At 39.0% G+C, this 60948-nt stretch overlaps 2 protein-coding genes across 4 annotated transcripts; one reads left to right on the top strand and one right to left on the bottom strand.

Annotated features, from left to right (window-relative positions):
- Window positions 1-217: 217 nt before the first annotated feature.
- Window positions 218-25729, bottom strand: FAM162A (family with sequence similarity 162 member A). The gene is made up of 5 exons (XM_090277336.1): window positions 25588-25729; window positions 7703-7825; window positions 5442-5550; window positions 2371-2479; window positions 218-481 (listed from the first exon to the last, which is right to left on the bottom strand). Exons 1-5 carry the CDS (start codon window positions 25619-25621, stop codon window positions 389-391), a joined length of 468 nt encoding a protein of 155 aa, XP_090133462.1. The 5' UTR covers window positions 25622-25729; the 3' UTR covers window positions 218-388.
- A 928-nt stretch (window positions 25730-26657) lies between these two features.
- On the top strand, window positions 26658-47239 carry MIX23 (mitochondrial matrix import factor 23). Of its 3 annotated transcripts, none has more exons than XM_090265959.1 (5): window positions 26658-26741; window positions 34207-34332; window positions 40189-40335; window positions 42890-42949; window positions 46948-47239. In XM_090265959.1, the coding sequence occupies exons 1-5, from the start codon at window positions 26691-26693 to the stop codon at window positions 46996-46998; spliced, it is 435 nt and encodes a 144-aa protein (XP_090122085.1). In that variant the 5' UTR covers window positions 26658-26690; the 3' UTR covers window positions 46999-47239. The 3 variants fall into 3 exon arrangements, with proteins under 3 accessions (XP_090122085.1, XP_090122093.1, XP_090122075.1); XM_090265967.1 differs by lacking the exons at window positions 26658-26741; window positions 46948-47239 and adding exons at window positions 33856-33986; window positions 41081-41118 and having other exon boundaries at window positions 42890-42951; XM_090265949.1 differs by lacking the exon at window positions 26658-26741 and adding an exon at window positions 33869-33986.
- Window positions 47240-60948: the final 13709 nt, after the last annotated feature.

Here is a 60948-nt window from a genome sequence, read left to right as displayed (position 1 = left end):
AATACAAAGAAGAGAGAGAAATGCAGAAGCAGCAGCCATTTTGGCTTCTGGGGAGAAGTCATTTTGGTAATGGGTATTAAAGTAAGATATGGTGCCTGACTCTAAAGGAGTTCATATAAAAGTCAAAATAAGTTGTCTCATTTTTCATCTTTCATTTTATCAAAAATCTGATATGCTGCATTTAACCTGGATCAAAGCCATGAAAAGAGACAAGTCAGTTCTTTAAGAACATTTATTTGTACCTCTAGAGCAAAACAGGGAAATGGTATGTTTGTACAAACCATACTTTTATGAAATGGATCTTCATACCACATTCTTTTTAATACAGGCTTGTTGCTGAAACATTATTGCTGGATTTTCACATAGCAGCCAACCATGGTTACCTCTGCTACTCTGTTTTGGCCTTCATAGCTGCTTCCTCTCTCAGACGAGCTTTCTTTTCTAAATTCAGGCTTGTTAAAGACTCGTGTCGTTTGGCAGCCTAAAATGAAACAAATTTGAACAAGTAGTCATCTATGCCCGCTTGGGAGGGATATCATTCCCTTGCACTGACGTCAGGTCACGCAGCAGTACAAGCGCAGCCCTGCCTGCGGCCCGCACCCGGCGCCGCAGCGCCCCCACGTGACCGCCGCTTCCGCTAGCGCTGCACAGGGCCGCGGCGCGTCCGTTCCAGCACTTCCTCCCCTTTCTGGCCTCATCTGTTCAATCTTCTGGCCTCTCTTCTAATTTATTCCCTTGTTTTTCCCTTTTTCCTACCTTCACTATTAAATAGCTTCTCATTTCCATTTTTATCCCCATTTCTCCTTTTGCTTTTCTTTGTTGCTACCATCTTTTCTCCAAATCATTTGTAAACTTTCATGCCCTTTTAGCTCTTTATTCCTTTTTTTTACCAGAAACATTCAGCTTTGGGGATCTCAGACTTTACCAACTACTGCCATCGATGACTTCCAGCAACATATATCCTGCTACTCCATCCTTTGAGAGCAAACAGCAGTGGGGGGAGAGGCAACCATCCTCTTCCCTTGCTTCCCTCCCTGTAACCTGTTACACTTCTGTGACACATATTAATAGACCAGTTTCAAAAATTTTATACTAAATAAGTGGCCCTATCATTCCATAAGGCAGTATTTTCTTATTTCTGTGTAATGTCATACATAAAGAACTAGGTATGGGAAGGGGAGGAGAATGTGCATGGTAGGTGGGGGATGAACACAAAACATAGGTTAGGTTCCAAAGTTCTCTGTTCCAGTAGCATCTAACAACTTTTTAGAACTAGTTCCATCAAAAGCAAATAATACAGTTTTATGATACAGAACAGAAGAGAAACTCTAAAGAACACAGTGTAGCCCTGACTGGTATGGGCATGAAAGGTTGCCAGTTCAACTCCCGGTCAGGGCACATGCCTGCTGCATATAAAAGTAACTACATTTTAATCACAAGATAGTATAGTATGAAGTTTGGTAACTTGCAAACTTGGCTCTCAATTTTTATCTTCGTGCTTATTAGCTATGTGACTGGGGAAATTATTTAACATCTTCTAAGCTTCATGTTCTTCTTTTATAAAACATATAATAAGAGAATCTACCTCTTAGCTTCTTAGGGTTATTGTGGTAATTAAATGAATTTAACTGACTGCTACATATAAGCACTCAATAAGTGGGAGCAATTTTACTATCACCTCAATTAGGCCGAGGTTCAAACTGTGACTCTGCCATTAGGGAGTTGCATGACCTTGGGCATGTTACTAAAGCTTTCTGAGCTATGTTTCCTCAGTGATAAGTGAGGTCCTAATAAGAGGATCTACCTTGCAGTGTTGTGATGTTCAAATGAGACAATAGCAAAGTACAATACATGGAAGACAGTCCATTTAGTGATGGCTGTTAATAATTATTTATGTTGAAACAATGACTTCTGGACTTGAATTGCTATGTACCACTGAGGAGCTGTGGTCTTGAGACATATGGCCCAGCTTGGCTGAGCTCAAGGTAAAGAACGTGGTAAGACTGCTCGCCAGGATCAGGGCAGTTAGGATGAGGATGAAGAAGCCCACATGCTGAGAGTGCTTTACTGACATGCATGGAACTATCATTAAATTTCTCAGTGTCATATTTCTTATTTCACAGTATTTATGACATCTTTTTACTTTATACATAATTTAGTACTTCTCTTTGCCCAAGGTTAGGATTTGCTGTTTATCTCCTGGTGTGATATCCGAGGTTTGATAGGTTTGTCCCTCCTATATCTTACTTTGTTTCTTATCATTTCTTGTGTAGAAAGTTGCCTCCTCTTCTCAAAGGATAAATACAAAGGTCAATCCCTGATATCCTCTAGGTCTTTTGTGGAGAACAGAGATAGGAAGTCCACGCTCACCTTCTTGCCCTCAATAACCATCAGGATGCATCCTGCCACTGTCAGGGCAATCATGACATAGCTGATCTTCACCCGCATCTTGTTCTTTGCAGCATCAAGCATCTCAAACCTAATAATACAATGAGATCACGAGAGGAAGTTCATTTTCTGAGGTTGCCAGCAGGATATAAAGCTCTGTGTACCACAAATCAGAAGTGGAGCGGTGCCTATAAATACGAAAAAGGAGGTGGGGCTTGGAGATCTTGTAGGACTTTAGGGACAATGGAGTATTTTCACAACTCACTTTATATTTATATCATATATAAAATACAATAAGTACAAATTTGAAGTGTAAAAAGAAAAAGGAGAAAGTGTGAAGATAGAAAGTGAAGCCAGGAACAAATCCCCCCCCAAAAAGGCAAGGCATATTAATCTACACTTACTATGGTGTGCCTGATTTGGGCCTCAAGCTTCACATTAGTAGCCAATGCTAAAAGTGGAACCAGTAGCTATTTCTCCTTGAGGTTCTCAAGAAGATATTATGTGATATAATGATTCTCTGAATAATATCCCAACAACAGATACTACAATGAGCCTCATAAGTTTCAACACAAAGCACAATTCAGAAGAAAACAAACATAGGAGAGGGTTAAACAATGTGCTTTAGACACCCAACTTTTCTGTTCTCTGCCTTGAACCAGGAATAGATTAGAGAATATCTGGGACAGCATAAAGACCCTTTAAGCAATACTCCCTAATGTTTAACTAATGTTTTGCTAAAACTGAGTGACACTGAACTTTAGCTCTTCGGCAAGTGCTCTTTTAACCTGCCCACTGACTAGAGATCCATGTGCCTTAACAGAAAGTTGAGGGTTAGGGTTAGATTATCATTCTTGTGTGAAAACCGAGAGGCCAAACAAGAAAGTCTGAGAAGAAGGCCCTTCCACTTTGGTGATCCTGCAGGTGGGCTGTGGGTCGAAGTCCCATTACCTGAGTGTTTGGTAGAGCTTCCGGGTGGGGCATGTAGAGTCCTAATGGGCCCATGATAGAGAACTGGGCTACTCAGTGGGTTATAAATAGGAAGTAATTATCTCTAGATGATGGGATTGGAGTGCTAACTACTCCCATCGCCCTACCCCCATTTTTAACATATTACATTTGAAATCAAGGAACAAAAAGTGCTTTAAAAATGCTTGGAAGGAAGCATAGGATCTGAGATGTGGCAGGTGGTAGGAGGAGCCCCCCAACACTGAGGCAGTAATGTGCATGGAGCACTCCAGGCACTGAAGCTGGGCCTGCAGGTGGGAGAAACCAGGGACAACTGCTAAGGATAGTGAGTTTCTCTATTAAGAGCACCTAAGATGCCACCAACCATAAACTAACCACCCATTTTGACAATATTATATGTCAAGTGGTATTTTTCCAACTGCCATGCTGTGAACCTCATGAAAAGTGATAGTTTACTTTTGAGAAAATATTTAAAAAACCCTAACTGGTGTGGCTCAGTAGGCTAGGCATCGTCCTGCAAACCAAAAGCTTGCTGGTTCAATTCCTGGTCAGGGCACACGCTTGGGTTTCACATTTGGTCTCCAGTTGGGAGCATGTGAGAGGCAAGCGATCGATGATTCTCTCACACATCAATGATTCTCTCCCTCTCTTTCTTTCTCCTCTCCCCCTTCTCTAAAAATTAATAAGTAAAATCTTTTTTTAAAAAAGTGAAATGTACATAAATAAGGCCATGATGTTGCCCTCCATTCTATAGGGCACAATCACAATGAGCCTGTTCATAACTACAAGCACAAAGAAAAATGGTTGCCCAGGCTCAGAGAAAGGCCTTCTAGGGTAACTCACTAGGTAGTACTTCGGGCTAGACGGGATCTGGGAACCACCTACAAGGCCGGCTGAAGGTGTTCCATAGCAAAGGCAATATAGCACCTATTAGGGCCACATGTATATACCAGCTTATTTTCTGCTGGGACTCCCATGAAGTAATTTGGACAGGGAAGAACTTGATATCATTGATATTTTCCAGGACAGTATATTGTCATTTGAACAAAGAAGGAGCAGGGCTTTCCTGCTGAAATAATTTTTCCTGTTGAAAATAAAGTGCTATTTAACTTGACATGCAGAAGCAGAAGGACTTTTTTAAAAAGCTGTTGTAAACTGAAGGCAAATACTACTTATCTTCCTGGAAAAAGATACCCTGAATGAACCCAGATCTTTTGCAATCATGACTTGAAACCAGAAACCAGAAGGTGCAGGAACAGTTTTCTTGCTAGACGGGAACATCTAGGAGCTTTTTGTCCCAAGTCCCTGTCTCTGAGGAGGACGATGCCCCACTGGGGAGATGGCATCTCTTTCTCAGTAACTCTGCTGGCCAAGATGCAAACCAATCAGGGAAGCAGTGGTTCTCAACTGGGGGTAATTTTACTCCCCAGGGCACATTTGTCATTAATGAGTGCTATTGGAGTATACGGGAGTGAAGAGGTCAGGGATGCTGCTAAACATCCTATAACGCACAAGACAAAAAGTATCTGGCCCAAAATGTCAACCGTGCTGAGGTTTAGAAACCCTGGGTTAGAGGAATCTGTACTCATCACCTATAGACTCTGAAAAAGTCCCAAGATCCCAGCCAGAGCTGGGTTTAAGGAGGTTGGTGACAGACGGCACTCTTTCCTCGATCCCAGAGACAGAGTATGTTGCTTTTAAATACTTTTATGCCCATGTCTGGGCACTTGAGTGAATTGCATAGAATATGGTTATTGTCATTGGTACCTACTATATACCCAGATTAAAACAAACTAAAAAGAATGAAAATCACATTTCTGTAGCTAGGAGAAGAAATCTAATCAGTTGGCTTCAGAGTATCTGCTGTTCACTAGGCACTATATAACATATCAATGATAAGACACAGATACCTAGCACTGTTTTTATTCCAGGGACTTGATAAAGAGGAAATATTTAGAAAAGTGAAAACTGTTTTAAAATTTGGTTAAATGTTTTTAAACAGTCAGACTCAGAGGAACTCCTTTTCTTTTAAAACAAATCAGTGAGAACTAAAAGCTGCCTACAACCCTAAGTACAGCACTCACGAGACAGTCTCTGGGATTTCCTCTTCTTTTTTGAAGCGACCTGACCATATCAGGATCTTCCTCTCCCAATCTGTAGGTTTGTGTAATGGCACTCGGTGGCTGTAAGTGTCTATGAGAAAAACATAACAAGATATCTTATGTGAGATTATGCATCTCAAATTTAACAACAAAAAATATTATTTGTGCCATTTTAGAACTATTGGTTCTAAATTTATGCCACATGAGTCCAGAGTGGAGCTAACCACCCATGAGTGTGATAAAGAAGAGAGGGAGGCCCGGGCTGAGCCTCGGGCATGGCCCAGAGAGGGCCCAGGAGGAAGAGGCAGCAGAGGAAAATGGAGCGGCCAGGGGCAGATGAGCAAGAAAGGTTCAAAACTATAGACTGTAAGAGAAGGTCTTTTAAAGAAAGAGGAAGTCACAGAAGATAAGGAACAGAAAAACTTAGGGAATCACAGAATGTCGAGGTTACAAGGGACCTTGGAGATAATCTCATCCAAATTCTACACACTGCCGACATCTCTCACAGACAGACCACCTTGACAGTGACCTCAGTGCCACACTCATCCCCACCTCCACAGCTTCGTTTATGCTGTCCCTTTCACTTAATCAGAAGTTAATCACAAAAGAACAGGAAAGTCAATAGGAAAAAAATTCAAAGACCCAGAACCAAAGGCAAGAAAAGAGGTTTAGTTTTAAATAAAACTACAATAGTAGTTTTATCTAAAACTTCCACCACTTGGCACAACTCTCACTATAGTATTTTTTCCTTCTCATTTGAAGTACTATATACCCATTAAAAACAATTCAGAAAGGATAGATGTGAAAAAAGGAAAAGATAAAAACCATCTCTAATTCTCCCTGTATTTTTATTTTGGTGTGTTTCATAAGTCTTATCCCCATAAGTATGTGTGTATGTGCAACTGACATCTGTATCATGCTTGTGTGTACACACAATATAAAATTTTGCATCCTGCTTTGTTCATTAACTTTGTTCATTTTCCATGCTACTGATAGGTAACAGAATTAATAACCTAGAATAGAAAAACAGGAGGGGACAGAACAGCATGACCACAGAACAAAGGAGAAAAGTGGTTATGGAACACTGAGAACAGACAAAACACATTCCAGGAGCAGAAAGAATACAGGGCAGGGGGTGACCGGGGTGGTGAAACCCCTTAGCCAATAAGGGAACAACAACTCACTAAAATATAGAAAGCAACCAATAGAAACTTATACAATATACACTTTCCCCTAGTGTGGTTAGTTGCTTTAAAAAAAAGTATCTGAGCCCCTTTCAGGTGGGAATTGGTGCTGATCTGACTAGCTCCCCCACCCCCCGTCCCCCACTTGATGGAATTGGTCCTGATCTAATTACCCCTCTCACTGGAGAGTTTCCCCAAATAAATCTATTGCTTTGCTATAAGCTTGCTGCCTTCTCCTGATTTTCCTGGCGACACTGGACTCACAGCTAGTACATGGTATTTATAAGCACCATTTCCAACAGCTGCATAATATCGTCAAGTAGATCTGACGTAGGTAATGAATCATTCCCAGATGATTTGACATTTAAGTTTATTTTTCATTTTCCTATTACATATAAAAAATGGAAACACTCAAAGCTTTTTCCATATGTAGAGATTACTCCTTAGGATAGATGCCCAGAAATGAAACACCAGGTCAAAGAATATAAACATTTTTAAGCTCTTGATAAAAATATTCTTTGAGAATAGTTCTTTTCCACTCACCAGGACCTGCCTGGCTGAAGTGTACTCTCATGAAAAAGCAACGAGCCAATAGTTCTTAGGGCCTTACAGTTTATAAATTATGCTCCTTCTTTCTACAGTAGCGACAATGAGGAGAGTCTGAGTTAGGGATAGGACTAAATATGGCTGAAGTTAATGCCCAAGCCAGAGCTTAGCCGAGGTTATATTTTACCCAAAATATCATTTCTTAATTTGGTTCACCTTTGGGGTTCCTTAAAAGATAATTTCTAGACTACTACCTTGGCACATCTATTCTCGTACAAAAAGTGACAGTCCAACCTTTGAGGCAAGAAATAAACACGACAAATGAGGAAAATGAAGAAATCCTTGCTACCTGTGAGTACAGCCAATCTCAGTACAATTTGGGAGGCCTGAACTCCATGGTGATGTATGAGGTACACCCCTGTGAACACCTGTCCCATAGTTCTTTTGATTCCAAATTGCCCTCCTCTTTGGGTGCTGCCTAGTCCATAATTGGAAAAGATAATAAAAACTTACGGGATGGAGTTTTTGGACTTTCCTGTGGTTTGGTGCAAAATATATTTATTCTCTTCAAATCAGAGTTTCTGATAAGCCTTAGAAATGAGGAAGCATCTCTTTCATGTAACCTAAAATAATTTCCTAGAAAACAGAGAAAAATATTTCAGGGAAAGAAAATCTGTTGTCTCAAAATGAGAATACTTGCAAGGCATATATTTTATTTAACAAAATCAACTCATTTAGAAAATGAATATACTACTCTATTTGTATGGAACATGTGCTATATTTAGAGGTGCTAAGCTTGGTGACGTTTTAAAACAGACGTGTTGCTGATTAGAAAGTTAGGAATTTACAACATATTTTACCAGCTGTAAGTTTCATAAAAGTACTTCTCACATCTTATCATGACAATAATGGTTCTGGTGGAAACATGTATTATGGCACCTGGCTGTTTAGGTAAAGATTAGCAACCTCCCAGACGTGATAAACCAAGACGCCAAGTTGCCAATACTATTCTGGTCAACTGTGGGTAGGGAGCTGCAGTGGCAAGGGGCTCTAGAAATCCTTGTTCCTTCCAAGCCATAATTCTCCAATTAAAAATCAACTTTGGATGTAGTTATGAATTTGTGTAATTTTAAAACTATATACACATATACAAATATATAGGTTAACTTTTTATGTATTGATTTTAGAGAATGAAGAGAAAGGGAAATATAAACTTGTTCCACTTATTTATGCATTCATTGGTTGATTCTTGAATGTCCCCTGACTGGAGATCAAACCCGCAATCTTGGCGTATCCAGATGACACTCTATCCAACTGAACTACCAAGCCCAGGCCTAGGTTGTTAATTTTTAAAATCTAAATTTTAAGCATCTATAGAGAGCAGTATTACAAATCTCCATGTACTCATCATCAGTTTAAACAATTATCAATACATGGCCAATAAATATTGTTTCGTCTGAACACTACCCACTACTTATTCCCTACTGGGTTATTTTAAACCAAATCCCAAACATATTAGTTCTTTGGTAAATACCTCAGTATGCATCTCAAAACAATAATTTTTAAAAATCTTATCTAAAATACCACTTGTATTACAAAAAAATAATTTTCATCACATTATCATCAAATCATGATTCAGTTTCCTGAAGGGGCTCATAATTTTTTTAGTTGCTTTATTCTAAATAGGTGCACACACTGAACATAGTTGATGCTTGCTGTGTAGGTCCCTGCCTTCCCCCCTCCTTTTTGTGATTTATTTGTTGAAGAAACTAGGTCATCTGTTCTACAGAATTTCCCTCATTTAGGATTTTGTTGATTGCATCTCCATAGTGTTGCTTAACATATTCTTCTAACTCCCCTACATCTTGTAAATAAATGTTTGAGGCCTGATCAAATTCCAGTTCGAATTTTTTAGTAATATGTCATAGGTGGTATTGTGCATTTCCTACCGCATTGCCATCAAGAGGTGTACATTGATTTTGTCTCTGCGATGTTAAGATTAGAGCAGATAACATCAGTCTGTCTTACCCATTACAAAGTTCCCCATCAACCTTTCACCTAATGTTTTTTAGCTAGATCTATTTTTTCATTAGAAAAATTTATTTCTGCATTAACTATTTGATTATCCTAAGATAAAAGTTACATAGGAAATGTAGGGGGAAAAAATGCTTGATTCTGCCCTGGCTGCTGTGGCTCAGTGGATTAAGCACCTGCCTGTGAACCAATGGGACACTGGTTTGATTCCCAGTCAGGGCACATGCCTGGGTTGCAGGCCATGTTCCCATCTGAGCATGCACAAGAGGCAACCACACATTGATGTTCTCTCCCTCTTTCTCCCTCCATTGATGTTCTCTCCCTCTCTTTCTCGCTCCCTTCCCTTCTCCCTAAAAATAAATTTTAAAAAACACTCGATTCTTTCCCTTTATTGCCAGTTTTCAAATTAATGAATTGGTTTCCTTGCAACATCCACAGGCGATCTTTTGTCTAAAAGCATCAAGTCTTCTGGTCAAGATGGAGGCATAGGTAGGCACACTTCAGCTCCTTGTGCAACCACAAAAAGGAACTACAAGTAAATCTCAAAACAACACCCAGAACCATCAGAGAACTGAATTATATGGAAGTCCAACAACCAAGTATTTAAAGAAACCACATTCATCCAAACGGGTAGGAGGGGCAGAGGTGTGGACAGACAGGAGACATGGTGTGGCACTGAGAGGAGGCAGCAGCGGAATGGGCATGGGCAGTCCCACATTCATGTGTGCTGGATAAAAACAGAGAGGGACACCTTGGGAGCCAGTGATCCCTGCCTCAGGCCAAAATGCGCACCCAGGGTTCCAGCGCTGGGAAGATAAATACCCCTAACTCCTGACTGTAAAAACCAGTGAAAGTTGGGGTGGCAGAAGAAACTGCTGGATTTTCTGAAAACTTAGCTTAAAGGACCTGCATGCAAACCCACCCACCCTGGGATTCAACACTAGGGCAATAGTGGGAAGGGCGCCAGTTGCTTACGGGGAGTGGGTGAAGTAACTGGAAATGCGACGAGTTTCCTCCCTGAGCCCTCCTCCCACACAAGAGCCAAAAAGCAATGAAGTGGACTGCCCCACCCTGGAGATTACCTAAGGCTCCACCCCACACAATTTTCAGGTGCCTTTTGGAGAGAGCCAAAGCAGCTCTACCTAATACACAGAAACAAACACACACAGGGAGACTGCCAAATTGAGGAGACAAATAAATATGGCCTAAATGAAAGAACAGAACAACCCCCCAGAAAAAGAACTAAATGAAAAAGAGATAGCCAACTTATCAGAGGAAAAGTTCAAAACACTGATGATCAGGATGCTCGAAGAACTCATTGAGTGTGACAACAACATAAAGGAAGAATTAAGGTTACACTGAGTAAAATAAAGAAAAATCTACCGGGAACTAAAGCAAAGGGAAGGAAGCCAGGATTCAAATCAATGATTTGGAACATAAGGAAGAAATAAACATTCAACCAGAACAAAATGAAGAAACAACAATTAAAAAAAACAAGGATAGTATAAGAAGACTCTGGGGCATCTACAAATATTCTAACATCTGAATCACAGGGATGCCAGAAGGAAAAAAGAAAGAACAAGAAATAGAAAACATATATGAAAAAATAATGAAAGAAGACTTCCTTAATTTGGCAAAGGAAATAAACATACAAATCCAGGAGCACAGAGTCCCCAACAAGTTAGACCCAAAGAGGACCACACCAAGACACATCATAATTAAAATGCCAAAGCTTAAAGATATGAGAGAATCTTAAAAGCAGCAAGAGAAAAGAAGAGTTACCTACAAAGGAGTTCCCATAAGATTATCAGCTGATTTCTCAAAAGAAACTTTGCAAGCAAGAAGCAGCTGGCAAGAAGTATTCAATGTGATGAAAAGCAAGGACCCACAACCTAGATTACTCTACCAAGCAAAGCTATCATTTAGAATGGAAGGGCAGATGAAGTTCTTCCCTGACAAGGTAAAACTAAAGGAGTTCATCATCACCAAGCCATTATTATATGAAATGTTAAAGAGACTTATTTAGGAAAAAGAAGATCAAAATTATGAACATTAAACTGACAAATTCACAACTATCAACAACCGAATTTAAAATAAAAACAAACTAAGCAAACAACCAGGAACGGAACAGAATCATAGGTATGGAGATCATTTGGAGGGTTATCAGCTGGGAGGGGGAATGGAGAGAGAATGGTGGAAATAGTGCATGGATTAAGAAGCAAAATAGTCAGGGGGGAGTTAAGAATAGTATAGGAAAAGGAGAAGCCAAAGAACTTATATGCACGACCATGGACATGAACTAAGGGGGTGGATAGCTGGAGGGAAAGGGAGTGCTGGGCAGAGGGGAACAAAGGGGGATGATTGTAATAACATAATCAATAAAATATATTAAAAAAATATAAGCAACAAAAGAAACTTTTTATTTTAACATGCTATGTGCTCCACTCCATTTCAGTTATTTTTCTTTTTAATGCTCAGATGCTTCCATTGTAAGTTACTGGGAACTCTTCTAACTGGGCTTCTGAGTCCTTTCAGCATATACTCAGTGATGACTGATAGCTTTTCTACTTTCTGACAAAATGTTTCAAGGTGTTCTAGTTCTTGTAAAGAGGAAGTGTTTTTCGAGATGCCTTAAGGAGGAAAGGTCACTGTTATTATTTTGTCATTGTTTTCAAATCTTTTCAGTGAACAAAGCTAGGAAACATATGCATTCTTAAAACAAATGTATGCTTAAAAACTTAGTTTCTGCTAGTGATTTTCACCATCAGCTTTAGCATGAAAAATTTTAATCAGTTGATAGACAGTCAAAAACATTTCATTATTATTGTTATTATTATTATTATTAGAGAGAGAGAGAGAAAGGGAGACAGATGAGACATCTATTTGTTGTTCCATCCACTTATGTATTCATTGGTTGATTCTTGTATGTGCCCTGACCCTGGATTGAACCTGAAACCTCGTTGTATTGGGCAGACACTCTAACCAACTGAGCTACTTGGCCAGGGCTCACCTAGCTAGTTAAGATTCACCCATGTTGTAGCATTTATCAGTGCTTTTTTTTTTTTTTTTTTTTAAGATTTTGTTTATTTTTTAGAGAGGGAGGGAGAAAGAGAGGGAGAGAAACATCAGTGCGTGGCTGTCTCTTGTGCACCCCCAACTGGAGACCTGGTGCGCAACTCAGGCATGTTCCCTGACTGGGAATCGAATGGGGGACCCTTCAGTTCACAGGCCAGCATTCAATCCACTGGGCCTCATCAGCCAGAGCGCTTAACATTTTTAATTGACAAATGTTATTCCATTGTATAGATATCCCAGATTTTGCTTAAATATTAGTCAATGAACATTTAGGTGGTTTCCACTTTTTGGCTACTATAAAGAATCCTGATATGGACATTTGTGTACAAGTTCTGGAGGGAACACCTATTTTCATTGCTCTGGGGCATATACTATGAGGTAAAGTTGCTGGGTCATGTGATAACTCTACCATTGATCATTTGAGGGGCTGCAAGACTGTTTTCTAGTTGGCTGCAGCATTTTACATTTCCATCAGCAATGTATGTGGGTTACAATTTCTTGCATCCTGGCCCACACTTGTTTTATTTTAATTAAAGCCAGTCAGGCAGGTGTGAAGTGATATCTCATTGTGGTCTTGATTAGTATTTTTCTGAATAGTGATGATGAGGGTCTTTTCACATGCTTATTAGCTATTTATATATCTTCTCTGGAAAAATGTTCATTCAGCTTCTTTGCTCATTTCTTAACTGGTTGTCTTTCTAGTATTGAATTTTAAAAGTTCTTTATATATTCTGGATACAAGTTTCTTATCTGATATGTAATTGCATATATTTTCTCCCATCTCATGGGTCCACTTTTCACTGTCTTGATGATGTCCTTTAAGTAAGAAATTTTTAATTTTGATGAAGTCCAGCTTACCCATTTTATCATTTGTTGCTGGAGCTTTGGTGTCATACGCAAGGCCACAAAGGTTTACTTCTGCGTTATCTGCTAGGAATGTTATAGTTTGGGCTTTAACTTTCAGGATTGTGATTCATTTTGAGTTAATATTGGTACGTTTTATGTGGAATGGATCCAACTGCATTCTTTTGCATGTCAATATTCAGTTCTCCCAGCATCATTTATTAAAAAGACTATTCTTTTCCATTAGATTTTATGGGCACAATACAGAAAATCATTGACCAAATACGTGAGGGTTTATTTCTGACTCTCAATTCTAGTCCACTAATCTATATTGTCTTTACTCCTTTGTGTTCTCTGTTGTGTTTTGCCACTAAGTCTATGTTCTATGTTGGCTTGGTGGTCAGTCAGTAACTGAACATAGACTTTAAACATGTTCCACCAATAGGTTTGCCAGTGTTTGTTGGGTCATGCTCCAGGGTGGGGGTTCTGGTGTGGGGGAACTATTGGCACTAAATTAGCTCTGAGTCAGGTAAAAATAAAATAAAATAAAATAGGAAAGGGGAGGGGAGGGAGGGGGATAGGAAAGAAAAGAAGAAAGGAAAAAAGGCCTGTGAGTTGGTGTTTCCAGGGAACTGCTAGACAGGTCAAATGGTAACAATTCTCCAGGGCTGGGGGTTTTGGGGCACTCCAGATCCATGCTGCCTTCTTTAGTGCCTGCTAGGCTGCTCGTTTCCATAGCTATTGTGATTGTTGGGCTATTACTTTCCAAAGCTACTGTGAAGCTGAGGGATAGGAATCAGTTCAAACTCCAGAAGGCTTGCTGTTCTTACCATGATTAAGTTATTTTTCTTAAATAAATACTACTCATATTGTCACAAGCCTCTGGTTATTTTTTAGAGATCTGCAAAAGTTTATTTTAAGTATTTCTGGCAGTACTTTCATTTCTTTTATAAAGGAGTGGAGTTTCAGAAGTCCTTACTCTAATATACCAGAGTCAGAACCTCTATTTGTGTAAAGTTTTGTGGTTACCCACACAGTCTGATTTCTTTCCTAAGAGGCCTCATTCATTCCAGTTTTGTAGTTCTGTAATCCCAGAAAGCTTTGCCTGGGTTTTGGTAACCACACCATCAGTGCCGCCTAGTGGCATCAAGTATACACTACAGTTGAGCTGGGCTCGTTTCCTCATTTCAAATACGGTTAATGTAGTACTTACTTCACCAGAACTGACTTGAAGACGAAACGGAAAAAACAAACGTTACAGCAGTTGGCAAGATGCTTGAAACACAGCAGGCACTCTAAATGTTAAGTTTGTTTGTTTTTTTGAAACACTACTTAAAACATTAATTTTCAAAACATTTCCAGAACACTTTTTCTGCTCCAAGATAAGTATGCAGTTCCCAGGGCATGAGAAAATTCTATGAAGCTTCTCAAAAGTTTTTTAAGGCTCTCAGAATTAAAACAAAATTATTTAGCTGTGTGGTCTCAAACTTCAGTGTGCATGAGAACCACCTGAATGGCTTGTTAAAACACTGGACATAGCACTTCCAGTTTCAGAATCAATAGTTCTGAGGTGGAGATTGGGAATTGCTTCTCTAACAAGTTTCCAGGTGAAACTGCTACTTTCGGTTTGAAACTACACTTTGAGGACCACTGTGTTTTTAAAACAAATTGTGATAAAATATACACAGCACAAAATGTACCAGTTTAACCATTTTTAAGTGTACAGTTTGTGATATTAAGTACATTCACATTGTGCCACCATCACAATTCACTGTCCTCACTATTCGTCTTCAGGACTTCCTCGTCCCCAGAGAACCACTGGTTTCATGAGACCTACAGGCCCCATTTCACACCAGCCTGTCCCATTCCTGCTGGCAGGCAGTGAGACAGAAAGAAACAAGGGCAACTGGCAGTGAGCTAGAAGGACTCTACTTAATAAATAGGAAAGAGAAGAAGAATCAATAATTATCTCCTTTGGTAGCTGCCCTTCCCCACCCCTCTTAATTAGAACAGAGGCAGTTTAGGAGAACAGAACAGAACAGACAGCAAAGGAGAACAGAAGTTTAGGTAATAATAAGAAGAAGAAAGCATAAATGCTAACATGTATACCTACTTACTGTCAGTCACACAAATGCATGTTTGGAGATACTCAACAAATGAAAATTGAGTACCTATCACGTATTAGGCATTGTTTCAGGCAATATACAAAAACAGATAAAAATCTATGCCAGCAGAACTTACATTCTACTGAGAAAAAATACAGTTAGATAGTATGTGCCAGAGGGGACATGAAGTGTTTGTGTGCTTGGAATGGACAGTGTGTGTGTGGAATTTCAGATAGGGTAGTCAGGGAAGTTCTCTTGGAGAATGCCACTTTTGAGGGAAGGGAAAAGCTAGCTACACATATCTGTATGCAGCTATATGGTGGAATGCTATTCCAAATAGAAACAATTATAAATGTAAGAGCCCTAGGCAGGTTCCAGAACACAGTGAATAATGTGAAATAGGTTTTGAGATCAGAAGTACCTGAGGTGGAAGTGTGTGTAGGGATTTGAAGGTATGAGGGGTTTATCTAGATCAGAAAGTATCTCCCAACTTTTTCTTGCTGCAACTTCATATTGGATGCCAATAATTTTTACCTCCCTAAGGTATAAATGCTGATTCAAACATACATATGACCTTATTATACATATTAGAAATAATCGACCAAGGTAAAAAAATAATTTAAAAACTGATATCACTAAAAAAATGAAGTACTTGATTTGATCTCAATTTTTATTTTGCAATTACAAAAAAATAAAAGCATAGACGTTTTAGTATCATTATTAAGACCTTTTTCTATCTCAAAGAGACACAATATTTTGCCCCAGACATCCAAGCCAAAACTTTTCCATCCTCTGGTAGACCACAATTAAAAACAAACATACAAATTAAAAGGAAAACAGCTCTTTAGCCCTCTGGTTGAACTTTCAGCCTGTCCCTGGCTGACCATTCTGCATCCCCAGGGCCCTAGGAGGAAGTCAAGATGAAGCCTCACAGCTGCCTCTAAGGCTCTGACTGGCAGGCAAATAGCTGGTTAATGTTAAGAGCAGAGGTCCTCAAACTCTAGTGTGCATCTGAATCACCCAGAAGACTTGTAAGCCAGATAACCAGACCCCATATCCAGAGTTCCTGATTGAGTGAATATGGGAAGAGCCCTGAAAATCTGCACTTCTAACAATTTCCCAAGTGATGTTGATGCTGTTGGTTCCGGGGCTCACAATTTGAAAAGTAGTGCCTAGGTATTGCTGCTAGCTGGGTCCGCTGGGATGAGGCTGGTTCAAGTGCTGGCTTCTACTCTGTTGTCCCTTCCCTTCCATAAAAAGCACTTCCAAACTCATGATGGACAGTGCAGATAGGTGGGGACGTCTTTTTCCTCAGAATCTTTCAAGACCCTCCTGGAGATAAGTATAGTGATGTGACTTGGGGCATGACAAATCTCTGGGAATCAGTGATGATAAATGAAGGTTCACTGAATGCTAGACAACAGAGTGGCTTTTTAAAAATGATCTAAGTTACTGTTTCCTAATCTTTGTCAAGATCAGTTGTTAGGTGTGCTGCAAGTATGTTGCTAGCTATGAAGTTTGCCAATGATTTGCTTAAAAATAAAATCATGACATTTGTCAATGCTCATAAAATTGTACATCACAAAGAGCTTTAATATATGCAAATTTAAAAACAGCAACCAGGATGTTGGCAGAATGCCAGGACAGAATGTAGAATGAGACAAATGGATCTAACTGTATTAGAAATGTATGATATAACCTAACTTCATAACCTTCAAGGTGGGGGGGAAAAGAAGCTGAGCTAAGTAACTCTGGAAAACACTGGTTTGACTGGAAGCTGTAAGACTAAAGACAAAAAGAACTATACATAAATACTGTACTCTAATTGGCAGAATTTTCTTTTTTTTACATGAGCATGGGTTAACAATTCTAAAGCTACTTTACAATTATACTAGGGTTGAACAAGTAAGTAAACAAATGGTTGCCCTGGCTGGTGTGGCTTAGTTGGTTAAAGTGTCATCCTGTAAACCAAAAGCTAGCGGGTCTGATTCCCAGTCAGGGCACACACTGGGTTGTGGGTTCAGTTACCAGTCAAAGCATGTTCAAGAGTCAACTGACCAATGTTTCTCTCTCTCTCTCTCTTTCCCTCTCTCTAAAATCAGTAAGCATGCCTTTGGGTGATGATAAACAGAAACAACAAAAAAACTGGTGAGAACCAAATAAAGTCTGTCATTTACCTAATAGTAATGTGCTAATGTTAATTCCTTAGTTTGACAAATGTACTGTGGTTATGTAAGAGCTACACATTAAGGGAAATTGGGTGAGGGCTATACAGAACTCTGTGCTATCTTGGCAACTTTTCTGTAAATTAAAATTATTTCAAAATAATATTTTAAAAACATGGGTACTTGGGTATTTATTATATCTTAGTGTTTCTACTTTATACATATTTTATAAATATTTTATATTTACTTAGTATTATTATTAAAAATTACAGATAATTTGATGTTATTGCTATAAAAATGTCACTTACTTGCACTCCAGTATGCTTTTGGAATGGGAGAGAAAAAGAAAAAAAACAGCGTATAGTAATAAATGTGCCCAATTCAGGGTAGACCAAAGATGTGCAGGGGAAGATCATCTGACAAGTGTACCATGGTGGAAATGAGATGAGAAAATTACACATAATAGTATATATTTTGTCACACCGTGCTATTCTTAAGCATGGCTGATATTACCTGGGAGCTTCTGAGAAATGCAGACTTTCAGCTCCCATCCCAGACCTACAAAATTTTTAATAAGATATCCAAATGAACATTAAATTTTGAGAATCAAAAAGACACCCAGTTCTGGCTGGTGTGGCTCAGGGACTGCCTACAAACCAAAATATCACAGGTTTGATTCCCAGTCAGGGCACATGCCTGGGTTCCAGGCCAGAGGGAGCATGAGAGAGGCAACCAATCGATATATCTCTTGAATGTTGATGTTTCTCTCCTTCCCTTCCCCTCTAAGTAAATAAATAAAATCTTTTTAAAAAGACACCCATACTTTATCAACAGTTGCTGAGTACTTACTGTGTGTCAGACATGTAGAAACCGCATTCTCTAAAGTCTAGGACAGTGCTAATCAGCCTCAGCTGGGAGAGTCACAGAAATACAAATTCGAAGACTCCCACACTAAACCTTCAAAACCTGAGGAAGGGTCTAGAAAAATGTTTTTACAAGTCTTCCAAGTGATGCTTATGCATACTAAAGTTTGAGAAGCACTGCTCTAGAAAACTGGATTTCAAACTCGGCTAACTGGAATCACCAGAACACCCAGAAAAAGAAAAAAAAAAAAAAAAAGCCCAGGGCCACCCCAGACCAATGAAATCCCAATTTCTGGGACCAGGGCCCGGATATTAATATTCTTTAAAAGATTTTCTAAGTGATTCTAAGGTGCTGCCATGTTTGAGACAATCGCTGCTCTTCAACACAACCAGCTAGAGTTCCTGTTCAACATACGCTTCATGGAGCTTAGAGCCCACCTGCAGAGTTTAGTACAACATCTCCAGCTGGGCTCAAAATCCTTCTTTTCAACAGTTAATTTACTGACAAGAAGCTCGGCTTTACTTTTAACTTCAGCATATCAATATGTTACGCATTGTACTGAAAGTCTGGAATCCCTGTGAAGTATGCCCAGCTTTCAGATTTTACAGAGTCCGTCGTCGTCGTCGGCAGCCGTCCGTCTCGAGAGACGATGGTGTAGCTTCTTAAGAGTCTATCTGCACCGCCGAGAATGGTTGTGCAGTCCGACTCAGGAGTGACACGGTATCTGTCTCCTCCCGTGTTAAATCGACATCTTGCGACGACGCTGGAGTGTCCTCTCCAGTGAAGCTGAAGCTACAGAGCCTGGGCAGGGTGATATGGAGGGTCTGCTGTTGCCCATGCAGCAGACCCCCCCTCTCTTCGCAGCTGAAGGGTCCAAGGGAAAGACGGAGTCAATACAGCTTGGCTTCAGGTGCGCCGCAGGAGTTGCCGGTGTTGACTACAACGTCAAACCGCCTTAGGGACTCCGGCTCCGGATTTTCTGTCGGGGTTTACTCCCTTAGCCTTTCCCCTGAAGAGGTATGCCGCAAGGCAGCGGAGGTTTTTTGGAGTCAAGAGTTTTCCTTCTCTGATGTGCCCTGACTGGAAGATGGAACCAGCGACACTTAGCTCGCAGGCCGACGCTCAATCCACTGAGCCAAACCAGCCAGGGACGGAAGGTAAAATAATAATAACAAAAGTACGCATAATCACCCTAGCTGGTGTGGCTCAGTGGATTGAGAGTCAGCCTAGCAACTGAAAGATCACAGGTTCGATTCCCAGTTGGGGCACATGTCTGGGTTGCCGGTCAGGTCCCCAGTTGGGCCTCTGCAAGAGGCAACCAGTTGCTGTTTCTCTCCCTCTCTTTCTTCCTCTCCCCTCTCTCTAAAAATAAATAAATAAAATCTTTTAAAAAGTAAAGTTCCCATAATCATTCTCCAGGAATAACAACGTGGTGTATTTCTTCAGACTTTTTCCTACGCTTATTCATATACCTTTTTATAATCACATAATACTATATCTTATGTCACAAACACTTCTCCTAGATATTAGTTTTAAATGCTTTTGATAGCTGTATAACATCCGACACACCACTATTCAATTATTTCCTATAGCTGGATTTGTCTCCCATTTTCACTATTACAAATAATGTTTCAGTGAACAATTTTCTACCTAAACCTCTGATGGCATTTCTGATTAGTTCCTTATACGGAATCCTGGTAGTAGAGGGCTGAAGGATATGAATATTCAAGGATATTTGAACCCTGTTAAGATTCTTAATATATATAATAAACTGCTTTCCAGAAAGACCAAATTCCTATTCTATCACACCACAGTGGCACTGAGTCTACTATCTTACACAAAACATTTACTTGTTCTTAACAGCTTCGATAAATAAAATGTCAATCTGCTTCCTTTCATAGCCCAAACGACTAAGTGGCATGCATCTACTACCCTGACGTCACCACCCACAGTTTACTACAATGTTTCTTCCCTCACACATTTTACTAAAATTGTTCTAATAACATTAGTGATCTCTTTCTAATCATACAAATAAATGTTTTAAATTATTATCATTAGTTCATTTGACTCCACTCTTCTCATCTTTGTGGCCATTTGACTCTACTGATCTCATCCTTCTATAAGGACTCAGTCCCTCTTGGCATTCTGCACCATTTTCTCCCTTCATCCGTGACCTCTATGATCTACCTTCTTGAACATCCTCTGCCACTATTATTTACACTATGTCAGGCCTCTTAAGGGTCAGTCTTTGCCTCTATTCTGCACTCCTCTCAGGGAGAACTCCTCCATGCTGTTTTAATAATCAGCTCCACAGTGATGGCTCTCGTATATTTCCCTAACTGTATCCTTCCTTTGTCCTCAGGTCTTCAACTGAAAGTCCCATCCTCACCTGTAACTCAATGCCACCCACCACTCAATAATGCACCATCCTCTCTGCCAAACTCTTCTCAACTTTCTTATTTCTCACAATAGGGCAACACTCCTTCAGTCCTCCATACTCAAAGACGTCTTTAGTATTTACTTAAATTATGTGTTAGTCATACTAATGTCTGCAGAACACTTCCCAGATATATTCCTCTTGTCTCATTTCCGTCACTACCTCATGCATTGGCTGGTTACTGAACTATCTTCACAGGTAGCAGCTACTCATGTTGTATGTCAGCAGTCATGTTAATTTTTGACCAAAATCCAAGGTAATCCTTTCTCCTTACTGCCCTTCCACTTCCCTAACACCCACTCCAGACTCATTACTATCCCCACCTTTGCTCACGTAACCCTCCCATCCCTTCTGTTTCAATGAAGCCTTCAGTAGATAATCAAGACTTACACTATTTTTCCTTTCTCTGAATTTTTAAAGCCAGTGGTATGCTGGCTCTTGGGAGGGGACTGGCAGAGTAAAGCCTTGATTTCTAGTGTTTGTCAATAATTCTCACCATGGCAGATCTCAAGCTATCAATAGAACATCTCTGATTGTGTAATCGGGAAGAGATGTGCACAAAGCCACCAGAACCAGCTCCAGGACACCATAGAACTGAAAACCTGTTCTGTAGTCCAGAACTTAACATATATCATCATGTATAAGCTCTCTAGGTGTACTATATAGGTATGTTTGTTCATTACAGTAAACTCCAGGCCTAGGAGTGGCAGTCCACTCATTTTAGAGCTTTCATAGTGTATAGGGCACAAAGTGTGTGCTTAAAAAAAGCCTGTTGGCAAACCCTGGAGGGAGAGATACACAAAGCTAAAGACTGGAGCAATAGAAATGGGCATGCACTCATTTAGGGTGTTAGCAAGGACAAACAAAAAGAACAAGAAATGTAGTGGAAATAAAATCAGCATAGGAACCAGGAGACATTGGTTATGGGCCACCTTTATACTTGTGTGACCCCTGGCAAATTAATTTTCTTCTAGGGTCTTAAGTTCTTTTGTCTTTAAAATTAGGGGACTGGACTACAGGACTTCTGAGATACCTCTTGATTCTAATGCTCTGTGATATGGGTTAAACTGACCATGAGGCTGCCCATGGTCCACCGGATTGGTATAAAGTGATAATAAATTTATTTTATAATTCGCTGTTAAGTCAAAGGAGTTTAGGGCAGTAAAACTTTTCTGAAAGTGTGAAGAAACATTTTTATAAGGTTTTCCATTCCTTTGACCTAATAATTATTCTCTAGAAAGATACAATGGCCTGAAGGTTCTATCTACTTTATTCTACTTTGAGATAACTCACCTTATATCTGCAGCATGTTCCAAGATACTTCCTAGTGTCTCTCATCCAAAAAATAATAATAATAAAAATTAAAAAAAAAAAAAAAAGAAAAAAAAAATCTATTGTCTGTCTACTATGACCTGGACAGTGATTAGTGCTGAGGACGTAGTAAATACAAAAAAGATCCAGGCTTTATCCTCACGAAACCCACGCTAGTACAGGTCAGTAGCTATTTAGTTCCAAATCATCTGTAGCAAGCAATGCTTTTTAACTTAAAGTATAATAATTGAAATCGGTAATGCATGCAAACTATGGACCCTCTCTCTGTAAAAAGGTATATAATTATCAAAATTTGAATGTAATTATATTACGTTATATATATTATAATTTCAGAGGTTCAAAGAACTTCTCATCTATGAAGTGGTCCAAGAATTGCAAGTTAACCCTGACCTATGTCTACAAAACAACAAATTCAAACTCATAAAAGCCCATATTCTATTTGCTAAGGGAGTATAGCAAAGATGTTCAACAGAAACAATAAAAATAAAAGGTCATCATTTAATGGATTAAGCTTTGGCTATTTGAATTTTACTCACCTAGAGTACCTTATTCCAATTAATATTCAGGATAAGTCAGATAATACAACGGTCCCTCGGGATCTGAGGAGCACCGGTTCCAGGACCCCCTCGGATAACAAAAATCCAAGGATGCACAAGTCTCATATAAAATAGCATAGTATTTGCATATAATCTATGCACATCTTCCCAAATGCTTTCAATAGCCTCTAGAATACTTATAATACCTAATACGATGTAATTGCTATGTAAATACCTGTTGTATTGTTTAGAAAATAATGACAAGAAAAAGTATACATGTTCAGTACAGATGCAACCATCATAGACCTAATAACACAGTATAAATCAGCAACAACTTTATTATTATTTTTTTTTTAGTATTTTTGAGCCGTGGTCGATTGAATCTGTGGATAGGGCAGACTCCACATTATTTGGTTAAGGTTGCTTGTTACATCAGTCTTCTTACTTTAAAATCCAATGCATATGAATGTGTATCTCCCTTTCATAAGTCAATCTGCATTTCATGACTCTCATTTCATATCAAAGGCCCAATTAGCCATGACAAATACATATACACACTTATTGTGAATAACAGCTTGAACAAGGCAAAGAGCACAAGTTCCATAATGAGAGAGCAGACTCATATCCTGGCTCTAACATTGTGAAGTGAAGTGATTTTACAAGTCATTTAACCCTCTTACCTATGTTTCTTCACTTGTAAAATGGAGAGGGGATAATAAAACTTACCTAAGAAGGCTACTATGAGAAATCAGGTAAAGTAACGCATATGAATGTATTTAGCTATAAAATGGGCAAAAGTGGGTGAGCAAATTATTTGGACTTGCTTACAAAACATTAAACATTAAGAGAAAAACATTTGGCCCTGGCTGGTGTGGCTCAGTGGATTAAGCACCGACCTGTGAACCAAGGGTCGCTGGTTTGATTCCCAGTCAGGGCACATGCCTGGGTTGTAGGCCAGGTCCCCAGTTGGGGATGTGCAAGAGGCAGCCACGTATTGATGTGTCTCTCCTCTTTCTCTCTCCCTTCCCCCTCTCTAAAAATAAAAAAATAAAATATTTAAAAAAGAAGAGAGAAGAATGTTTGGAATGAAATGCCCATATAACATCTTCAGTGGATCTATCTGGAGTAGTATTGTTCTTAAGTTGCTCAAGAAATTTTGTTTTGATCGAGTGCCCAATATTGAACTTCTTAAATGTCAAAAGTCTACTGAGAGGCTTTGGAATCTTTATAATCTATAAATACATTCTCAAGGCAAGAAGATCAGCTACTTATAAACATTTAGTCTTAGCTTCTGTGTAGTCAAAGTCCTTTTCCCTCAGTCTATTTTAGCTCCTTTTTTACAGAGCAATGATTTTTTCACTTACCATGCTGAAAAGCTTTTTAACAGTTAAAAGGATGTACAACAGTCCCCCCTTTTCCAAGACCCCCGGTGGATATCTGAAAGAACAAATAGTGTCGATCCCTACACATACTATGCTTTTTTAACACATACAAACACTTTACGGCTTCCCTTTGGCATATCTGAACTGCCAGCATCACTACCTCTGTGCTTTGGGGCCAGTATTAAGTAAAATAAGGGTGACTTGAACACAAGTCTTGCAGCATCACAACAGTCCATCTAACAAAGGAGACAGCTACTAAGTGATTGGCAAGTTTGTAGTGTATACAGAGAGAAAATGCTGGACAAAGGGATGGTTCACCCCCAGGGGCGAGATGGAGTAGGAAAGTGCAAGATTTCATCACAGTATTCAGAATGGCCCACAACTTCAAATTTATACATTCTTTATTTCTATAATTTTCCATTTAATATTTTCAGACCACAACTGGCCATGGGTAATTGAAAGTGTGGAAAGCAAAACCACAGATAAATGGGGACTACTGTATACAAAAGATTTTATGCAGACTAGTTCAACAAACTGAACTAATGAAATCAATCTCTTTTAGTGAACAGGGTATTTGTTTCAAAGGAAGTAAATAATATTCTCCAGTTTGACACATATTTTCCAGTCCATTCTCCACTGGAATGCAAAATAAACCATATGTGTAAAAGATAACTTTTTAAAAAACGTTACTTTATTTACAAGGTACATTTATATTATTTCCATAGCCAAGTTTGGGGCGATCCTTTCTTTAAAATTTGAATTAAACATCTTTTTAATAATTTGGTACAAAGAAATAAGAGAACAATAATTACGCCTTAGCAGAACTTATAAAGGTGTCCTAGAGTGATTTGCCCTGGTGCCTAGAAAAGAGCCAAGAGGCAAATGCTGATTTCTTAGCCCTACTAAACAAAAGATCTGCATATTTCCCTAGAAGGCAAATTAAGCTTTGACTCCGAATACCCATTATACAAACGCCTACTAGGAAAACAAACTGCAGATAATTGCATTTACATGACACTTGAGGAAATTCAAAGCACTTAACTGCAGGATTGTTCCAAAGAAATCCCCCGTTTTAAGAAAGCAACTGTGAGACCTTTAATCCTTTGCCTAATCAGACACAAAATGAGTAGGAAACCCCAGATTACATTTTCTCTGACAACAGGGATAAACTCGAGATGGGGGGCGGGGGGCGACTCAAGACTCTTGCAGAAGTAACAACAGAGGGAAGGGACAGATTAAGGTTGAAAGCTGAATGAATCCAGCAACGACGGAGTTCTAGGGATGGCAGGTGCATGAAGAGCTGAGCTCCTCTCAGGACACTGGTGATGGGAGACAGCGGGGAGGGATGGGGAGCAAAGGCTCATAAGGTTGGCGAGAGCTGTGTGGATGGAGAGTCAGGTGAGAGGGCCATTTCGGGCCGGCCCCCAGTGTCTGTCTGCTCAGCAGTTGCTCGCTCAGCCTTTGTTCCCTCCCGTTATTACTACCATGAGGGTAGAATTCCAAGTAACCAGAGGGGTGTGCGTGAGGCACCAAGCCATTACCAGGCCTGGGGAGGTTTCGGGAGTCCTCCAAACCCAGTGGCCAAGGTGGGTTCCCGCCCTCCCTCAGGCAGTACCGCGTCTCACCCGCCGCCAGGCGCAGGCCACGGAGGCTCCCCATGGCCGCCTACTCCGCGAACCAGCAGAGAACCTCGGGTGAGGCGGTGGCGCAGCAGCATTCAATGTCACCCAGTGCCACGAAGGGTAGGACGTAGGCGGAGATGATGGGTGGGGCGTGTGGGACGTGAGGGCGGAGCGAGCGGGCCGTGCGTGACGCACTGGGTGTATGGGCGGGGCTTGCGGGAAGTACGTGAGGGAGATGCTTGGGACGTGCTTTACTTGGAGAATGTGGGGGCGAGGAGACTCAATCGCCTTGCTTGGCGCACGCGTCCTCAAAATGTTCTTGTACAGTATGGGTATAATGAGCCTTTGCTCTAAGTATTATTTTTTGTGTCTAAGAAAGTACTCGTTTAAAATAGAAGATAGTGTGCTTAGTGCTTATTGTGTTGTATAACTCGTGAACTGTAGACTTCCGAAATCATACTGCCTGGATAAACCGGTATTTCGTGTTTTCAATGAATATATATGCCTTTATTAAAAACACCTAGGTGGAGCCCACCTTACTGGCTTTGGGAGTATCACTCAGGCTGATTGACAAATTAGCAAGTATATTTCCTGTTTACCTATTTTTATTAAACTAATAATTATTTACACACTTAACACGTCTTCAACCCTTATGCACCCACACTGCCAGAAATGTCTTTTCTTGACATTTTTTAGTGGACCCCAGTTCTTAAACGAAGGCCGCTCAGCTTTCGGAGGTAGATAATGGAGTGGGAGGGTTAAGAAAAAACCACTTATGCTCCAACGACCTGGTTGGTGCGACCAGGACATTGTTTCTCTTTTCATAAGAAGATGGGATTAGGGTAAAACGACCCCTTCAAAAGTTCTGACATTCATCAATCCATGCATATGGGTCAGTTCCAAGAGAACATGTTAAAGGGATAGGAGAGGAAAGAAGAACAGCGGATTTCCAGGTTCCGAAGGGAACGAGGACCATCGGGAAAAAAACAGGCCTACGACTCAGCTTTCTCGCAGAGATTTCCCTAGAAATATTTTGTCAGGCGGCGCTGCGGACACCTTTGCTCCGCGGTGATTGGCTTGCGGCGGGGGCCTCACGTTTGTCCAATATGGCGGCGCCCAGTGGCGGTGTGAACTGTGAGGACTTCGCCGAGTTCCAGGTGATGGGGTTTTTCCCACTGGCAGGCGTGTCCTTTCTTTTGTCCACGGACCCTGTTCCCTCCGCTGGCCTAGGAGGGAGTGCGGACCAGTTGTGGAAGAAGCGGGCAATTCAAGGCTCTTTTTTCGAACCATTGGAGGTCATGGGGGGCGCGAGATTGGCCTCAGGGAGCCAGGCTGCTCCTTGGGGGTCATGGTTCTCTCTGCGCCGCTCAGGCTTTGAGTAACCAACCGCACGGGAACCTCCAGGTGCTTGCGCGGTGGTAAAGCCTCGGTGGGTAGAGAGTGTAACAATCTTTTGGTCATCCCCCGATTCTTCTTATCATTTACCATTCCCCTCGTGTTTTAAGTTGAGCATTTGTGGGAGATTTAAAAAAAAAAGGAGAGCTTATTTACTTGATAAAACAACCTCGTACAAGTTTCACTATTTTGATGGGGCAGAACATAGGGCGTTTCGGAGGGGCGATTCTAGTACCTGCCCTGGTGCTGCTTCCTTCCTAAGCATTAGAGAAAACGTTAACATTTAAGAAAAACGCTGTATCTTTCATATATTAAAACGCCAGAGCTCTAGGGTTAAATATTAACCCATGAATTAAAGAACAGGGGTTTGGATTTTGACCAAGTTGCAATGAAACTTATCTGTTCCAGTGTTGGCACAAATGTGCTGCTGTCTTGATAAGTAGTTGAATTTTTAAAAATCATGACCATACAAATTAGTTATAACTAAAGATATTGAAAAACCATGTGTCATTGACCTCTCTGTAGTAAGCTTTGTGCTTTGAGCCATTTCGTTGGAAGTGGTATTCTTGAAGATAACCTCAGCAGACTGAATTCTTTGACAAACATCATTTGGCCAAAGAACTTAAGTGGGGCGTTTTTTATGTGTGGTCACTGCACCCGCTTCTCTGCTTGAACTGCTTCTCAGACTAGCTCAGCACAGCAGCTGACTTCAAATGTGATCCATGTGTTCAACAAATGCAAACACTTGTAAAAGTTTTAAATAGAATAAAAAAGACTGTTGAATTCTAAAGTAAGTGGACTATTTAAGGTTTACTGGCCCTTTTGTGGCTTTGGTCTTGTCACATTCGTACTATGATTTAAATTGAGTTAATACACTCAGATACTGTAATTTTGCAATGATAGTTTTAAGGTTTATGGGAAAGAGGCCTGGTTGGGGAGTTAGATGTTCTGGGTTCTAGTACTGTTTCTGCCATCTACAGCTTTGGGGCCTTGAGCTGATTACTTAACCCCTTTGGGAATTAACTTGAATCTGTAAAATAAGGTTATATTAAGTAACATTTAAAACGGCTTCCATCTCTATAGTTATTTGAGTCTCTAAAACCAAATTCCAGAGAATCCCTTTTTGCTGTTAAAACATCCAACAGCGCTTAAAGAACAGTGATTTTTTTTTTTTTTTTGGAAGGTCAGAGAAGATGTTATAAGTTGGGAAAAAGCTAAACTGTCTTGTGGAACCATTCTATTCACACAGATAATCTAAGTAAAAAGATCACAAAATAAGTCTCATTAGTGAAACCTGGGGAAAGTATTTAGATACTTTCTGTAAGATTTTTCCAAATGCGTGTTTTATGGTGGAGAATATACTGGGTTAAAAGTCAGAAAACCTGGTTTTCCAGAGCTGGCCTTGGCACATCATTTAACTTCATTGTAAATGAGAACATTTGCCCCTATTGCCTCAGAGGCACACAAGAACTTAAGTGAAGGTGCTATGAAACTGTAAAATTTTAGTATAGCATTTAAGTTTAGATGAATTTGGTAAAATTGTAAAAAATGGTTAACTGACATGCAAATTATTGAGCAAAGTTTAAAAATTTTAAAGCTATGAAACCATTACATTTTCTATATAAGTACATTAAATGTGAAAAGCACAGCACTTAATTCTGTGGAAGAAAAACAAGAAGTCATGTGTTTTTTAATTATAAATATTAGGTATATTTTTTTCAAAATTTTACTATGAAAATTTAGGTACTACAGAAAAATTGAAAGCATTGTGCCATGAACACTCGTGTACCTACCATCTAGATTCTGTACTTAGTAATTTGCTATATTTATGACATAACAGTCTCTGTCCATCAATCCAACTTTTTTATTTTTTTGATGCATGTCAGACTAATTTGCAAAATCCATATACTTTACCCCTTAGCATGTCTTTCAGCATACATATCATTAACTGGAGTTCAATATTTGTATACTTTCTTTCCATAAAATTTGCTTTAGTGAAATGCACAAATCTTAAGTGAGTTTTGACATTTATATACGCTTCTATCAACATAAGAGAATAATACTGTTATCTTTGAAAGTTTCTTCATGCCCCTTCCCAGTTAATCCTTGCTGCATCCTTCTTCCTTCTTTCTTCTTCCCTCTGACAACTAGTGTTCTGATATTTTGCCATATAGGTGCATGCTTTAAAATTTTAAGAGTTTTTAAAGTTTTAAATTTTTATAATTCTTATTATTCTATTATAAAAGTTGAACTTAGCACTCCTGGAAAATATCCTGTTTCCAAAATGAAATAAAATCCAGAAAAGAGGGTTTAAAATTGAATGTCTGGAATCCCATTCTAACATTCAGCAAGAATTTATGGTATATTAGTTTGCTAGGGCTGCCATAACAGACACCATGGAATGGGTGGCTTAAACAACAGAAATTTATTTTTTCACAGTTCTGGAAGCTAGAAGTCCAAGATCAACATCCTGTCAGGATTGGTTTCTGGCCAGCCTTTCTTCCTGGCTTGCAGATTGCCACCTTCTCTCTGTGTTCTCACATGGCCTCTGTGGAGCATGTAGGGAGAGAAAGATCTCTGGTGTCCCTTTTCTCTTAGAAGGACTCCAGTTCTGTGGGATTAGCACCCTACCTTAATTACCTCCCTGTCACCAAATACAGTCACATAGGAATTTTGGGAGAACACAATTCAATTCATAACAGTTACTTGTTAGGTACCAGGCACTTGGGAAGACCCAGTGGACTGAATATAAAATGTGGAAGATATTGAGAATATGAATAAAATGCTATAACAGTTCAGAGAGAAATGAATCAAGAGATGATAATTGAGTTGGGCCTCAGGTAGACAGGATCTAGGGTATTTTAGGTAGAAAAAAAACAGTATATAAGGCAGGAAACTGTGTATTTGGGGGAAGTAACCAATCAGTATTGCTGGAATTCAGGATTTGTTCAAGGGCACATTGAGATGACACAAAAGATTGGGACCAGATTGTGGAAGGCCTTGGATGCCAGATGTGAGTGAGGGTAGGGAGTCCTTTTTGAGCAGAGGGGGTGAGATGATCAAATAGGTGCTTTGGGGAGATTCATCACTTGTGCCATGGTCTTTGTTCAGGCTCTGTCGTTTCTGTAACTGGCTTTGTGATAGATCTCCTTACTTTTAGTGGTTCCTTTCTCTAATATATCCTCACTTCAATCTAATCTGCACAGCGATTAAAAAAACAAAACAAAAACTTACCTTTTGGGACAGCATGGATGGACCTGGAGATTATTACACTAAGTGAAATAAGCCATCAGAATAAGAAATACCATATGATCTCACTTATAGGTGGACTCTAATAAACAAACTGACAAAATAGGAACAGGCATGGATACATGGAACAGACTGACATCTGTCAGAGAGATGGTGGGATTAGCCAGAGAACACATATGAGGTGACCCATAGACACAGACAACAGTGTGGTGATAGCCAGAGGGAAAAAGGGGAGGACTCTGGGTAGAGGTGGGCAAAGAGAGGTAAAATGGAGACATCTGTGATAGTGTCAACAATTCATCAGCAAGTCTTATCAGCCATTTTCAAAATATATCCTGAATCCAGCTTCCTGTCCTAATTCTGCTAACACTTTATCAAACTACGTTTATCTTGCCTAGTCTACCATAGTATGCTAAGTGGTCGCCCTGTTTCCATTCCTCTCTCTAGTCCATTCTCCACATAGCCAAAAGAAAATTAAACGTTTATATCGTCCCCTTGCATTAAACTTTGGAACAGAGCCCTTGATCATTTCCATAGCTTCTGTCGTTCTTCATTTTCTTCTTCTCTGACCTTACCGCATACTACTTTCTCCCTTATTCAGTCCTAGCCTACTTAACCTTCTTGTAGTTCTTCAAACACTCCGAAGTTTGTTCTTGCCTCATAGATTTTTACTTGTTCCCCCAGATGTTCTCATAGTTGGCTCATTCATATTTAGATCTCAGCCCAAATACTTCATTCTCGGAGAGGCCTTTCTTGATTTCCGTACTATTTAAGGTAAGGCCATTCACTCACCCAGTCACTCTTGATCCAGTTACCTTAGTTTGTTTTCTGAAACTCCTTATCTGCACTTTCATTTACTTGCAGACAACTATGGCCCAAAAATATTAAATGGAAAATTCCAGAAAGAAACCGTTCATAAGTTTTAAGTTGCACAGCTTTCTGAGTAGCCTTCTGTCGTGCTCCATCCCACCAAGGACATGAATTGATGAGTCATCCCTTTGCTACCTGCCAGTTAGTCATTTGTAGCTGCCTTGGCTATCAAATCTGTCTTGATAATGCAATAGCTTATTCATAATGTTCCCAGATCATAAGAGTAGTGATGCTGGCAGTTAAGATACATCAAAGAGAAGCTGTAAAGTGCTTTCTTTAAGTGAAAAGGTATGTATGTATTAAGGAAAAACAGTATATGTAGGGTTCAGTACTATTTGTGGTTTCGAGCATCCACTGGGGGTCTTGGAACCCATCCCCAATGGATAAAGGGAGACAATACTGAAATTATCTTGCTTATTGGTGTACTTATTTATCGTCTGTCTCCTCTGAGAATTTCGTTCCATAAAAGCGAAGAGCTTTTTCTGTTTTATTAACCACAGTTGTCCTGGTGTTTAAAATGGTACAACAGCTCTGCCCTCGCCGGTGTGGCTCGGGTGGAGCGTCATCCCGTAGACCGAAGGGTCGCAGGTTCAATTTCCAGTCAAGGCACATACCCAGGTTGTGGGTTTGATCCCTGGTCAGGACACATACAAGGAAGCGACCAATAGATATTTCTCTCTCTCATCAATGTTTCTCTCTTCCTTCCCCCTCTCTCTAAAGGCAATGAAAAAATGTCCTTGGTTGAGGGTTAAGAAATAAAATAAAAAAGAAAGAGCCCTGGCTGGTGTGGCTCAGTTGGTTGGAGTGTTGTCCTGTAACCAAAAGGTGTGGGTTTGATTCCCTGTGAGGGCACATACCTCAGGAGCTGAATCAGTCCCTGGTGTGGGCGCATACAGGAGGCAACCAATCCATGTTTCTCTTGCACATTGATGTTTCTCTCTGAAAGTAATGAAAAAAATGTCCTCCCATGAGGATAAAAAAATTTTTTTTTAAAAGAAAGGTTGTTGAGGCCTCAATCAGGGAAAGCTTTAATTAAAAGGTATAACTTAAATGTTAGCCTCAGAAGATCAGTTTGATTTTAAAGGCGCCTTTTTAAAAAATAGTAAAGTTGTAGGAGGTAAAGTTGGCAAGGTAGGTCCCTGTTTGCTATTTAGCTTTTTTGACTAAGTAGTGCTAACCATCATTTGTTTGGAACTTGCCACTTACTGACATACATCCTCCTCTGTACGTAAAACATTATTTAAAGTTTCTAGTGAATATGTTGAAGTGAACTCCTAAGAATTCAAGTGTACAGAGAATGATGATGCTATTGCCAAAAGTAGATACAAGAATATCAAAAATAGAAAAATACAAGAAGAGGGGATAAGACAATGAAGTTGGTTTTAGACCTGATGTTTGTCTGCGTTTTATTAGTTGAAATTACGAGCCTTCTATAAGCTGTTTTATTTCTAGACTGAAATCTAGATAAGATCTTTAAGTTACTAATGAAAGATTAAAGACTGATAGGAACAGAACCTGGACTGCAGACTTAGTCTGAATGGCCTAAGTGGTTTTGGAAACAAATGTTCCTTAATGGAGAAGTAGTCAGAAAAGCTGCGGTACCTCCACAGGATAGAATATTAATGCAACTATTAAACATGTCTTCAAGGAGTTTTTAATAACAAGGGCAAAATGCTCATGGTGTAATGTCATAAAGCTGGACTTTAAAATGTTACAAAGTACCTCAATTTTATAAAAATATTCATAGATATTTATAGAAAAAAACTAAAGGGACATGTTAAAATACTAGTAATGGTTAACTATGATTTTTATTTTCTTTACAATTTTCTAATTTTTCTACAATGAATATGTAATGGTAGTAAAAGTTTTTATTTTAACAAATGGATGAAGGAGGAAATAAAGGAGTTGGTTTTAGTCATGAATTTAAGTCAGTGAAGGGAAGAAATGCTGAGGGAAATACAGGATCAAGCAAGTTGCTTTTAATACAACTTAATATTGAATGTGATCTTGGATATTTTCAGTAATAAGTCTATTGCTAGTATTACTACTTCCGTTTTCTTGATGAATTTTTAGAGATCATGTTTGTTTGTTTATGGGTGGGGGAACAAATTTAAGAAATAATTTTAAAAGGAAGAGAAAGGTATACTATACCTCTTCTAGTGTTTCTGTTATTTGGAGACAATGTAACTGATGCCCAGTTTTTCTAGTGACAGAATGTGGGGAGGACTATGCTGTGTTGGCTTATCACCAGAGTCACAGTCTTCTTCCCTTCATTTTTCTGTTGGTTGGTTTGAGAAGGAATTTAATTCCTTCTCTAGCAGCATGTTTGGGTTTACTTATTATTATTATTTTTTAATTATATGCAACCTTAGTAAAAAACCAAAAGTCTAAAAGGGTATATTTAGATTGAGTTAGTCTAAAAAGGAATAGATTAATTTCTGCAAGTTACCCACTACCGATAGTTTCTTGTGTTATTTTTCCAGAAATTTTCTACCTAGCACCACATTTTAAAATGATATATAGGGAATGGAACAAGCAATTATGCTGTGGTAATTGAGCTCAATAGAACTATACAGTCCACATACTTGAAATGGGAAGAGCACACAGTGTTTCCTAAGTATTGTGGGTTTAAAATTGAATAAAACAATCTTTACCCTTAAGATGATCCTACCCAAGGAAGCAGAGCTGATTCTTTCTTTCTTTCTTTCTTTTTTTTTTTTTTTAGATTTTATTCATTTATTTTTACAGAGAGGGGAAGAGAAGGAGAAAGAGAGGGAGAGAAACGTCAGTGCGTGTTTGCCTTCCACATGCCCCCAAATGGCGACCTGGCCTGCAACCCAGGCATGTGCCCTGACTGGGAATCGAACCAGCGGACCTTTGGTTTGCAGGTCAGCGCTCAATCCACTGAGCCACACCAGCCAGGGCACTACTAGGACATAATTCTTATAATGATTTTCCTGTGGTTGCATTGTATTTGGCATGGTTTCCCTACTCCTAACTTAGAGGGTTGTAAAAATATTCGAGAGCGTTATTTTTTGGTTTAAATGCTTTTTTCTATCACTTAACTTTACATTCAGGTTATTGTTCTTTTATTTTAAATATACATAGGAATTACTCAAGGTGATGAGGACGATTGATGACAGAATAGTACATGAATTAAACACTACGGTTCCAACAGCTTCCTTTGCAGGGAAAATTGATGCCAGCCAAACCTGTAAACAACTTTATGACTCTGTAAGTGTATCTTTTGAGTCTTTCTTTTGTGCTTATTTTATGTCTTTCTTTGCAGGCAAAATAAGAATTCATTTGATAAATGTATAATTAAACTGGATAAAAGAATGACACCTTCATGTTTTTTTCTTGCCCACATTTGGGGGGTTTAGACCTGATGTTTGCCTGTGTTTTATTAGTCAAAATTATGAGCCTTCTACAAGCTGTTTTATTTCTAGATTGAAATCTAGAAAAGATCTTTAAATTACTCATGAAAGATTAGAGACTGATAGGAACAGAACCTGGACTGCAGACTTAGTCTGAATGGCCTAAATGGTTATCATAATTAGAAACAACATAAATGCTCATTAATGCAGAAGTGGTCAGATAACTAAAAGTTTTGATCTGGTTTCTACAAACTAAAGAAATATGTGATCATATGTACAAGTCTGTGAAGGGACAGTTCTAAGGAATGGGAGGGGTAGTTTTTTGGCCCCCTCTTGGGAAACCTTTAACTTAAGGAAACCTTACATACAAAGGAATGAAGGAGAGAGTGAAAACAATCAAGTTAAACAGTGGAACTAGAGCATGGGCTTAGAATGAAACCATCCTAGGAAGCCAGAGAGCTGATAATGAGAATTAAAACCCTTCACACTTTCTATGTCTTCTTTCTTCCCTCACTCATCGGGAAGGGGCACAGAAGCATTTGGCAGTTGGGAGAGAAGGAAAGTCACAGATAAATTGTATTTTCCTGAGCCTTTGGTTTCTCAAATATGTATTTTTTCATTGACTCTTAAAGATTCCCTTTATTTCTCTTTAATTTTCAAAAGCAGAAGGAAATAATGATGTAGCTAAGTATTTTTTATAGTTTCTTGTATCTTCTTTGACTTGGAAGCTAAAGTTCAAATGGCATTTGCTTTTTTAGGTTCTACTGAAAGATTACTATTTGGATTCAGTATCTTACAAAGAAAGTATTACTTAAAACCTATAGTCCATTTCTCAATTATGAAAAAAAATCGGTTTTGGATTAGCTGATTCATATTAGTTAAATTCAGACCATTAACGGCAGCTATTTTTGTTTTGCTTTCATATGAAAGTATGTTATTTTACTGAGTGGTTAGGTAATTCTAGTGGCTTGAGAAAGTCACAGGGTTGTGGGCTTTAATGAGTAGAATCCACTATTGGAAGTAGGGAGCACATGTCCTAGTCCTAATTTACTATAAAGTTGTTTGTTCACTTGTTTCTTTGGGTAGCTCTGTCTAAAGAACTGGAAATTCATGGTCACTTTAGTAACCCCCTCCCCCCAACTACACACATAATCTCTATAATCTGTTCAGTTGTTTTCGATCTTTTTATTAATTTAGAGGTTTATATTTAATCATTTAACCACATGGATTCCAGATCTAGATTATATCACACCTCTGCTGCTTCCTAGGTGGATTCCTTGACATGTTATATAACCTCTTTTCCCCTTCTTATTTGTAACATAATATCATAGTAAACCTTATTCATAGGATTGTTAAGAAGATTAAATTAGTTAATATAAAGTACTTACTGTACTAAATGTTTTACATGTGAATTATTGATGTTTCTATTATCAGTTAGTGCTAGTTATTATTTCTTATCCTTTGAACCAGGATAACCTTGAATACTAAATTTGGAGTCTTTCTGTTTTGGATATTCTTATGTATGAGGGGGAACCCCCAAAACTCTAGAATTTATTTATAAAAAACTGTATTTATTCTTACATGTTTAAACCTCAGTCTCCTCCAAAGTACTCTCCAGTTGATGCAATACACCTATCCAGACCTTTTTTTCCCTGCTCAAAACAGTTTTTTAATTCAGTTTTGATACCTGTTAGTGGTTCTACTGCTTTTGTTTCACCTCTTGCACATCAGCAAAACGTTACCCTTTGAAGACTTTTTTTCATCTGTGGGAAGCAAAAAAGGTGCTTGGGGGGAGATCAGGTGAGTAAGGAAGGTGAGGCATGGGGGTCATGCTGTTTTTTGGTCAAAAACTGCTGAACACTCAGCACAGTGTGGGCAGGTACACTCATAAATCATGCATCATGAAATGGACAGATGCATTGAAAATCTACAGAAAAATTCACTGAAGCCTAACACAGCCTCTCACAATAGCACCAGCTGGTACACGAATACAGATAGGTTCCTAGAACACTCACCTAGCAGGTGAAGCCTGTACTAGGAGGGGTCCACCCTCCAGAAGATAATCCCAGGTTTCTTTTTTGTCCTCCCCTTGTATGTGTTTGGGTTCTTCTCTGTATGCTGGTATCCTAGAGGGATCCAGCAACAAGAACATCATACAAAGGATTGTTTATCAAGTAGTTGTGTGCCAGTGCCTGTACCAGTAAGTAGCACTTGAGTTCCCTCAAATATTGTCACAATTAAGAAGAACTCTGAAATGTCTAAGCTGCTTATAGTCACCCTGACTTACTCTAGTCCCTGGCCAATGTAGCCAATGAAGGAGTATTTAGACTCTAATAGTAAATGCTTCTTCATAGGAAATGAACAACAAGATTATTATGAAGCATTCACTTTAGTAATTCCAAATCTTAGAAGTATACTCTTGGTAAAAATAATTTTATTGGGATCCCTTTATTAGAACATATTCCCTTCAATCTATGAAATTTTTCTAGCTTTAGTTATTGTTCTCAAGATAAAGGTAGGCTGGTGTGACTCAGTGGGTAGAGCGCCAGCCTGCGAACCAAAGGGTTGCCTGTTTGATTCCCAGTTGGGCCAGGTTCCCATTTGGGGGCACACAAGAGGCAACCACACATTGATGTTTCTCTCCCTCTTTCTCCTTCCCTTCCTCTCTCTCTAAAAATAAATAAATAGATGTAATTTAAAAAAAAAAGATAAAAATCAATCCTGAGCAATATAAAGTCTGTGAACTTGGAACAGTGCTTTACAAATGCAAAACTATTATTGGTGCCATAGTGATGGATTTATTCTTAAAGGTATCTCTGATATAATGAACTTTTGGAATATATACATAAATGGTATACTCCTTGCATCATTTTGTCAGAAGTTCTGAAAGAAGATTTAAAACTCCAAAAAGTTCTATGACAAAACAATAATTTTTGTTTGATTTTAATGATAGTTAAACCAAGGGTCACTGTCAAGTTTCAAAAACAAAAACAAAAAACAAATTATGTTTGGGAAATTAAAATTTAATGTAGGGTTTATTCAGAATCAACCCTTGTTTTAGAACCCCACCCCCCAAAAAAAGACTAATAATTAGGGAAACTGTTGGCATTATATTTCCCTTAAAGATGAAAACATTGTTTTAAAATAATGATTACAAGATATGTGAAAATTTTAGACTAAAAGAAGTTTCAAAGTTCTGATAAAATAAAACTGGAAAGTCCTAGTTAAACCCGCTTTAGACTAGTTTGAAATAAGTCTGCCTCATCCCCATGTTTTTGTTTCAAAATTGCTTACCCCAAATTAAAGGAAGTACAGTTATGATATGCTTATTGCATAGCATTTTTCTCCTGTAACCAAAGGCCTTCCTTGCCTTTTACCAAGTTTCTTAATAAATTTTACTGTAGTTCCTTTAATAAGCACTTCTTATATATCAGAAACAGTTCTTATGTGACCAAATCCTCAAGCATCTGAATTACTAATGAGCTAGAGCTGGTGTGGTGCTTTATTTTTTCTCTGGTAGGCTCCTGTCACATAATCTATTACGAGTTTTTAAGCCTCCTCGTTTCTTAGACATAGGTGTACATATTCCTCTTTCACATGGCTCTTAATTCTGAATTTTATTGAAGGATGGTCATGAAAACCAGATTGAAATAATTGATAATACAGAGTAAAAGATGATTTGCCCAGTGATTTCTCTTCATATCGAGTGGATTCCCAGAGGGCTAATCTGAAGGAGAAGTAAGTAGGTGAGGACATGAAAACAGGCTGCAGCTAGAAGTTGTATCCACAGGAAAGAGGCAAGTTAGGAGGGGAATAGTGGAGGAAAAGCCTAACCAAAGAAGGAAACTTTGTGGTGAGAGAAACTGAAAGGTAAATGTACAAAATTTGACTTTGATTTTAAAGTGCAGATAGAAAAATGTCAACTGTAATTGAAAAATAAAATTTAAAAATATTAAAATAAAGTTACTTCAAAAAAATAAACCAAAATGCAGATAGAAAAATGAAACTATGTTGTTCTATACTGCTGGTGCTAGTGTTATTTCATCAGTTGCTGAAGGGTTAGACAAAAGATCAAAGTGCTTAAATAGCATCTGCTTATCCGAGCAGTATATTAAGTCGTGTTGCCCCTAAATCTTAGAGGTAGAAAGGATACTAGTGATTATTTTCTCATAATCCATAATTTTACAAGAGGGAAAACTGAAGCCTGGAAATCCTAATTGTTTAGCCAGCCTTACACAGGGAGAGCTTCTTAACCTGAGGATGGTTCTTTTCTTTTTATTCTCTTTTGGGAAGAGTAGTTCCCTACCCTCAGTGGCTTCTTTAATTTCCCGTAATTATACCTGAAGGAGTAAACAAGTAAAGAAGCATCATGTTAGCTAATGAAACATGGGCCTTGAGGCTGTCCTAGTGAATCATACATTACAATGAAAAAAAATTAGCCTATTAGGTGGGATTAATGTCTTTTAGGCAGTTTAGTTTTACTTTCCTTCTCTTCCCATGGATATGATTTGTAATTAATGCACGTTTAGTACTACATTCTAGAAATACAAAGGTTTATTCTTTCCTGGTGAATATTACACCAGTCATTCTCAACCATAGTGTCCTAATATGATTATTTAAGAGACATATTTCAAGTAACTCATGAAAAATGCTTATAGAAGGTTAAGTTAGTCCTATATTTTATTTATCTCTGCACATACACACACACACACAACATAAATACAAACACACATAAGTATATATAAAATAGATTATCCCTGCTATAACTATTACATTAGGTTATTCTCTCTTCAGGGAGAAGAAATGATAATTATGTGGAGCAAGTTAACACATTTTAGTTGGTGGTGAACCGCTGTTATTTGTGTACCGTTATCATGGTGATTACATACCATTTTAGTGTTTGCTTTTCCTGTCCCTCTAATTGGGGTGTCATCAACATTTGGCTGTGATCATAGGAGTGTGTTTGATATTTGATTATCATACTTCTTGAGTCAAGGCAGAAAATGGATGTGAGTTGTTATATTGGATTTGCTACATTGACATGAATGTTAATAAAGAATTGCTCTCAGATGTCCTTTCAATCAGCACACACAATTGATGGAATCAGTTATCTGTACTTTATACATAATTTGTCCTTATTAATACTTAAACTTTAAAATCTTGAAAAGGGCTCTGTCTTACATACGTAAATGTAACTTTCTTTATTTTTCTTTATTATAACTAAGAGCTTCTCTACATCACTTACTTTGTAATTTCTTGCACTTGGTGACAACATGAGGCTGAAGAAAGCATGAGAGGACCGAAGAAGAGAGGAACAATACCAATAGAAACTGCCCCAGAGGATGTGTGAGAGTGGCTGTAGGGTAGGGGGACACTTGGATGGAATAATGAGGAGAGAAGGGGATGGTAGGGAACGAGGCTGAGATGATACACCCAGTGTGGGGTATGCAGGACAGGGATTCAGGAAGAGGAGCAGGAAGTGCTGGGAGCTTATTGAGGAAGAAGACAACCCCGACCACTGGCAGAGGTGCTTCCTTTCATTGTTTTTTAGGTGGTTTAGCTAATTAGCACAATGTTCTCTTCCATAGCTTTAATTTTTAAAAATTGTTTTGGAAAGCATTACATTTCTATAGTCCAAAAATAAGGATTTTAAAAAAACTAAAATGTGATAAATTGGTGTGATTTGTCTCTTTTCACTCCTTTGTTCTTTTAGTTGATGGAGGCTCATGCCAGTAGGGACAGATTCATAAAAAATTGTATAGCTCAGTCTTCATCAGTAGTAAAACATCTACGAGAAGAGAGAGAAAAGAATTTGGACGATTTAACTTTATTAAAGCAACTTAGAAAAGAACAGACAAAGGTAAGTTGAATAAGGGTTACATTTCTGAGGCAGTTTTTCTAAACTTAGCCTTCAAAATAAAAGCAGTTTTTTAATATGAAAAATTTAGAGTAAGATATGATCATTACTTAAAAAAAATGGCCAGGAGGTTAAAACTTTATTTTTAATGGACTTTATTTTATTTCATTTGGAAATATCCAATGGTAAATTGATAAATTAATATGCCTTTCATGAACATATGCAGTGTAATTATATTTATTTTCATTCCTTTATATGTTCTGCTTTTAAAGGTAAAAGGATTAATTCAGACCAAAATCACATCAGAAAATCTAGGGAAATCACATCTGTATCTATGTCTTGAGACTTGACTTGAGAAGAAACACTTCTTAAATGTATTTACATTTTGAAAATAGGTACCTCTGATTTTATCTGTAGACATCTGCTGAAATGTAATGCACATAATTAACTTCAGAACTTTACCCTCTTCATCCATAAAAATACAGCACAATTTAATATACCGGAACCTGATTATAATTTCTCTTTCTACTGTGGAGAAGTTGCTGTGGGTTTTGACTCTTTTTGGGCACGACTTTGTTTCCATTTCTTCTCCCATTCCTACAGCTTTTGCTTTAAGGAAAACAGCAAGTATCCACTGAGTGCTATGTCAGAGGAAAACTTATGTACTAGAGTCAGCTCTAATGTAGGTAGGGTGTGGACCTCAGAGTATAGTTAATGAAGCAGAACTCTTATTTTTTTTTTTTTATAGCCCTTAAATGTGACATGTCAAGAAAACAGTTGAAATATGTATGTACCATATTTTATTATGCGGAATGCATTGCCATCTCTTGGGGGTCACTTAAGGGGTAACTTAATTTTGATGTAATTTCAAACCTACAGAAAAGTTGTAGGAATAGTACTAGGAACTCACATGTACTCTTCACCTACATTCACCTATTTGCCTCACCTGCTTTACAGTTTATTCTTTTTACCCCACCTTTTCCCTCCATCCTTCCCTCACTCTTTCCCAGTCTTCCTTTCTCTTCTACCCCATATGTAAACTTTTTTTTCTGAGCCTTTTTTAAAAAGTATATTTTATTGATTATGCTGTTACAGTAGTCCCAATTTTCCCCCTTTGCTCCCCTCTGCCCAGTACCCCGCTTCCCCTAGCAATCCCCCCCTACCCCTTAGTTCATGTCTGAGCGTCATGCATATAAGTTCTTTGGCTTCACCCTTTCCTATATTATTATTTTTTAAAAAACATATATTTTATTTACTTATTTTTAGAGAGAAAGGGGAAGGGAAGAGAAAGAGAGGGAGAGAAACATCAATGTGTGGCTGCCTCTCGCACACCCCCAGCTGGGGACCTGGCCCACAACCCAGGCATGTGCCCTGACTAGGAATCGAACCGGCGACATTTGGTTCACAGGCTGGCACTCAATCCACTGAGCCACACAAGCTAGGGCTCCTATATTATTCTTAACTTCCCCATATCTATTTTGCATCAAACAATTATGCTTCTTAATCCCTGCACCATTTCCCCATTTCTCCCCCTTCCCCCTCCCAGCTGATACCCCTCCAAATGATCTCCATACCTATGGTTCTGCTCCTATTCTGGTTTGCATAGTTGGATTTTGTTTTTATTTTTTAGATTCAGTTCTTGATAGTTGTGAGTTTGTTCTCATTTTAGTGTTCATACTTTTGGTCTTCTTTTTCTTAAATAATTCCCTTTAACATTTCATATAATAATGGCTTAGTGATGATGAACTCTTAGTTTTACCTTGTCTGGGAGGCACTTCATCTGCCCTTCCATTCTAAATGATAGCTTTGCTGGATAGAGTAATCTTGGTTATAGGTCCTTGTTTTTCATCACATTGAATACTTCTTGTCAGTCCCTTCTTACCTGCAAAGGTTCTTTTGAGAAATCAGCTTATAGTCTTATAGGCGACTTGTATGATTAGGTTGGCGGTTATAAAGAAAATTAGACTTCAGCATTTTTTGCCTGAGATCTCTGGAGCTGTATGATCAAGGTGTGAAAAACTCATGCCTTTCAACATCACTTGGGGCTTATATATTCCCCTTCCTCTCTGTTTTTTTCCCCCCTGATTCTTTTTTATTAATCCAAATCAGGTTGCCACCTCCTGTCCTTTCTTTATTCCTCTGTGCTGTCTTTGCAAATCTATACTATAGGATCAGTATAACTGGAATTATTCAGTTCAAGGACATGTGAATTTATAGATTTTTGTAAGTCTTACCAAATTGTTCTTTATAGAGGTTGTACCCATTTAAGCTTATAGGCCATTTTTATTTCTTCTGTGAACTACCTGGGAATTTGAGTTTTTTAAAAGCTCTCAAGATGATTATACTATGCAGAAAAGCTTGAGAATCATGGGTAACATAAGATTTAACAATTGGTTAGTAATGGGGAGAATGGGTTGTGTGTGTCAAAGAAGGTTCCAAAATATAGCCTAGGTAATACTATGAACAAAGAATACAGGAGCAGTGGTTGATTTTGTTGGGAAAACAATAGAATTTGGTTTTAGTTTTTTAATGTAAATTTGTTTTTCCTTTCTTGCAGTTGAAATGGATGCAGTCAGAACTGAATGTTGAAGAAGTGGTAAATGACAGGAGCTGGAAGGTATAAAGTATTAGCTTTCAGAGAGAACTAGAAGGAAAACTGAACTAGCAAAGGGAGGCCAAGGGAGGAGGAGTAAGGAGAGCTCTGGGCTCTTAAGAAGAATAGACATCCTTCATTTTCAAGCAACTGAGGGTTTTCACTTTTTGAGGTAGGGGGAGGGGATATGGTTAGTATCCAAATAGAGCCATCTTATAAAAATTGGTTTTACAGTTATGGTAGAATTGTGTGACCTGCCATGGTAATAGAGTTGGAGACATTCCATATGTTTCCTAATACTAATTATGAGCATACTTGATTTATTAAGAGTTTTTACTCTGGTTAGCTCAGAACCTTCACTGAGGTTGTTAAAGTTAGCTAGTTTGAGCCCAGTTACTTTGTATAAATTTTCATATCATCAGCTACCGATCACAGTTGCTTGTTTTCTAGCATCTAATCTTGAAACATTTTTGTACATAGCTTTTGGTATCTGATGATAGGGCTTTTTATGGTTCCTAGATTCATGTGCTCCTTATTACCACCTGCATAGTTCTGAGGAATTAGATAGAGGTACTGAGATTCCAGGACTTTACATGTAGTCAAAAAAATTTTTTTAAATCCTGACTTTAGTTTTCTAAAAAGGTATTATCTATATTTACCTCTCTAAAACTACATACCTCTCTTGCCCTGGGCAGTGTGGCTCAGTTGGTTGGAGCATTGTCCAGTAACCAAGGGTTGAAGGTTGAATTCCCAGTCAGGGCACATATGTAGGTTGTGAGTTGGATTCCCAGTCCAGGCATGTATGGAAGGCCACCAATCAGTATTTCTCAGATCGCTCTTTCTGTCTATCTCTTCCTCTCTCTAAAAGCAATGAAAAAATATTCTTGGGTGAAGATAAAAAAATAATAATGAGGTGGAAGAGAGTATAAGGGGGATAAATAGTAATGGGAAAAAATACAAATAAAAAACACCCTATTACAAACAATAAAACTATACACCCCTCTTTTTTTCTGGAGGGCAAAATTCAGAATAAGTTGCAAAATACAAATTAATTTTCTTTGGTTTATTACATTTCTTTTTTTTCAAACTATAAGAGAAAGTTTATTTAGAAAGTCACAGAGGTAGAAGTAAGCCACAGAGGAAATGGGCTCAAGAAACAAGTGCTAGAGGCAAAAGAAGGGCCCGTGGAGCTTAGGGGAAGCGAGAGGCAAGGAAAGTGGGCCTGGAGGAAGGCGTGGGCGTGCTCCATAGAGCCGCCTGCATTTCTTCATTCTGTGCTCTTTGCCAAGATTTCTTATTCCTGCCCTTTGCACCAGTGCAATAGGTGTTTGCTTCTCGAAAGATTTTGGCAATATTTGTCCATTTAAATTCTTCAGAGAGATCATATTTACTCTTGGCATGGGATGGGGGAGAGGTACAAGAAATATCTGGTTTGAAAATCCAATGGAGAGGTTGATGTATGTAAAATGTAGTGGGAAAAGTGAAGCATTTTTGGATTTGGTATTAGTTTTAAAGGAAATATTAGGCAGGATAGTAAAAAGCTAGGAAAATTCCTTGGCAAGTGGAATGGGGAAACTGAGACGAGATAATTAAACAAGGCCAAACAATTTGAACAATTTACAGCTTACTAGTGAATCGTAGGGCCTTATCTTCCCTAATCAAAGACACTTAAGAGCAAATGATTTTATACCTCTCCTAAACAGAATACATAGCTTAAATCACCCTGGTTGGGGCGATAGAGAACAGAGACCCAATAAATGTCATTTATGTCAGCTAAACCCAAAGATGGGTGAAATCAGGGGAACAAATAACAAAAACCTGATTAGAGCCAGGCAGGCCCAAGATAAAAGTAAAACAATAAAGCAGACCAGAGAGAAGCTCTGCTATTTGCTCATTTTATTGCATCAGCATATTAAAGACACACCTGAAAAGTTGATGAACATTCTGCTAAAACCCTCCCTTAAAATTATTGCCTGAAAATGAAAACTAAACACTCAAGACAAAGGCCCAGTGTGGGCTTGCTCTAGAGCACATCATGCCCCTTCTCTGGCATGAACTTTTTACTTCCTCCTAAACTCCTAAGCTCATCTGGGCTTAACCCCTGATTCTGTCTCCAAGGCCCCCTTTTTCTTTGACTTCCCAGTGAGCCAACAGCAGCCTGGCCTTGGCTCCTTTCCTATAATGTTTCTAGGAAAAGCAGAGCACTACCTAGGCTCTCTCCTATTGCTTCTACCTTAGGTCCTTCCTTTGTTTCACTGTCCCCAGCTCTAATAAATATACTCTCAAAATCATCTGGACTCATGTTGTGAAATCTTTCCTATTTGAAGACAAGAACTACCAGCCAGCCTGAGGCAGACCTACTCTGGGCCTTGTCCTTGTCCAGTAACAATATAATCCATTCACCCCACAGAAAATGACATTCCCCACTTGCTTTAAAAAGAAGAAAATGATGCTATGGTGCAATAGTCCAGCAAAAGTGGTTAGGAAGTCATTTAAGGAAAAAGATTGGAAAAGCTCAGCCGAATTGTATGTAGTACCCCAACCAGTGTGTCAAAGGCCACTAATTTAAAGACTCCTTTGGTCTGAGCATTGGGAACTTCAGGGAATGTCAGGGCTAGGGACTGACATGTGATAATAAGATGGAAGGGCTGGAAAGCGTTTATATAATTTTGACTTGTTTTCTTTTGTGAGATACACATGCCAAGGAGAATGTAACATGTAGAATTTAAGATTGTTAATAAAATGATCATTCATGCATTTACCACCCAGCTTAAGAAGTTGATACCAGCACCTTAAAACCTCGCTATGTAGATTTCGTTTTAATTTTTATAATAGTCCACAGCAGCCAATATAGGTTTGTTTTTTTTTTTTTTTAACCTTAAAAATGATTTGGTCCTTATGTTAATGAAATTTGAGGGTAAATTCTGAAAAAATTTTAAGATTTTTATATAATTTTTAAAAATACATGACATTTTTAGACACGATTTAATTTTTTTATATGTGAGAGGATATACAGTAAAAATTCTATCTCTCATCTCTCTTATAGCCACCTTTCCCTTTCATCTAAAAGGATGGTATACGCTTTCAGATATTTGCACCTTTTTAAATTTTATGTATGCACACACACACACACTTCCCCCTTTGTCACACAAGTGTAAGTGGACTGTTGACACTTTTTTTCCCCTTAATATATATTGGAGATATTTTAAAATCAGAACGTAAAAAGTTTATTTTTTTTTAATGCTTACATTATATTCTATTGAATAGCTGTATCACGATTTTTAGTTAACAGTCCCATATTGAGACAGTCATAAAACATTCTTTTTAACATTTATGATGTGTAATTTGTTTAGGTTTTTAGGAAGCAAAGTAGAACAAAACATATAAACTTACACAATTTAACAAAACACTGGTCTCCCTTCAAGCATACCTGCTTGTAAGAAGGATCTAGCACTCATTTAGAAAAGCACAACATATCTAAATATATTTTATGTTAAAAAAAGGAAAAAGAAAACCTTAAACTTATTTTATATGTTTTTGTTCAACTGTCTAAAACAAGTCCTGAATATGGAACTGAACTGTTGATTAGCCACCAAATTAGCTTGTGATGATATTTTTCCTTGAATAATTTAAATTTGATTAAAATAATAAAATTGCCTTATAAATGTGTGCCAAGGCTTTCTGTGCTCTTAGTACTTGATAAATCGGTTTGAACTAGTGAGAAAACTGTTGCCTAAAACTCTTGACCTGGGGAAGAAACGATTATGTCCTCCTGAACCATGCTAATTTTTTTTTTAGAGAGGTGTCAGGGAGAAAGTGGGAGATAAACATCACCCTGACCAGGGACTGACTGCAACCTAGGCATGTGCCCTGACCAGAATCGAACCAGCAACCTTTCACTTTTTGGGACATCAGCCAACTGATCCACACCGGTCAGGGCTGAACCATGCTAAATTTAATTTGGTTCCAGGCCTGATTTATACAGGATAATTCAATAACTTGTTTCTGTTTAAATATCTTAGGTGTTTAATGAACGCTGCCGAATTCACTTCAAGCCTCCAAAGAATGAATAAAAAGATACTTTTTTAAAGAAGAACTGGGTCATCTCATAAGAGCTAAGCATGACAGACATCAACAAGGTGGGCTTCCTAGGATGATTTCTGAGCCAACAGTCCAAGACCTTTTGTTGATTTCAGTCCCACTTAGCTGAGACCTCGCGTATAAATAATTCTGATAATTACGGAGAAATCAACTGCTATTTTATACTGATTCTATAAAAAAGTTTTGTAACTATTAAAATAATTTTCTGACTCAGTGTGTTTATTTATTGATTGATTATTTTTCTAGTTGAGACAGTAAGTTCTTATAAGAATATTGAACACAATTTTAGTATCTATTTTGTGTTATACCTTTTTGATTTTTACAAATGTATGGGCTTGAACATGGTCCTTTTTGGATAGAGTAATCTAGGTTGTAGGTCCTTACTGTTCATCACTTTGAGTACTTCTTGCTAGTTCCTTCTAGTTTGCAAAGTTTCTTTTGAGAAATCAGCTGGTAATCTTATGGGAACTCCTTTCTAGGTAAATCCTCTTTTCTCTTGCTGCTTTTAAGATTCTCTTTTTATCTTAAACCTTTGGCATTGTAATTATGATGTGTCTTGGTGTGGTCCTCTTTCGGTCCACCTTGTTGGGGACTCTGTGCTTCCTGGACTTGTATGTCTATTTCCTTTGCCAAATTAGGGAGGTTTTCTTTCATCATTTTTTTCAACTAAGTTTTCAATTTCTTGCTCTTCCTCTTCTCCTTCTGGCCCCCCCTATGATTCAGATGTTGGCACATTTGGAGATGTCCCAAAGTCATTTTATTCTGTCCTTGATTTTGTTGTTTGTTTTTGAATTCTTGTTTCTTCATTCTGTACTGGTTGATTGTTTATTTCTTCCTTATGTTCCAAATCATTGATTTGACCATGTCATCCTTCCCTATTAGTTCCCTGTAGATTTTTCTTTATTTTACTTAGTATAACGTTCATTTCTTTCCTTATGCTTTTGCCATACTCAAAGAATTCTCTGAACATCCTTATAACCAGTGTTTTGACCTCTTCATCTGATAGGTTGGCTATCTTTTTTTGTTTAGGTCTTTTTCTGGAGTTTTGATCTGTTCTTTCATTCAGGACATATTTCTTTGTCTCCTCAATATGGCAGCTTCCCTGTGTTTGTTTCTTTTCATTAAGTAGAGCTGCTTTGACTCCCTTTCTTGGTGCACCTGTTACGTTGTAAGGGGTCAAGCCATATGTATTTGTAAGTGCTGGGCAACCCGGTTTACCACATTGTGGTGCTGTCTGTGGGGCAGGGGTCAGATAGAGAACAATGCTGCTTGCTCAGCATTCGCCCTGTTTCCAATCACTTCACCCACTTCCTGTGACTGGCACCCCTCTTAACTTGCCCTGGTGGTGGTTCCCTGAGTGGGTATGTTTGCATACATTCCAGGACTGTGGGGGCCCTCTGCTGAGAGACAGGCAGTCACTTACACCACCCCAACTCCCACTGGTTTTAACAGCTAGTAGCTGTGAGGCTTTATTTTCCTGTAATTAGAACCCTGGGTTGTGCAATCTGGCCTGGGGCTGGGATTGCTTCCCAGGTGTCTCCTGGCTTTTATTGGCACATGTGAATGTGGGACCACCCATTCCACCAGCCACTGCCACTACCTTGCCACTGCCGCCACACCATGTCCTTTGCCCCAGCTCCCCATCTCTGCCCATCCTACCTGTCCGGATAAATATTTCTTCTTTAAATCTTTGGTTGTTGGATTTCCATATAGTTTGATTTTCTAGTAGTTCTGGTTGTTTTTTGTTTTGAGGTTAATTGTGATGCTCTTATGGTTGTGTGAGGAGGTGAAGTGTGTCTACCTACACGTCCATCTTGGCTAGAAGTCTCCCCTGTTGTTATTATATTAAAGCAAAATTATTATTTTTATTTTTATAAAAGATATACAATACACATACAATATAGGGATATGCAATGCAGAAATTTATAAAATGCTGCTGAAAGAAATTGCAAAGAACTAAATTAGTGGAGACATGCTACATTCAGGCATTGTGATTATACTTTTATAACAATTTAAAATCTAAATAATTAAAATTAAAAATCTAAATAATTAAAATTAAAAATCATTTTTTACTTGATGGGAAGTACAGAAACAGTAGATGGGCCAGGTCTGTTCCATGAGTCATAGTTTCTTGTCCTCTGTTATACCTATCATCACTAATAAGCATGTCTTTATCTAATGAGTATAAATGAACAGCTGACCAAAAATATAAAATAAAAGTTTAATATCTGATAATTACATTTTTTAAAATATGCTTTATTGATTATGCTGTTACCGTTGTCCCAATATCTTTTCCCTTTGTTCCCCCCCAACTTAGTCCATGCCCATTGGTTGTGCATATAGTTCCTCTCAACATCTCCCTGTCTACTCCATTCCCTCCTACTATACTTCTTAATTCCTGTACCATCTCCATCCCTTCCCCCCCTTACCCCTCCCTGCTGACCTCCCTCCATAATGTTCCCCATACCTATAATTCTTTTCACACTCTCGTTGCCTACTTAGTTTGCCTTCATTTCAATTCCCTAGCTTCTATTGTTGGTTGTTGTGATACAGTTTTCATTTTAATGTTCATAGTTTTTATCCTCTTTCTCCTAAACAATTCTCTTTAACATTTCATATAACAGTGGTTTGGATCTGATGAACTCCTTCAGTTTTACTTTGTCCTGGAAGCACTGTCTCTGCCCTTCTATTCTGAGTGACAGCTTCACTGGATAGAATATTCGTGGCTGTAGGTTTTTGCTTTTCGTTACTTTGAATATTTTTTGCCAGTCCCTTCTTGCATGCAGAGTTTCTTTTGAGAAACCTCTTTGTACGTAATTCTCTTCTCTCTTGCTGCTTTCAAGATTCTCTCTTTGTCCTTAATTTTTGACATTTTGTTTATAATGTGTCTTGGTGTGGTTCTCCCTGGGTCCAGTATTTTTGGAACTCTCTGTGCTTCCTGGACCTGTAAATCTATTTCCTTCCCCAAGTTAGGGAAGTTCTTCATTATTTTTTCACATAATTTTTCAATTTCTAGTTCTTCTTCACCTTCTGGCAACCCTATGATTCAGATGTTGGCGTACTTATAGCTGTCCCATAGGTTTCTGAGCCTCTCCTCATTTCCCTCACTTTTTGTTTCCTCTTTCTGCACTGATTGTCTGTTTGTTCCTTCCCTATGTTCCGATTTGTTGATTTGATCCCTGGTTTTCTTGCCCTCACCACTAGTTTTGTATGTGTTTTTGTTCATTTGAGCAGAACTAGCCTTCATTCCTTCCCTGTCTTGTTTAAGATCTGCTGTTATGTCTGTAAGCATTCATATAACCAAAGCTCTGAACTGTGCCTCAGAACGATTTCCTATCTGCTGCTTAGTTAGATTAGATATTTGCTCTCTGGTCAGCTGTGTCACCAGGATCTCTATTATGATCTGTGCCATTCTGACAGTTTTGTGTTTTCCTTTCCTTCCTGGGTGGGGCTGTCACACCCCTGCTATAGGTGGCAGACCCCCACGCACTCATCAGAACTGGGCGACCCTTCTCACCATGCTGTGGCATTTTCTGTGGGGGTAGGGGTCCAAGATGGATTCCTGCCATTCCCTCTCCACTGAGAGACTGGGAGCCTCCTCCTCCATCCCCACCCCCTCTGGGCCTCACAGTCCAAAGCAATGGGGGTCTGCCTTCCCCAGCGTTGGAATCACAAGCTGATGAGTCTGGTCTGCAGCCGGGGGTGCACCCCAGGCGCTTCTCGCCTCTCCTTAAATATGGGTGTCTGTGCTTGCCACTGTCCTGCCTCTGTTGCTGCTGCTGCTGCCGCCAGCACAGTTTGACCTCTCCGCCCCAGCTTCACCCCTCCTACCCATCCAAATGGGCACCACTTCTTTATAACTTCACATGTTGGACTTCCATTTATGGTTATTTCTGGTTTTGTGGTACTAGTCCCTCTATATCGTGGTTCACTTATCGTGGCCTCACTGTATCATGGGATTTTAAAATATATATTTATTTTTCGCAGATTTTTTGCTATATTGCGGGATTTTGTGGTACTGTATACGTATGTTGTTAAAGTTATGTAGGTTTAAGAGTGTAGAATAAATGTAAGGTTACTACTTTGCGTGGCAGGGGCGGTCTAGAACATAATATCCATGATAAGTGAGGGAATACTGTAGTTGTATTCCTTCTTAGTTGTGGAGAGAGACGGAGCATGTCAGGCTAGACCTCCATCTTGGCCGGAAGTCTCCTATGTGTGTTTGCCTCTGTCTTAGGTAGAGCTGTTGCTCCTATTATGTTGTAAGCGGCGGAGCCCTAGGGATTTGTCAGTACAGGGCGACCTGTTTCACCACGTTGTGTCGCTGTATGTCAGGGAGGGGTCTGAGAGGGAATAATGCTGCTTGCCCAGCAGTCTCCCCTTTTCCATGCTCTTCTCCCACTTCCGTATGGGACTGGTGCCTCTCTAGCTGTTGCCCTGGCTGTCGTTCCCAGCTGTGGCCATTCTAGGACTGTGGGAGCCCTTTAAACAAGTGGACTGCTGAGATTGGCAGTTTCTGCCCCTGCCCCAACCCACACTGGTTTGCAGTCAAAAGCAGTGAGGCTTGATTTTTTCCAGTGCTGGGACTGTGAGCTGCGAGGTCTGGTGAGGAGCTGGGAACGCTGCCCAGGTGTCCCTCTTGACCTTTTAGAATGTGTAATTGTGCTTTCCTCTGGCCTGCTACTGCTGCCACCACCACATCGTGTCTTCTCCACTCCAGCTCCGCTCCCCTACCTGTCTTAATGAGTATTTCTTCTTTATATCTTTGTTTACTGGACTTCCATGCAGTTTGATTTTCTGGAACTTCTGATTGTTTCTAGTTTTGAGGTAGTTTTATTCCTTCTTAGTTGTGGAGGGAGACGCAGCATGTCTGCCTACACCTCCATCTTGGCCAGAAGTCCCTGATCATCTATACTTAAAGCAAAATTATTATACCCTCAATACAAAGGGACAAAAATTGCTCCCAAATATCTACTGTTGACTTGTTGAATTAGTTCTCTCTCAATAACTACGTAAGTTTTTTCTTTATTTGGAACTGGGTAAATTCATCTTTTTAATATTGATATAGATATAAAATTAATTTTAAAAGTATTTCAAATGTTTCACTGATTTAAACCAGGAATTTTCAACCTTTTTCATCTCATGGTACAAATAAACTAATTACAAAAATTGTATGGCACACCAAAAAAAATAATAATAATTTTTTTGCCAGTCTACCCCCCAAAAAGTATAGCCCTGGCTGGTGTGGTTCCATGGATTGAGCTCTGGCCTTCAAACTGAAAGGCCACCAGTTTGATTCCCAGTCATGGCACATGCCTGGGTTGTGGACCAGGTCCCCAGTTGAGGGTGTGCAAGACACAACCTATCGATGTTTCTCTTCCTCTCTTTATTCCTCCCTTCCTCTCTCTGAAAATAAATTTAAAAAATATTTTAAAAGACAAAAAATAGGTATAATTTTGATTCATTCACACAAGGTGGGTATTGTTGTGTTGTCTCTTGTCATTTTTAAATTTGACAATCTAAGGGAAAAGGGGTCAGTGCTACTGATTAAGTAGTCAGGTACTACATGTTTTAAAATTTCTTGCAGCACTCCAGTGTGCCACTGCACACCAGTTGAAAATCGCTGCTTTAAACTAAGTGCCACAGTTGAATATTTATTTGAGTTCCAAAATTAAATTTATTAATCAAAATGCAAAATGGGCTCTAGCTGGTGTGGCTCAGTGGATTGAGCACCAGCCTGCAAACCAAAGGGTCGCAGGTTCAATTCCCAGTCAGGGCACATGCCTGGATTGTGGGCCAGGTCCCCAGCTGGGGGCACACGAGTGGCAACCACACATAGATGTTTCTCTCTCTCTTTCTCCCTTCCTGCCCCTCTCTTTAAAAATAAATAAATAAAATATTTTTAAAAAAATGCAAAATGGGCAAAAGTGGTTTAAATTCTTTTCCCGGCCAATGACTTAAGTCATTCCTTACATCCAGTAATTTAGACATGTAGAGTCATTCCTTACTTCCAATAATTTAGACATGTAGAATCATTCCTTACATCCAGTAATTTCGACATGTAGAAACACAATGCTTTGTGGTGGAATAAGCTTCAAGAGAGCTTCTGCTCCAGCCCAGGCCTTCATGTTACAGAACATGGTCCCCAGATTTCTCCAGAGCCTGAGGTTTGTGGGGTGGGAGAAGGGGACAGCTTTCAAGATGCCTTCACATATCTATGGCTGGTAGGTAGTGTTTTAGTTATGCAAATAGCTTCAGTTCTTCCTATGTGCCAAGGAGGTGGGAGGGGTTTTGACCATAGAATGGTGAGGAAAGAGCTTATAGGGCCTGTGCAAGGTTCTGTGAATGGTATGAACTGGTTTCCCTGCCCACTGCATCACAGGCCACAGTCAGGGATTTAAAAATAAGGCAGCAGCCATTTGGGGGATTGTTCCATACAGTTTTCAAGGAGGTAGAAGAGGAGAACCATGCAGCTTTGAAAGGGAAGGGAGAACTCCATGTGGTTTACAAGGAGGCTGGGAACTCCAAGTGGTTCTGCATTAAGAGCTGGAGAGCACCGCAACACAGGCAAAACCTCCCCAGTCAGGCTTGAATGATTGGGAGCTGCTGGTAAAACTGAACTGTGTGAGAAGTAGGAAAACTGTATCTCTGACTTTTCTAAAACTAGCCTGGTTTGGCAGGAGGAAGGAGAACTGTGTGTTTGTGGGTGTTCTAAAGAAAATAAGACTAAGACTTAATGGCAGAAAGCTGCCAATAATCTGAATCTTTATAACCTTTAAATAAACAATTCTTTTTCTTTTCACCAAACTCTGGTATTGAGAGTTATGCTTCTGGCGGCAGGCAATCAGGCCCCTCATAACTGAACAGCCCGTTGGTTCTGTTTCAATCAAGGCAGCCCATGGGTTCTGTTACAATCTGGCACCCGTTGTGGGGCTTTAATAATTGCCCGTGCCAGGTCGACCTCCTGGGGAGCCTTGAGGGCACTGGCTGCCTAAATACACCTGGAGAGTCCAAAGAAAATGGAACTGGGAAGGGATTGGAGAAGTAAGATTGTTTGGCTGGAAATTTATTTCTGAACATTTCTGAAAGAATGAAATCGTGAATGCTAGATTTGTTTGTCCGGTCAAGGGTACTCCTGGAAATAATGGAATTATGGATCTGAGTGGTATATATGTTTTCTGGTCCTTGGGATATTTCTGGTTATAGCCATTGGCCTGTATAGCTGGGTCAAGAAAAGCAGTTCTGGGCAACCCGTGAGGGCAGCCCACTGGGGAGAATTTTGGAAAATCGAGATATGTACTGTTCATATTCTATGTCTAAGAAGATATTGATTTATTATTGTAACACTGTCTGGCCTGAGTATGTTTTGGATGGTAAGTAAAGGTGGCCTGAGAGTAGTTCCCTGAGTTACCGTATCGTTAAGCAATTGAAAAGGTATTGCTGCCTTCCGGCCAAGATGGAGGCTTAGAGAGACATGCTGGGTCCACAACTAAGAAGGAATACAACTACCTCAAAACTAGAAACAACCAGAAGTTCCAGAAAATCAAACTGCATGGAAGTCCAACAAACAAAGATATAAAGAAGAAATACTCCTCCAAACAGGTAGGAGGGGCGGATCTGGGGTGGAGAAGACACGATGTTTTAAAGAAAATAAGACTAAGACTTGATGGCAGAAATCTGCCAATAATCTAATCTGTATAACCTTTAAATAAACAATTCTTTTTCTTTTCACCAAACTCTGGTATTGAGAGTTACGCTTCTGGCAGTGGGCAATCTGGTCCTTCCTAACTGAACAGCCCATGGGTTCTGTTTCAATCGAGGCAGCCCATTGATTCTGTTAGATTCAGGCTCCCACTTCACATGTGAACCACTATAGCCACAACCTAAAAGTGATCTGAACTTTTATGGAATCTTTTTCTATATAATTTCTGGAAATTAAGTTAAGAATCAATATAAGAAGGCTTTCTGATTTAACAAGAGGAAGATGATATAAATACACTGTCATTATTAAATTTGAGAGTTTACCACTTGGGAAGTATGCCAGGTGGGCATTCTGACTTAGGACAAGGTGAAGGAAGAAATTATATGGTAGAGGTGACAGAGAGCATCACATGAAGTGAGAAGTACAATCTCTTAGTGCCAAAGTGGTTGTTGAACTCTAACCTTAATGTAGTAATGTATTTGAGCAACCATATGAGTTTTGTATTCTATAGCTTCAAATTCTTCATAAGCCTCATTTGTTTTTTCTTCAAACTATGGTTTAACCTTGAAAAAAAAGATAAAAGTTATCAAAACTATATTGGAATTCATTTATGTGGTTTACACATGTAGGACCTCATGTTTTTAAATGATCACAACAAGACCTATGAGCTATTTTTATATTTCAAAGAGAAGACAACACCTAACTTTAATAACATTACATCAGCAGGACTTCTGGCCAAAATGGAGGCCTAGACAGATATGCTGCATCTCCCTCTACAACTAAGAAGGAATACAACTACCTCAAAACTAGAGACAACCAAAAGTTTCAGAAAATCGAGCTGCATAGAAGTCCAACAAACAAAGATATAAAGAAGAAATTCTCATCCAGATGGGTAGCAGGGGTGGAGCTGGGGCAGAAAGAATGAGGTGTGGTGGCAGCAGCAGTGGCGGTAGCGGAAGGCTGGTGGAACGTGCTGTCGAACATTTTAAAAAGTAAAGAGGAACACCTGGGGAGCACTCCCAGCACTGGATCAGACCACACAGCTTATGGTTCCATCGCCAGGGAAAATAAAGTCTCATTGCGTCTGACTGCACACTAGTGAGGGTTGGGGTCGAGGAAGAAACTGCCGGTCTCTCAGCAGAGTCTGCTTCTTTGAAGGGCCACCACAGTTCTAGAACGTCTGCAGACCCACCCACTTTGGGAACAACAGCCAGGGCAAAGCTAGAGAGGCCCCAGTCCCATACAAAAGTGGGAGAAGTGCCTGGAAAAGGGGCAGGTGCTGAGCAAGCAGCATTGTTCCCTCTCAGTTCCCTCCCCCCCACACAGTGCTACAACGTGGTGAAATGGGTCGCCCTGTACTAATGAATACCTAAGGCTCCGCCTCTTACAACATAACAGGTGTGACAGCTCTACTTAAGACACAGAGGCAAAAAAACACAGGAGCCTGTCAAGATGAGGAGACAGAAGTATGGCCCAAAAGAGGGAAGGGATCAAGGTCCCAGTGAGAGAATTAAGCGATGAGGAGATAGCCAACCTAACAGATGTAAAGTTCAAAACACTGGTGATAAAGATGTTCACAGACTTGACAGATACACTTAAGAATGGCAAACGCATAAAGGAAGAAGTAGAGGCTATGCTAAATAAAATGAAGGAAAATCTACACAAAACCAATGGTAAAGAGAAAGAAACCGGGGTTCAAATCAGTGATTTGGAACATAAGGAAGAAAAAAAACAGTCAACCAGTATAAAATGAGGAAAAAAGAATTGAAAAAAATGAGGAGATGCTTAGGAACCTCTGGGACAACTTTAAGTATGCCAACATTCGAATCATAGGGATGCCAGAAGGAGAAGAGCAAGAGCAAGAAATTGAAAGCTTATGTGAGAAAATAATGAAGGAAAATGTCCCAAAGTTGGTGAAGGAAATAGACATATAAGTCCAGGAGCACAGAGTCTCAAACAAGCTAGACCCAAAGAGGACCACACCAAGACACATCATAATTAAAATGCCAAAGGTTCAAGATAAAAAGAGAATCTTAAAAGCAGCAAGAGAAAAGCAGAGAGTTACCTACAAAGGGGTGCCTATAAGACTGTCACTTATTTCTCAAAAGAAACTTTGCAGGCAAGAAGAGACTGGCAAGAAGTATTCAATGTGATGAAAAACAAGGACCTATAACCAAGATTACTCTATCCAGCAAAGCTATCATTTAGAATGGAAGGGCAGATGAAGTGCTTCCTAGACAAGATAAAGCTAAAGGAGTTCCTCATAACCAAGCCCTTCTTATATGAAATGTTAAAGGGACTTATTTAAGTAAAAGAAGATCAACACTATGAACATTAAAATGACAATAAACTCACAACTATCAACAACTGAATCTAAAAAATAAAAACAAAAACAAACTAAGCAAACAACCAGAACAGGAACAGAATCATAGGTGTGGGGATCATTTGGAGGGTTATCAGCTAGGAAGGGGAAGGGGGAGAAATGGGGAAATGGTGCAGGGACTAAGAAGCATAATTGGTTCATACAAAATAGACAGGGGGAAGTTAATAATATAGGAAAAGGTGAAGCCAAAGAACTTATATGCATGACCCATGGACATGAACTAAGCAGGGTGGGATTGCTGGAGGGAAGGGGGTACTGGGAAGAGGGGAGCAAAGGGAAAAGAAATAGACACAACTGTAACAACGTAATAAAATATACTTTAGAAAAAGATTACATGAGCTAACTAAAAGGTAAAATTTTGTTGCTAAGGCTGAATTTATATCAACTCAATGTGGAGATATGGTAATGTGGCCATAATGATAATATTTTAACTGATAAAGCTCTAACAGTTATATTGAGGCAGGATAGTAAGCTAGGAAAATTCCTGGGCAAGTGGATTGGGAAAACTGAGAAAAGAAAATTAAAGAAGGCCAAATGATTTGAGCAACTTACAGCTAGCTAGTGAATTGCAAGACTTTATCTCCCTGAAACAAGGATACTTGAGAGTGAATGATTTATACAATACCTCCCTAACCAAAGAATACATAGCTTAAATCTCCCTGGTCTGGGAGACAGAGAACAGAGACCCAATTAATGTCATTTGTGCCAGTTAAACCCAAGGACTGATGAAAAACAAAAATTTTATTAGAAGACAGACAGACTCATATAAAAGTAAAACAGTATAACAGACCAAGGAATATTCGCAGACCCCTGCTATATGCACACATTTTGACACTTCAGCATATTAAAATTGCACCTGGAAAGCTGATCAATATATCATTCTCATCCACAGAATAAAAATAAAAAGAAAAGCCCTCAAGACAAAGATGCAGTTTGGGCTTGCTCTAGAGCATTCCCATGCTCCTTCATGGGCATGAATCTTTTATATCTTCCTAAACTTAAATGGTCCCCAGGAGACTTGCCACCACAGGATCAGTGGACAGCAGCAGCTCAACCAGGCTTACCCCCTGCTTCAGTCTCCAGGGTCCTCCTTTTTCTCTGACTTCCCAGTGAGCTAATAGCAGCCCTGCCTTGGTTCACTTTTTTCCTATAACATTTCTAGGGAGCCAAAGCAGAGCACCACATAGGCTCTCTCCTGTTGCTTCTTCTACCCTAGGTCCTTCCTTTCTTTCACCACCCCAGCCTTAGTAAACATCCTCTCAAAATCACCTGGACTAGTTTTGTGAAATCTTTTTACATAAAGTCAATAACACACACACTACAGGCTGGCCTGTAGAACTCTTAGGCAAGAAATATTTAGCCCCCCCAAAATGAATGGTAGAATTCCAGGCATCTATCTATGAGGGCCCCGCATAGAGAATTCCATCTCTTCCACTAACAAAAAAGTTGATCTTGTTTGCCAAACAATGTCATAGAATGACGTTTTGGAGAGAAAAAGCAAGAAGAAATGGTATAAGAAAATAGAAAATGACACCAACCTATATATATTTTTTCATAAAATATGCAATATAATAAATTATATTATATGGTGATAGCTAATAAAAGAACTTGATAATAAATATTATTCAACTTTTGGAATATGTAACATGTACACATATATAAGTGTTCAAAAGGAACAAAAACATTTTAAATTATATTTTATTAATTATGTTATTACAGTTGTCCCAATTTCTTTTACATTTGCTCCCCTCCACCCATTTACTCCCCTACCCTCCAGCAATCCCCCCCCCTTAGTTCATGTCAATGGGTCATTCATATAAGTTCTTTCAAAAGCATTTTTAATATAAAGAATACTTCACCTACTCTATTCCTCAGCCACCCTTCTACTCTCCAGAGAAAATTACTGTCACCAGCTTCTTGTGGGCTTCAGAGATATTTTTTACATATATAAAATGTAAATACTTAGCTACACACTTATATACACATATGTATACACTTTTCTTTTATAAAGGTACATACTGTACCTTACTACATACACTCTTATACACTCTGCTGTATCCCTGTCCATCTATTTTGGAGAATGTTGTACATTTCTACATAGAAAGGTGCTTCATTCATTGTAATGTTTGGCAGATGCTTGATAAATTCCTGGAGATACATAGGTATCCTGCTGAATAAGCTAAGAAGTGCTATGCAGATCACTGTCCATGGAATGCCTTCACCCACGTCCTGAGAATAGTAAGTGTGGATGACATGGTGCTCACTCAGGTGGTCACAAGTAATCTTAAGACTTTGGCTCAGCCCTGGCCCAATGATCCTTGACTTCTTCCTGTAAGCTTCCCAAGTCAGGTCCTTCCATATCTAGACCTCCAGCTTTTTTCCAAGACATAGCCCATTTCTCTGTTCACCAACTAGTCCAGGTGATCCTTACTGAATCTCCCCAGTGGTCACTTGTAGGGTTAACAGGGTATCTTCTGTTCCCTTTCCAGAGTCTACACCCTGTTACTGTCAGGTATCCCCTCTTGATTTGCAATAATCTCTTTTAGAAGCAAAAACTCCACCAAAGCAAATATTGCTTTTGTCTTCCCATTCCTACTATGATATCCTGGTTCTCCTCAAGGTAGTATGGATACCTCTGGCTCTCAGGGATAGTCTAATACAAAGATGAGCACACAATAAAAGCATAGTAATTAATATCTGTGTTAATTACTTTATTAATTAATATCTTTGTTAATTACTTTATTAAAACACACAATAAATTAAATGCACATTTATTTTTAAGTATCTGTAAGATTTTTCTATTGGATATTGTTTAATTTGTATCAGTTAGTTACCCAGGCTATTTTTATGGAACAACATTCTCATACATTTTACATTTCTTGTCTGTGAGCTCATCTTCTACAGGAATTATCTTTTATGGGAGACTTCCCTTGTAGGGGACTGGGTTATGGGCTTCCCTATGGGTGGTTGTCTCTACTGGACAATACAGTGTGCACAGACCCCAAACTAGGTTTCATATTACTGTTGGCTGAGGGCTGTTGAATCATGAAGATACTGAGATCTGAGGCTTATTGCCAGCTTTTGGTACAGACCTGGGGCTCTGGACTTTGCCAGCTAAATGGGCTTCTACCCATGGGTGGAGTGAATATCCAGATACACTCAGAATACAGCACATCATTTCCACTCATCGGTATTTACCCAATAAAAGTGAAAACATGTCCACACGAAGCCTGTGTACAAGTGTTCATAGCTTCATAACTCATAATAGCCTAAAACAAAAATGACCCAAATGTCCATCAACTGATAGATTTTAAAAATTACATATCGTATGATAGAGTACTTCTCAACATTTAAAAAGATCAAGTACTAATATATTCAATAGCATAATAACTTTGACTTAAAAGCAGGTTGCATTGAAAAACATCACGTGAAATAAGTCAAGCACACAGACTATGAACTCTATTATCACATTAATGTGAACCCCCCAAAAAGGCAAAATTATAGTGACAAACAACAGATCAGAGATAGCCTGGGGCTGGTGGTGGGAGAAAGGATCAACTGAAAGGGGTACAAGGAAATGTTTTAGAGAAATAGAACTGCTTTACAACAGAATAACACCAATTTGTACACCTAAGGTGAGTAGACTATGTAGTCTGTTACTCCCAAAAGTGATGAGATAAAAAAGCACTTATCTTTTAAACATCTTCTGTATGTCTTTTTCTTTTGCTTTTATAAAGCTATCTATCTATCTATCTATCTATCTATCTATCTATCTATCTATCTATCTAATAGACAGAGGTGAAGGCAGGGAGAAAGAGAGGGAGAGAAATATTGATG

This window comes from Furipterus horrens, unplaced genomic scaffold (assembly GCF_987537825.1).
Source record: "Furipterus horrens unplaced genomic scaffold, mFurHor1.1.pri manual_scaffold_1, whole genome shotgun sequence".
NCBI classification, from domain to species: domain Eukaryota; kingdom Metazoa; phylum Chordata; class Mammalia; order Chiroptera; family Furipteridae; genus Furipterus; species Furipterus horrens.
This window is presented reverse-complemented; position numbering and strand designations above follow the sequence as displayed.

Excerpts from the sequence above, each read along its gene's own strand:
- FAM162A (XM_090277336.1), bottom strand. The coding sequence starts at position 25,621 with ATGGGGAGCCTCCGTGGCCTGCGCCTGGCGGCGG. Across the intron at positions 7,826-25,587 it reads TGGCCTGCGCCTGGCGGCGG|GAAATTATTTTAGGTTACAT; the intron begins GTGAGACGCGGT and ends TCTGTTTTCTAG. Across the intron at positions 2,480-5,441 it reads GAAATCCCAGAGACTGTCTC|GTTTGAGATGCTTGATGCTG; the intron begins GTGAGTGCTGTA and ends TTGTATTATTAG.
- MIX23 (XM_090265949.1), top strand. The coding sequence starts at position 33,906 with ATGCCCCCAAATGGCGACCTGGCCTGCAACCCAGGCATGTGCCCTGAC. Across the intron at positions 33,987-34,206 it reads AGCGGACCTTTGGTTTGCAG|GAATTACTCAAGGTGATGAG; the intron begins GTCAGCGCTCAA and ends AAATATACATAG. Across the intron at positions 42,950-46,947 it reads TAAATGACAGGAGCTGGAAG|GTGTTTAATGAACGCTGCCG; the intron begins GTATAAAGTATT and ends TAAATATCTTAG.